The sequence below is a fragment of the Schistocerca cancellata genome, chromosome 8 (genome assembly GCF_023864275.1).
Source record: "Schistocerca cancellata isolate TAMUIC-IGC-003103 chromosome 8, iqSchCanc2.1, whole genome shotgun sequence".
Classification (NCBI taxonomy): domain Eukaryota; kingdom Metazoa; phylum Arthropoda; class Insecta; order Orthoptera; family Acrididae; genus Schistocerca; species Schistocerca cancellata.
In genome coordinates, this window is record NC_064633.1 from 106662277 (window position 1) to 106734365 (window position 72089).

A 72089-nucleotide genomic window follows, 5' to 3' on the forward strand; every position below is an offset into this window, starting at 1 on the left:
GAATTGTTATAGACCATCTGCCGTTCCCGATCAATATAAACAATTAGGAGACTTTTGAGCGGCGCTCTTGGATTGTTTGGAGATGATGCTATCATTTACCGTCTTGTAAAGTTAACAGATGGTCAAAACGAATTGAAAAATGATGTAGACAAAATATCTGTATGGTGCGAAAAGTGACAGTTGACTACAGTTGACTCTAAGCAGTGAAAAGTGTGAAGGAACACACATGAGTACTAAAATGAATCCGCCAAATTTCTGTTACATGATACATCATACAAATCCAAAGGCTGCAAATACAACCAAATCCAAAGATTGTTTACACTACGCTTGTCCGCCCTTTTCTGGGATATTGCTGTACATTGTGGGATCCGCATCAGATAGGATTGACGGAGGACATCGAAAAAGTTAAATAGGGGAGAGTGTGCCAATGATATGGTACACGAATTGAGGTGGCAATTATGAAAACAAAGGCGAGTTTGATTAGGGCCGGACTTTCTCATGAAATTTCAGTCACCACCTATCTCCTCAGAATGTAAATATGTTATATTGGGGCCCATTTACATAGGGAGAAATGATCATCACAATAAAATAAGAGAAATCAGAGCTCGTGCGGAAAGGTTTGTGTATTCACTGTTCCAGAGTGGAACGGTACGGGTGCAACTTGAAGGTGGTTCGATGAATCTCTGCCACGCACTTAATTGTGAATTTCAGAGCAATCATGTAGATGTAGAAGTAAAGGTGGATTGTCATGCTGACATGAACAATGGTCATCTTCCAGCAGCTTACCTACTGCACGCAGTACAGAATGCTGCAAAATAATCATATACTTCCGCGTTTAACGTTTACTACAAGTAAGCACAATAACGCGACCACACGCTAACACAAAAACGACACGTAACACCGCCTCTTCCATACGTCACTGTTGGCAGGTAACGTTCTCCAGACATTCCTCAAACCGGAACCCTACCATCGGATTGCCATGTGGCACAGCGTGATTTATCACTCCAAATCATTCGTTTCCAACCATCCACTAAGCAGTGGCGTAGCTCTTTATTCCACCTCCAGTATCCCTCATCACTCACTACAGAAATGTGGGGCTTATGAGGAGCTGTACCACATTCTTTTTAACTCCCTACGCACGGTCACTGTGCTAGCACTTTGGGATTCGCAAGGGACTCCTTCCGCTGATTTCACGCTGTTTTTCACAACTACCCTCCACAACGGTCAACGATCTCTGTCCGTCAGTACTCGGGGTCTGCCTGTACTCGGTTTATATGTGATCGTTCCTTCGTGCTTCCACTTCACAATCGCCTTACCAACAGGCGACTTAGATAGCTTTTGAAATACTTGCATGTCGTCCCTGATGATGATAACGTTTGGTTTGTGGGGCGCTCAACTGCGCGGTCATCAGCTGCCGTACCAAATCCCAATTTCTGCACAGTCCAATTTTTTTACACAGTAAATCTAGCCACTGCCGAATGATGATGATGATGAAATGGTGAGCACAACACAAATACCCAGTCACCGGGAAGAGATGTCGTCCCTGAGGAGACGACCAGTGAGTAGTCCACTTTCGAAGTCAGTGAACTCTCCTGACCGACCCATTCTGCTGTTGGTCCTTCTGTACTGACAGCACAATACACAGTACGTCCCACCTCCCAGTGATAGGTCCTTCCGTCACACCTAGTGGTCAGCTCCACGCTACATAGGAGCGCTCGAATACTTTCGGTCAGAGAATGTATTAGACTGTACGTGCATGTCTTGTAGTGACATATTTTTATTTTATCGAGGTTATGTTTATTAAATATACGAGGATCATCCACAAAGTAAGTTCCATTTCTATTTCTATCCGCAGCAGCGCTACGATCGCAGTTTCGAGCATGCACGGCAGTTACTCAGACTCAAGGAGAAGACATGTACGCCATTTTCACGTCGCTGCTGCTGATGTGTGATTGTAGTGCTTCTTCATAATGTCAGCCGTGACTGAAAATGCCGCCGCATGTGAAATCAGATCTGTGATTCGTTATCTAAGTGCAAAGAAAGTTAAACCAAAGGAAACTCATCGGCAAACCTGCGAGGTTTATGGACAAAATGCTATGAGTGATTCAGTGGTTAGAAGATGGGTCAGACTGTTCAGTGCTAGCAATCCGATATGGAATAATATTTGGGGGGAATGCATCCTGTAGTCAATCTGCTTTCAAAACACAGAAACGAGCTATCACAATCATCTGCAAGATAAGGAGGCAAAGTTCATGTCGCTCTCTTTTTCCTACACTGAACTTTCCATGCCTATATGTATTTGAAATAATAGTCTTCGTAAGAGAATATTTAAGAACCTCCAATGCCTATCAGCTGAACAGCTCTGTGCACAATTACACATCAAGAAATGGCAATAACATTCATGTCTCATATGCCAGAACATCAGCCTACCAGAAGAGTGTCCTTCATAGAGGCACACAATTATATAACCACCTTCCTAACAACATCAAGTTGGTAAAGCAAGACAGCTTGTTCAAAAAAAGAAAAAGCAGAAGTCATTTCTGATGGTATTAATTTAGATATTTGTAGTCCACAGCATTGTATTGGTGTGTGTGCGCGCGCGCGTGTGTGTGTGTGTGTGTGTGTGTGTGTGTGTGTGTGTGTGTGTGTGTGTGGGACTCAACATCTTAGGTCATAAGTCCCCTAGAACTTAGAACTACTTAAACCTAACTAACCTAAGGACATCACACACACCCATGCCCGAGGCAGGATTCGAACCTGCAACCGTAGCAGTCGCGCGGTTCCGGACTGAGCGCCTAGAACCGCTAGACCACCGCGGCCGGCACAGCAGCATGTGACTACTTTACGTCGTAAACACTTGTTTGCACAAGTAACAGTTTTGTGGATGACGATTGTTAACTTACGCAGCCGAATGGAGTTCCCGCGCCGTGAATCTCACTGTCGTCCTCAGCTTATCCTTCTCACCAGTCCAATTGCGTTATAAGAGCTCCCCTAAATGCTGCATCGTGCCCTCATTCCCACTGTAAAGAGACTACACACACACATTCCCTTGAGAAAGTTTTCCTAAAAAGGCATTCTTTCCGTTGGCATATAGCGAGTTCTGCAGTACTGGCAAAAGTCTCGCGTCCTATGGACATTCACACTGTCAAGCCTGTTTTCGAAAGGCATCTCTACAGCCACTTCCTCCAGTCGCTCCGGCACAGACCGCGGACCGTGCCTCTGCCCCGACACACTAGCCCGCTGTCTGGCGTAAGCGCTACCCCCTCTTCTCATACAAAACAGGCGTATTTCGCAAAACTTGCCTCATTCTCTGAGGGATTACAAACGAATGAGAAACCGTGTATAAAAACGAGTCCGGTCGTCAAATATTTACTTCCTGAAAACGAACAAAGTCTCGTGCTATTACAGTATATTGTTGGTTAATTTTTGAAAGGGGCCTTCTGTACCATTGAAGTGAATGATGAAAGTGTCAGATGACAGAAAGAAATTGTGCTTCAGTGAATTTCTTTTACGAGTCAATACACTGAGGTGACAAAAGTTATGAGACAATTCCTAGTATCGTGTCGGACCTCCTTTTCTCAGGCGTAGTGCAGCAGATCGCCGTAGCATGGACTCAACAAATCTTTGGAAGTCCCCTGCGGAGGCTCTGAGCCATGCTGCATCTAAAGCAGTCAATAATTGCGAAAGTGTTGCCGGTGCACGATTTTGTGCACCAACTCACTTCTTTATTATGTCCCATAAATGCTCAGTTGGATTCATGTCCGGTGATATTCGAGGGCCACCCCAAAAGAAATGCACACTATTTTTTTAAAAATCCATCTTTTATTCTACATGTTTGAAAGTTTTACATTGTGTAGATACATCCTTTAGGAACAATATTTTCATTTCTCCACATAATTTCCATCCCTCTCAACTGCCTTACACCATATTGGAACCAGCGCCTGTATACCCGCACGGTAAAATTCTGGACCAACCTGTTGGAGCCACTGTCTGGCAGCGTGCACAAGGGAGTCATCATCTTCAAACCTTGTTCCACAAAGAGAGTCTTTCAGTTTCGCAAAGAGATGAAAGTCACATGCAGCCAGGTCAGGACTGTAAGGCGGGTGTTTCAGTCTTGTCCATCCGAGTTTTGTGATCGCTTCCATGGTTTTTTGACTGACATGTGGCCGTGCATTGTTGTGCAACAGCAAAACGTCCTGCCTTTGCCGATGTGGTCGAACACGACTCAGTTGAGCTTGAAGTTTCTTCAGTGTCGTCACATATGCATCAGAATTTATGGTGGTTCCACTTGGCACGATGTCCATAAGCAAGAGTCCTTCGGAATCGAAAAACACTGCAGCCATAACTTTTCCAACAGAAGGTGCGGTTTTGAATTTTTTTTTCCTTGGGTGAATTTGCATGATGCCACTCCACTGATTGCCTCTTCGTCTCTGGTGAAAATGATGGAGCCATGTTTCATGACCTGTCACAATTCTTCCAAGAAATTCATCTCCACCATTCTCATACTGTTCCGAAAGTTCGCTGCATACCGTTTTTCTTGTTTCTTTGTGAGCCACTGTCAACATTCAGGGAACCTACCTGGCACAAACCTTTTTTAACGCCAACACTTTCAGTATTCTGCAAACACTTCCTTCCCCTATTTCAACGTAGCGTGACAATTCATTCACTGTGATGTGTCTGCCATCAGTCACCAGTTCGTTAACTCTCTGCATACTGTCTGGAGTGTGTGCAGTACGAGGCCTGTCGCTGCGAGAACAAAATATTGCCGTGACTGCTTTCATCACGTAACCTGCTTGCCCACCGACTAACTGTACTGCGATCGACAGCAGCATCTCCATACGCCTTTTTCAACCTCTTGTGGATGTTTCCCACTGTCTCGTTTTCACAGCACAGGAATTCTATGACAGCACGTTGCTTCTGACGAACGTCAAATCTAGCAGCCATCTTGAAGACATGCTGTGACGGCCCCACTCACGGAAACAGGTTGAACTAAGTTTGAAAACAAGTGGGAAGGATGTATTTACACACTGTAAAACTTTCACACACTCAGAATGAAAACTGTATTTTTACAAAAATAGTGTACATTTCTTTTGGAGTGACCGTCGTAGGTACCCAAATAATTTGCTCGAATTGTACAAAATGTTCTTCAAACTAATCGCAAACTGTGGCCTGGTCACACGGCATATCGTCATCCATAAAAATCCCACCGTCGTTTTGGAACGTGAAGTTCATGAATGTCTGCAAATGGTCTCCAAGTAGCCGAACATAACCATTTCCACTCAATGATCCATGCAAACATAGCACACACAATTATGGAGCCACCACCAGTTTGCAACAACTTGGGTCAATGGCTTCATGGGGTCTGCTCTACACTCGAACCCTACCGTCAGCTATTACCACCTGAAATTGGTGCTCATTTGATCAGACAACAGTTTTACAGTCGTCAAGGGTCCAACCGATAAGGTCGCAAGACCAGATGAGCCACTTCGGGCGATGTCATGCTGTTAGCAAAGGCATTCTCGTCGCCTGGCTGCTGCCGTAACCCATTAACGCCAAATTTCGCCGTATTGTACTAACAGATATGTTCGTAGTATGTCTCAGATTGATTTCTCAAGTTATTTCACGCAGTGTTGCTTTTCTGTTACCAACGTTAAATGAAGGCCGTTGGCCCCTGCGTTGTTCGTGGTGAGAGCTAACGCCTGAAATTCCGTTCTCGGTACATCCTTGACACTGTGGAATATTGAATTACCCAACAACTTCAAAAATGGAATGCCCCTTGCGTCTAGCTCCAACTGCCATTCCGTGTTCAGAGTCTGTTAATTGCCGTCGTGGGGCCATAATCACGTCGGACACTTTTTCAAATGGCTCACGCAGGTAAAAATGACAGCTCCGCCAATGAATTGCCCTTTTGTGCATTTTTTTACACGATATTACAGCCATCTGTACTATGACGAGCCAAAACACTACCCCATCGCATCGTTGGATGCCGCCTGGTGGCTTTACAGGTACCGGCGTGGTAACAAAAGTATGTAAGCTGAGCTGCGACGGGCGGGGGTCACCCTAGCGAAGATAAGGGCTAGAAATGAGCAAATCCATTGAGATAAGCGACTTTGACAAAGGGCGGGTTATTACACAGAGCCTATGAACAACTATCTCTAAAACGGCGAGGCTCTGGAGTTACTGTCATGAGCATATACGGAAAGGGGTAGAAGGGGCACGCATATGTGTTTCGAAGCAACTATTCATCGTACACTGTTGAATATTTAGCTCCGCTACAGTACTCCACTACTTCAAGGGGAGAATACAGAGGCTGTGCAAAAACCTGTGAACTTGGCCACTGAACAACTCAGCAACTGTGCTAACATCAACAGATTAACTATCAACACCAAAAAGACAGCTTCCATGAACTTTCACACAACACAGAATGCAAATTCCCCTCAACCAGTTGTCACAGTAAATAACCAGCCAAAAGATACTGTCACTGTTTTCAAATTCCTGGGTATGCGGGTTCAAGATAACCTGAAATGGAATTCACATACAGGAAAGGTAAATGCCAGAATTAGTACTGGCTGTTATTGCGTCGGAATTAAATACAAAAGTCACAATGCCAACTCAAGTAAAGGAAGAATGAGTCTTCTTACTGTCTATGTTTTGAGCCTTTCCTGTGAGACCAATTTTAGATTCCGATGCTTCTCTTCAGGTTTACTGTATCCCTTGGACCCTCACATTGACGATGAAACACAGAGATTGCAACGGAATTAAATACAAAAGTCACAATGCCGACTCAAGTACAGGAAGACAGTCTTCTTACTGTCTATGTTTTGAGCCTTTCCTGTGAGCCTAGTTATAGATTCCGATGCTTCTCTTCAGGTTTACTGTATCCCTTGGACCTTCACATTGACGATGATACACAGTACATTGCATTTAAATACAAAAGTCACAAAGCCGACACAAGCACAGGAAGACTGAGTCTTCTTACTCTCTATGTTTTGAGCCTTTCCTGTGAGACAAGTTTTAGATTCCGGTGCTTCTCTTCAGGTTTACTGTATCGCTTGGACCTTCACATTGACGATGAAACACAGAGATTGCATCGGAATTAAATACAAAAGTCACAATGCCGACTCAAGTACAGGAAGACTGAGTCTCCTTACTGTCTATGTTTTGAGCCTTTCCTGTGAGACCAGTTTTAGATTCCGCTGCTTCTCTTCAGGTTTACTGTATCCCCTGGACCTTCACATTGACGATTAAACACAGAGATTGCATCGGAATTAAATACAAAAGTCACAATACCGACTGAAGTACAGGACGATTGAGTCTTCTTACTGTCTATGGTTTGAGCCTTTCCTGTGAGACCAGTTTTAGATTCCGATGCTTCTCTTCAGGTATACTGTATCCCTTGGACCTTCACATTGACGATGAAACACAGAGATTGCATCGGAATTAAATACAAAAGTCACAATGCCGACTTAAGTACAAGAAAACTGAGTCTTCTTACTGTCTATGATTTGAGCCTTTCCTGTGAGACCAGTTTTAGATTCCTATGCTTGTCTTCAGGTTTACTGTATCCCTTGGACATTCACATTGACGATCAAACACAGAGATTGCATCGGAATTAAATACAAAAGTCACAATGCCGACTCAAATACAGGAAGACTGAGTCTTCTTACTGTCTATGTTTTGAAGCTTTCCTGTGAGACCAGTTTTCGATTCCGATGCTCCTCTTCAGGTTTACTGTATCCGTTGGACCTTCACATTGACGATGAAACACAGAGATTGCATTTAAATACAAAAGTCACAAAGCCGACACAAGTACAGGAAGACTGAGTCTTCTTACTGTCTATGTTTTGAAGCTTTCCTGTGAGACCAGTTTTAGATTCCGATGCTCCTCTTCAGGTTTACTGTATCCCTTGGACCTTCACATCGACGATGAAACACAGAGATTGCATCGGAATTAAATACAAAAGTCACAATGCAGACTCAAGTGCAGGAAGATGAGTCTGCTTACTGTCTATGTTTTGAGCCTTTCCTGTGAGACCAGTTTTAGATTCCGATGCTTCTATTCAGGTTTACTGTATCCCCTGGACCTTCACATTGACGATGAAACACAGAGATTGCATCGGAATTAAATACAAAATTCAAAATGCCGACTCAAGTACAGGAAGACTGTTCTTCTTACTGTCTATGTTTTAATCTTTCCTGTGAGACCAGTTTTAGATTCCGATGCTTCTCTTCAGGTTTACTGTATCCCTTGGACCATCACATTGACGATGAAACACAGAGATTGCAACGGAATTAAATACAAAAGTCACAATGCCGACTCAAGTACAGGAAGACTGAGTCTTCTTACTGTCTATGTTTTGAGCCTTTCCTGTGAGACCAGTTTTAGATTCCGATGCTTCTCTTCAGGTGTACTGTATCCCTGGACCTTCTCATTGACGATGAAACACAGGGATTGCATCGGAATTAAGTACAAAAGTCACAATGCCGACTCAAGTACAGGAAGACTGAGTCTTCTTACTGTCTATGTTTTGAGCCTTTCCTGTGAGACCAGTTTTAGATTCCGATGCTTCTCTTCAGGTTTACTGTACCCCTTGGACCTTCACATTGACGATGAAACACAGAGATTGCATCGGAATTAAATACAAAAGTCACAATGCCGACTCAAGTACAGGAAGACTGAGGCTTCTTACTGTCTATGTTTTGAGCCTTTTCTGTGAACCAGTTTTAGATTCCGATGCTTCTCTTCAGGTTTACTGTATCGCTTGGACCTTCACATTGACGATGACACACTGAGATTGCATCGGAATTAAATACCCAAGTCACAATGACGACTCAAGTACAGGAAGACTGAGTCTTCTTACTGTCTATGTTTTGAGCCTTTCCTGTGAGACCAGTTTTCGATTCCGATGCTTCTCTTCAGGTTTACTGTATCCCCTGGACCTTCACATTGACGATTAAACACAGAGATTGCATCGGAATTAAATACAAAAGTCACAATACCGACTGAAGTACACGACGATTGAGTCTTCTTACTGTCTATGGTTTGAGCCTTTCCTGTGAGAGCAGTTTTAGATTCCGATGCTTCTCTTCAGGTATATTGTATCCCTTGGACCTTCACATTGACGATGAAACACAGAGATTGCATCGGGATTAAATACAAAAGTCACAATGCCGACTCAAGTACAGGAAGACTGAGTCTTCTTACTGTCGATGTTTTGAGCCTTTCCTGTGAGACCAGTTTTAGATTCCGATGCTTCTCTTCAGGTTTCTGTATCCCCTGGAGCTTCTCATTGACGATGAAACACAGAGATTGCATCGTAATTAAATACAAAAGTCACAATGCCGACTCAAGTACAGGAAGACTGAGTCTTCTTACTGTCTATGTTTTGAGCCTTTCCTGTGAGACCAGTTTTATAATCCGATGCTTCTCTTCAGGTTTACTGTATCCCCTGGACCTTCACATTGACGATGCAACACAGAGATTGCATCGGAATTAAATACAAAAAGCACAATGTCGACTCAAGTACAGGAAAACTGAGTCTACTTACTGTCTATGTTATGAGACTTTCCTGTGAGACCAGTTTTAGTTTCCGATGCTTCTCTTCAGGTTTACTGTATCCCTTGGACCTTCACATTGACGATCAAACACTGAGATTGCATCGGAATTAAATACAAAAGTCACAATGCCGACTAATGTACAGGAAGACTGGGACTTCATACTGCCTATGTTTTGAGCCTTTCCTGTGAGACCAGTTTTAGATTACCATGCTTCTCTTCAGGTTTACTCAATGCCGGAGGGTCCATGGCGACTTTTGTCCAAGGGTCACAAGTGCTTGCGGCCACTGCTTTTAATCAACCCCTGGGAGAACTGAGCTCGTGTCCGATGCACAACAAATCATTTACTGTAACTCTCCAACCCTAATATTAATGATGCAACACAGAAATTGCGTCGCGATTCAATACCGCAGGGTACATGGCAACTTTTCTCCAAGGGACAAAAGTGCTTAAGGCCACTGATTGAAGCTTCCCCTGGGAGAACTGATCTTGCTTCCGATGCACAACAAATCGTTTACTGTAACTCTCGAACCTTCAGATTGATGATGCAACACGAAAATTTCGGCGCGACTCAATACCGCAGGGTCCATGGCGACTTTTCTCCAAGGGACAAAAGTGCTTACGGCCACTGATTGTAATCTCTCCTGGGAGAACTGAGCTTGTTTCCGATGCACAACAAATCGTTTACTGTAACTCTCGAACAATAATATTAATGATGCAACACAGAAATTTCGTCGCGATTCAATACCGCAGGGTACATGGCGACTTATCTCAAAGGGACAAAAGTGGTTAAGGCCACTGATTGAAGCTTCCCCTGGGAGAACTGATCTTGCTTCCGATGCACAACAAATCGTTTACTGTAACTCTCGAACAATAATATTAATGATGGAACACAAAAATTTCGTCGCGATTCAATACCGCAGGGTACATGGCGACTTTTCTCAAAGGGACAAAAGTGCTTAAGGCCACTGATTGAAGCTTCCCCTGGGAGAACTGATCCTACTTCCGATGCACAACAAATCGTTTACTGTAACTCTCGAACCTTCAGATTGTTGATGCAACACAGAAATTGCGTCGCGTCTCAATTCCGCAGGGTACATGGCCAGTCATCTCCAAGGGACAAAAGTGCTTAAGGCCACTGATTGAAGCTTCCCCTGGGAGAACTGAGTTTGTATCCGATGCACATCAAATCGTTTACTGTAACTCTCAAACAATAATATTAATGATGCAACACAGAAATTTCGTCGTGATTCAATACCGCAGGGTACATGGCGACTTTTCTCAAAGGGACAAAAGTGGTTAAGGCCACTGATTGAAGCTTCCCCCGGGGAGAACTGATCCTACTTCCGATGCACAACAAATCGTTTACTGTAACTCTCGAACCTTCAGATTGATGATGCTACCCAGAAATTGCGTCGCGACTCAATACCGCAGGGTACATAGCCACTTATCTCCAAGGGACACAAGTGCTTATGGCCACTGCTTGTAATGTCTCCTGGGAGAACTGAGCTTGTTTCCAATGCACAACAAATCATTTACTGTAACTCTCGAACCATAATATTAATGAGGCAACACAGAAATTGCGTCGCGATTCAATACCGCAGGGTACATGGCAACTTTTCTCCAAAGGACAAAAGTGCTTAAGGCCACTGATTGAAGCTTCCCCTGGGAGAACTGATCCTACTTCCGATGCACAGCAAATCGTTTACTGTAACTCTCGAACCTTCAGATTGATGATGCTACACAGAAATTGCGTCGCGATTCAATACCGCAGGGTACATGGCAACTTTTCTCCAAAGGACAAAAGTGCTTAAGCCCACTGATTGAAGCTTCCCCTGGGAGAACTGTTCTTGCTTCCGATGCACAACAAATCGTTTACTGTAACTCTCGAACCTTCAGATTGATGATGCAACACAAAAATTTCGTCGCGACTCAATACCGCAGGGTCCATGGCGACTTTTCTCCAAATGACACAAGTGGTTACGGCCACTGATTGTAATCTCCCCTGGGAGAACTGAGCTTGCTTCCGATGCACAACAAATCGTTTACTGTAACTCTCAAACAATAATATTAATGATGCAACACAGAAATTTCGTCGCGATTGAATACCGCAGGGTACATGGCAACTTTTCCAAAATTGACAAAAGTGCTTAAGGCCACTGATTGAAGCTTCCCCTGGGAGAACTGATCCTACTTCCGATGCACAGCAAATCGTTTACTGTAACTCTCGAACCTTCAGATTGATGATGCTACACAGAAATTGCGTCGCGACTCAATACCGCATGGTCCATGTCGACTTTTCTCCAAGGGACACAAGTGCTTACGGCCACTGATTGTAATCTCCCCTGGGAGAACTGAGCTTGTTTCCGATGCACAACAAATCGTTTACTGTAACTCTCGTACAATAATATTAATGATGCAACACAGAAATTTCGTCACGATTCAATACCGCAGGGTACATGGCGACTTTTCTCATAGGGACAAAAGTGCTTAAGGCCACTGATTGAAGCTTCCCCTGGGAGAACTGATCCTACTTCCGATGCACAGCAAATCGTTTACTGTAACTCTCGAACCTTCAGATTGATGATGCTACACAGAAATTGCGTCGCGACTCAATACCGCATGGTCCATGTCGACTTTTCTCCAAGGGACACAAGTGCTTACGGCCACTGATTGTAATCTCCCCTGGGAGAACTGAGCTTGTTTCCGATGCACAACAAATCGTTTACTGTAACTCTCGTACAATAATATTAATGATGCAACACAGAAATTTCGTCACGATTCAATACCGCAGGGTACATGGCGACTTTTCTCATAGGGACAAAAGTGCTTAAGGCCACTGATTGAAGCTTGCCCTGGGAGAACTGATCCTACTTCCGATGCACAACAAATCGTTTACTGTAACTCTCGAACCTCCAGGTTGATGTTGCTACACAGAAATTGCGTCGCGACTCAATACCGCAGGGTACATGGCCACTTATCTCCAAGGGACACAAGTGCTTACGACCACTGATTGTAATCTCCCCTGGGAGAACTGAGCTTATTTCCGATGCACAAAAATCGTTTACTGTAACCCTCGAAAATATTATTAATGATGCAACACAGAAATTTCATCGCGATTCAATACCGCAGGGTACATGGCGACTTTTCTAAAAGTGACAAAAGTGCTTAAGGCCACTGATTGAAGCTTGCCCTGGGAGAACTGATCCTACTTCCGATGCACAACAAATCGTTTACTGTAACTCTCGAACCTTCAGATTGATGATGCAACACAGAAATTGAGTCGCGTCTCAATTCCCCGGGGTACATGGCCACTTATCTCCAAGGGACAAAAGTGCTTAAGACCACTGATTGAAGCTGCCCCTGGGAGAACTAAGCTTGTTTCCGATGCACAACAAATCATTTACTGTAACTCTCGAACCCTAATATTAATGATGCAACACAGATATTGCGTCGAGATTCAATACCGCAGCATACTGGCGACTTTTCTCAAAGGGACAAATGTGCTTAAGGCCACTGATTGAAGCTTCCCCTGGGAGAACTGATCCTACTTCCGATGCACAACAAATCGTTTACTGTAACTCTAGAACCTGCAGATTGATGATGCAACACAGAAATTGCGTCGCGTCTCAATTCCGCATTGTACATTTCAACTTATCTCCAAGGGACAAAAGTGCTTAAGCCCAGTGATTGAAGCTTCCCCTGGGAGAACTGATCTTGCTTCCGATTTACAACAAATCGTTTACTGTAACTCTCGAACGTTCAGATTGATAATGCAACATAAAAATTCGTCGCGCCTCAATACCGCAGGGTCCATGGCGACTTTTCTCCAAGGGACACAAGTAATTACGGCCACTGATTGTAATCTCCCCTGGGAGAACTGAGCTTGTTTCCGATGCACAACAAATCGTTTACTGTAACTCTCAAACAATAATATTAATGATGCAACACAGAAATTTCGTCACGATTCAATACCGCAGGGTAAATGGCGACTTCTCTCAAAGGGACAGAAGTGCTTAAGGCCACTGATTGAAGCTTCCCCTGGGAGAACTGATCCTACTTCTGATGCACAACAAATCGTTTACTGTAACTCTCGAACCTTCAGATTGATGATGCAACACAGAAATTTCGTCGCGACCCAATACCGCAGGGTCCATGGCGACTTTTCTCCAAATGACACAAGTGGTTACGGCCACTGATTGTAATCTCCCCTGGGAGAACTGATCTTGCTTCCGATTTACAACAAATCGTTTACTGTAACTCTCGAACGTTCAGATTGATAATGCAACATAAAAATTCGTCGCGCCTCAATACCGCAGGGTCCATGGCGACTTTTCTCCAAGGGACACAAGTAATTACGGCCACTGATTGTAATCTCCCCTGGGAGAACTGAGCTTGTTTCCGATGCACAACAAATCGTTTACTGTAACTCTCAAACAATAATATTAATGATGCAACACAGAAATTTCGTCGCGATTCAATACCGCAGGGTAAATGGCGACTTCTCTCAAAGGGACAGAAGTGCTTAAGGCCACTGATTGAAGCTTCCCCTGGGTGAACTGATCCTACTTCTGATGCACAACAAATCGTTTACTGTAACTCTCGAACCTTCAGATTGATGATGCAACACAGAAATTTCGTCGCGACCCAATACCGCAGGGTCCATGGCGACTTTTCTCAATCGGGACACAAGTGCTTACGGCCACTGCTTGTAATCTGCCCTGGGAGAACTGAGCTTGTTTCCGATGCACAACAAATCGTTTCCTGTAGCTCTCGAACCCTAATACTGATGATGCAACACAGAAATTGCGTCGCGATTCAATACTGCAGGGTACATGGTGACTTTTCTCCAAGGGACAAAAGTGCTTAACCCCACTGATTGAAGCTTCCCCAGGGAGAACTGATCTTGCTTCCGATGCACAACAAATCGTTTACTGTAACTCTCAAACCTTCAGATTGATGATGCAACACAGAAATTTCGTCGCGACCCAATACCGCAGGGTCCATGGCGGCTTTTCTCAAAGGGACACAAGTGCTTACGGCCACTTGTAATCTGCTCTGGGAGAACTGAGCTTGTTTCCGATGCACAACAAATCGTTTCCTCTAGCTCTCGAAACCTAATATTAATGATGCAACACAGAGATTGCGTCGCGATTCAATACTGCAGGGTTCATGGTGACATTTCTCCAAGGAACAAAAGTGCTTAAGGCCACTGATTGAAGCTTCCCCTTGGGGAACTGATCTTGCTTCCGATGCACAACAAATCGTTTACTGTAACTCTCGAACCTTCAGATTGATGATGCAATACAGAAATTGCGTCGCGTCTCATTTCCGCAGGGTACATGGCCACTTATCTCCAAGGGACACAAGTGCTTAGGGCCACTGCTTGTAATCTCCCATGGGAGATATGAGCTTGTTTCCGATGCACAACAAATCATTTACTGTAACTCTCCAACCCTAATATTAATGATGCAACATAGAAATTGCGTCGCGATTCAATACCGCAGGGTACATGGCAACTTTTCTCCAAAGGACAAAAGTGCTTAAGGCCACTGATTGAAGCTTCCCCTGGGAGAACTGATCTTGCTTCCGATGCACAACAACTCGTTTACTGTAACTCTTGAACCTTCAGATTGATGATGCAACACAAAAATTTCGTCGCAACTGAATACCGCAGGGTCCCTGGCGACTTTTCTCCAAGGGACACAAGTGCTTACGGCCACTGATTGTAATCTCCCCTGGGAGAACTGAGCTTGTTTCCGATGCACAACAAATCGTTTACTGTAACTCTCGAACAATAATATTAATGATGCAACACAAATTTCGTCGCGATTCAATACCGCAGGGTACATGGCGACTTTTCTCAAAGGGACAAAAGTGGTTAAGGCCACTGATTGAAGCATCCCCTGGGAGAACTGATCCTACTTGCGATGCACAACAAATCATTTACTGTAACTCCCGAACCTTCAGATTGATGGTGCAACACAGAAATTGCGTCACGACTCAATTCCTCAGGGTAAATGGCCACTTATCTCCAAGGGACACAAGTGCTTACGGCCACTGATTGTAATTTCCCCTGGGAGAACTGAGCTTGTTTCCGATTCACAACAAATCGTTTACTGTAACTCTCGAACAATAATATTAATGATGCAACACAGAATTTCGTCTCGATTCAATACCGCAGGGTACATGGCGACTTTTCTAAAAGTGACAAAAGTGCTTAAGGCCACTGATTGAAGCTTCCCCTGGGAGAACTGATCCTACTTCAGATGCACAACAAATCGTTTACTGTAACTCTCGAACCTTCAGATTGATGATGTTACACAGAAATTGCGTCGCGACTCAATACTGCAGGGTCCATGGCAACTTTTCTCCAAGGGACCCAAGTGCTTACGGCCACTGATTGTAATCTCCCCTGGGAGAACTGAGCTTGTTTCCGATGCACAACAAATCGTTTACTGTAACTCTCGAACAATAATATTAATGATGCAACACAGAAATTTCGTCGCGATTCAATACCGTAGGGTACATGGCGACTTTTCTCAAAGGGACAAAAGTGCTTAAGGGCACTGATTGAAGCTTTCCCTGGGAGAACTGATCCTACTTCCGATGCACAACAAAACGTTTACTGTAACTCTCGAACCTTCAGGTTGATGATGCTACACAGAAATTGCGTCGTGACTCAATACCGCAGGGTACATGGCCACTTATCGCCAGGGGACACAAGTGCTTACGACCACTGATTGTAATCTCCCCTGGGAGAACTGAGCTTGTTTCCGATGCACAACAAATCGTTTACTGTAACTCTCGAACAATAATATTAATGATGCAACACAGAAATTTCGTCGCGATTCAATACCGCAGGGTACATGGCGACTTTTCTAAAAGTGACAAAAGTGCTTAAGGCCACTGATTGAAGCTTCCCCTGGGAGAACTGATCCTACTTCCGATGCACAACAAATCGTTTACTGTAACTCTCAAGCTCTAATATTAATGATGCAACACCGAAATTGCGTCGCGACTCAATACCGTAGGTTCCATGGCGACTTTTCTCCAAGGGACACAAGTGCTTACGGCCGCTGCTTCTAATCTCCCCTGGGAGAACTGAGCTTGTTTCCGATGCACAACAAATCGTTTGCTGTAACTCTCGAACCTTCAGATTGATGATGCGACACAGAAATTGCGTCGCGACTCAATACTGCAGGGTACATGGCGACTTATCTCCAAGGGACAAAAGTGCTTAAGGCCACTGCTTGTAATCTCCCCTGGGAGAACTGAGCTTGTTTCCGATACACAACATATCGTTTACTGCAACTCTCGAACCGTAATATTAATGATACAACACAGAAATTGCGTCGCGATTAATTGCGATGCAATTTTTGTGATTCTTCGTCAAAGTCAAAGTCCAAGGCATAGAATACAACTGAAGCGAAGCATCGTAATCTAAAATTGGTCTCACGGGAAATACTCAAAACATAGACAGTAAGGAGACTCAGTGTTCCTGTACTTGAATCGGCATTGTGACTTTTGTATTAATTCCGATGCAATCTCTGTGTTTCATCGCCAATGTGAAGGTCCAAGGGATACAGTAAACCTGAAGAGAAGCATCGTAATCTAAAACTGGTCTCACAGGAAAGGCTCAAAACATAGACAGTAAGAAGACTCAGTCTTCCTGTACTTGAGTCATCATTGTGACTTTTGTATTTAATTCCGATGCAATCTCTGTGTTTCATCGTCAATGTGAAGGTCCAAGGTATACAGTAAACCTAAAGAGAAGCATCGTAATCTAAAACTTGTCTCACAGGAAAGGCTCAAAACATAGACGGTAAGAAGTCTCAGTCTACTTGTACTTAAGTCGGCATTGTGCCTTTTGTATTTAATTCCGATGCAATTATTGTGATTCTTCGCCAAAGTGAACGTCCAAGGCATAGAATACACCTGAAGTGAAGTATCATAATCTAAAACTGGTCTCACAAGGAAGGCTCAAATCATAGACAGTAAGAAGACTCAGTCTTCCTGTACTTGAGTCGGCATTGTGACTTTTGTATTTAATTCCGATGCAATCTCTGTGTTTCATCGTCAATGTGAAGGTCCAAGGGATACAGTAAACCTGAAGAGAAGCATCGTAATCTACAACTGGTCTCACAGGAAAGGCTCAAAACATAGACGGTAAGAAGTCTCAGTCTACTTGTACTTAAGTCGGCATTGTGCGTTTTGTAGTTAATTCCGATGCAATTTTTGTGGTTCTACGTCAAAGTGAACGTCCAAGGCATAGAATACACCTAAAGTGAACCATCGTAATCTGAATCTGGTCTCACAAGAAAGGCTCAAATCATAGACAGTAAGAAGACTCGGTCTTCCTGTGCTTGCCTCCCCCCCCCCCCCCGATAGACAGATACTTGTCTCCCCCCCGAGAGACAGATACTTGTCTCCCCCTCCCCCCGAGAGACAGATACCTTGCCCCCCCGAGATATCTTGCCCCCCCCAAGAGACAGATACCTTGCCAGCCCCCCCCCCGAGTGACAGATACCTTGCAACCTTCCCCCCCCCCGAGAGACAGATACTTGCCTCCCCCTCCCGAGAGACAGATACCTGTCCGCCACCCCCCACCGAGAGATAGATACCTTGCTGCCACCTCCCCCCCCCCGAGAGACAGATACCTTGCCACCATCCCTCCCCCCACGAGAGACAGATACCTCGCTGCCACTCCCCCCGAGAGACAGATACCTTGCCGCAACCCCCCCCGAGAGGCAGATACCTTGCCGCAACCCCCCCCGAGAGGCAGATACCTTGCCGCCACCCCCCCCCCCGAGAGACAGATACCTTGCCCCCCCGAGAAACAGATTTTTGCCCCCCCCCCGAGATACAGATACTTGCCTCCCCCCCCCCGAGAGTCAGATACCTTGCCTCCCCTCCAAGAGACAGATACCTTGCCCCCCCTGAGAGACAGGTACCTTGACACCCCCCCCCCCGCGGGAGGGACAGATACCTTGCCACCCACCCCTGAGAGACAGATTCCTTGCGATCCCCTCCCCCCAAGTGACAGATAATTTGCCTCCCCCCTCCTCTGAGAGACAGATACCTTGCCACCCGCCCCCCCCCCCCCGAGTGACAGATACTTGCCCCCCCCCCCGAGAGACAGATACTTTGCCCCCCCCCATGAGACAGATACTTTGCCACCCCCCCCCCCCCCCCGAGAGACATATACCCCCCTCCGAGAGACAGATACTTTGCCCCCACCCCCAGAGACAGATACTTTGCCCCCCCTCCCCCCCCCGAGAGACAGATACTTGCCCCCCCCCGAGAGTTGGTTGGTTTGGGGGATGAAAGGGACCAGACTGCTATGGTCATCAGTTCCTTCTTCCAAATACAAAGAACACCCACAGAGAATAAGAACGAGGAACAGAAAAGATCACAGACGATACATAACAAGAGAAACTGAGACAAAGACAAGACAAAACGAACTAAAACCACACAAAGTGTGACAGTGGTTGGCCGACCATAGAAATAAAAAAGGAAAAGCCAACCACTGAGAAACACATTAAAAAATCAGTTTAAAATCATAGGCCAAAGGCCAGAATCAACACAAAACAATAAAATAAAACAGAAACACTCAGATTAAACGATAAAATCCCCCTGCCCGAATAAAACGTAAAACTAAGTCAGCCATAGTGTAGTCGTCTCTTAGAAGGGCAGGGAGCGTATCAGGCAGCGCAAATGTCTGCCTGACCACAGCTAAAAGGGGGCAGGCCATCAGAATGTGGGCCACTGTCAAAGCTGCCCCACATCGATATAGAGGAGGGTCCTCCCGGCGCAGTAAATAACAGTGTGTCAGCCGGGAGTGGCCAATGCGGAGCCGGCAAAGAACTACTGAGTCCCTGCTAGTGGCTCGCAGGGATGATCGCCACACAACCATCGTCTCCTTGACATCACGGAGTTTATTGCACGTTGTCAGTTCGCGCCATTCATCGTCCCATAGCGCCAAGATTTTGCGGCGGAAGACTGCCCGCAAATCAGTCTCTGGGAGGCCAACGTCCAGAGATGGCTTACTGGTGGCCTCTTTCGCCAGGCGGTCAACATTTTCGTTACCCGGGATACCGACATGACCGGGGGTCCACACAAAGACCACAGAGCGGCCGCAACGGGCAAGAGTATGCAGAGAGTCTTGGATAGCCATCACCAGACGAGAACGAGGGAAACACTGGTCGAGAGCTCGTAAACCGCTCAGGGAATCGCTACAGATAACGATGGACTCACCTGAGCAGGAGCGGATATACTCTAGGGCACGAGAGATGGCGACCAGCTCAGCAGTGTAAACGCTGCAGCCATCCTTCAAGGAACGTTGTTCGGAACGGTCCCCTAGAGTGAGCGCATACCCGACACGACCAGCAACCATCGAACCGTCAGTGTAAACAATGCCAGAGCCCTGATACGTGGCCAGGATGGAATAAAAGCGGCGGCGGAAGGCCTCTGGAGGGACTGAGTCCTTCGGGCCCTGTGCCAAGTCGAGCCGAAGGCAAGGGCGACGAACACACCATGGGGGTGTATGCAAAGTAGCCCGGAAAGGATGTGGAACAGTGAAAACCTGAAGCCCAGAGAGAAGCTCTTTGACGCGGACCGCTATTGCACAACCAGACCGGGCCGACGTTCTGGCAGACGGACGACCGATCGCGGGAACAGGAGACGATAGTTTGGATGCCCGGGCGAGCTTAGAACATGGGCAGCATAAGCGGCCAGCAAACGTTGGCGCCGGAACCGCAGTGGAGGTACACCTGCCTCCACTAGTACGCTGTCCACAGGGCTGGTGCGGAAAGCACCAGTGGCAAGACGTATCCCGCTGTGGAGAATTGGGTCCAGCACCCGTAACACAGATGGGGATGCTGAGCCATAAGCCAGACTCCCATAATCCAGAAGGGACTGGATTAACGCCTGGTAGAGCCGCAACAGGGTAGAGCGGTCGGCGCCCCAGCGGGTGTGGCTCAAGCCTCTCAGAGCGTTTAGATGCCGCCAACACGTCTGTTTAAGCTGCCGGATATGAGGCAGCCAAGTCAACCGGGCATCGAAAACCACCCCCAAAAACCTGTGGGTCTCCACCACAGCAAGATGTTCGTCGGCAAGATAAAGCCGCGGCTCAGGATGGACTGTTCGGCGCCGGCAGAAATGCATAACGCGGGTCTTGGCAGCCGAAAACTGAAACCCATGCGCTACAGCCCAAGACTGCGCCTTGCGGATAGCGCCCTGTAGCTGACGTTCAACAGCTGCAATGCCAGTAGAGCTGTAGTAAAGGCAGAAGTCGTCAGCATACAGGGAAGCGGAGACAGAATTTCCCACGGCCGCAGCAAGCCCGTTAATGGCTATTAAAAACAGACAGACACTTAAAACAGAACCCTGTGGCACACCGTTCTCCTGGACGTGGGAGGAACTATACGAGGCCGCGACTTGCACGCGGAAGGTACGACACGACAGAAAATTGCGGATAAAAATCGGCAGAGGACTCCGAAGACCCCATCCATGACGCGTAGAAAGTATGTGATGACGCCATGTCGTATAGTACGCCTTCCGCATGTCGAAAAAGACAGCGACCAGGTGCTGACGGCGGGCAAAGGCAGTTCGGATGGCCGACTCCAGGCTCACCAGATTGTCGGTGGCGGAGCGGCCTTTACGGAACCCACCCTGAGACGGAGCCAGAAGGCCCCGAGACTCCAGTACCCAATGCAAGCGCCGGCTCACCATCCGTTCAAGCAACTTGCAAAGAACGTTGGTGAGGCTAATGGGACGGTAGCTGTCCACCTCCAGAGGGGTCTTTCCAGGTTTCAAAACGGGGATGACAACGCTTTCCCGCCATTGCGACGGAAACTCCCCCTCGACCCAAAGACGGTTGTAAAGATCAAGAAGGCGCCGCTAGCAGTCCACTGAAAGGTGTTTCAGCATCTGACAGTGGATGCCATCTGGCCCAGGAGCGGTATCAGGGCAAGCAGCTAGGGCACTGCGAAATTCCCACTCACTGAATGGAGCATAGTAAGATTCTGGGTGGTTGGTGCGAAACGAAAGGCTCCGATGTTCCATCCGCTCTTTAAGGGAGCGGAAGGCCTGGGGGTAATTCGCAGAAGCGGAACTCATAGCAAAATGCTCCGCTAAGCGATTGGCAATGACGTCGGAGTCAGTACAAACTGCTCCATTCAGTGAGAGCGCAGGGACGCTGGCAGGGGTCCGATAGCCGTAGACGCGTCGAATCTTGGCCCAGACCTGCGAAGGAGTGACATGGAGGCCAATGGTGGACACATACCGCTCCCAGCACTCCTTCTTGCCTTGGCGGGTAAGGAGGCGGGCCCGCGCACGCAGCCGTTTGAAGGCGATAAGGTGGTCTATGGAGGGATGTCGCTTGTGACGCTGGAGCGCCCGCCGGCGATCTTTAATCGCTTCAGCGATCTCAGGCGACCACCAAGGCACAGCCTTCCGCCGAGGGGACCCAGAAGAACGGGGAATGGCAGATTCGGCGGCAGTAACGATGCCGGTGGTGACTCATTGAACCACCACATCAATGTCATCAGTAGAGAGAGGCTCAAAAGCGGCAGTGGAGGAGAACAAGTCCCAGTCAGCCTTATTCATAGCTCATCTGCTAGGGCGCCCAGAAGAATGACGCTGTGGTTGTGACAAAAAGAGCGGAAAGTGGTCACTACCACACAGGTCGTCATGCACACTCCATTGGACAGACGGTAAGAGGCTATGGCTACAGATGGAAAGATCAATGGCGGAGTAGGTGCCATGCGCCACACTGAAGTGTGTGAAGGCACCATCATCTAACAGCGAGAGATCGAGCTGCGACAATAAATGCTCAACGATGGCGCCTCGACCTGTTGCCACTGACCCACCCCACAGAGGGTTATGGGCGTTGAAGTCGCCCAATAGTAAGAAAGGTGGCGGCAATTGGGCTACCAGTGCAGCCAGGACATGCTGCGAGACCTCACCATCCGGTGGAAGGTAAAGACTGCAAACGGTAACAGCCTGTGGCGTCCACACCCGAACAGCGACAGCCTCTAAAGGTGTTTGGAGAGGGACAGACGCGCTGTGCAGAGTGTGAAGGACATATATGCAGACGCCACCAGACACCCTTTCCTAAGCCGCCCGGTTCTTATAATAACCCCGATAGCCACGGAGGGTGGGGGTTCGCATTGCCGGAAACCAAGTTTCCTGCAGAGCAATGCAAAGGAAAGGATGAAGGCTGATAAGCTGGCGGAGCTCAGCTAGATGGTGGAAGAAACCGCTGCAGTTCCACTGGAGGATGGTATTGTCCATGTCTGTGCAAGGCGTGACGGGACTGGGAAGGCAGATTACGCCGCTGGGTCACCTGCTGCCTCCGATTGAGCACCCGTGCTAGTGCTATCCACGGCGTCTGAAGGACTGGCGAGATCGAGGTCCTCAGCGGATGCCAGGATCTCCACCACGGCCTCAGACGCAGAGCTGGAAGGTGGCGGTGGGGTGGCTGCCACCGCGAATTCCTTGGGCTTAGAGCTCTTCTTCTTGGATTTCTCACGCTGCTCCTTGGGTTTAGCTGGCTGGGAGGGCTTCACCGATTCAGTCTCCGGGACTGAGGAGGATCGTGAAGCCCTTCGACCAGCTGATTGCGGGCACTTACGCCACTGTCGGTCGTCAGCCTTCCCACTGGTGGAAACCTGGGAAGGGAGGGACCCAAGGGACCTCTTGCGAGCATGAGAAGCCAAAGAAGTTGGACACTTCTCCGGCTTAGAAGCAGGGGCGGACGTCCCTGATGGGGGGGATGGTGTTGCCCCTGAGGTAGGTGGCGCAGGAGCAACCCGGTGGGTAGAGCCCCCCACTGGCAAGGGGGCAGGAGGAGTTGTACCACTCAGCGATCCGGCCGGAATTCGCGAAACTGATGGGGCGAGCACAGGTGTTGTAGCAGCGGCGTAGGATGATGTCATTCTCACGGGATGTAATCGGTCGTATTTCCTTTTGGCCTCAGTATAAGTCAGTCGGTCCAGGGTCTTATATTCCATGATTTTGCGTTCTTTCTGGAAGATTCTGGAAGTCTGGCGAGCAAGGTGAATGGTGCTCCCCGCAGTTGACACAAATGGGAGGCGGGGCACATGGAGTATCGGGATGAGACGGGCGTCCGCAATCTCGACATGTGAGGCTGGAAGTGCAGCGGGAAGACATATGGCCGAACTTCCAGCACTTGAAGCACCGCATCGGGGGAGGAATATAGGGCCTGACGTCACATCGGTAGACCATCACCTTGACCTTTGCCGGTAACGTATCACCCTCGAAGGCCAAGATGAAGGCACCGGTAGCTATCTGATTTTCCTTCGGACCCCGATGAACGCGCCGGACGAAATGTACACCCCTGCGCTCTAAGTTGTTGCGCAGCTCGTCATCAGACTGCAAAAGAAGGTCCTTATGGTAAATAACTCCCTGGACCATATTTAAACTCTTATGCGGTGTGATCATAACAGCAACATCCCCCAACTTGTCACAAACAAGCAACTGTCGTGACTGGGCAGAGGGTGCCGTTTGGATCAGGACCGATCCAGAGCGCATTTTGACAAGCCCTCCACCTCCCCAAACTTGTCCTCTAAATGCTCGACGAAGAACTGAGGCTTTGTGGAGAGAAAAGACTCCCCATCAGCTCTCCTACAAACTAAGAATCGGGGCGAATAACTATTACCTCCATCCTGAGACTTACGCTCCTCCCACGGCGTGACCAGAGAGGGGAACGTTTTCGGATTGTACTTTTCAGCATTAAATTGAGGCCGAGAACGCTTAGAGACTGCTGGCGGCTGGCCGCCAGCGAGAGATGATGTACCACGCTTCATTGCGGGTCATCCGCCCTGATGCCACCTACTCCGACCAAGGGCCCTCCCCACGGGCGCCACCCAGCCGCAGCAATAGCCACCTGGCAGGATGTCCATTGCCGGGAGTCCTGATGCCCCAGGGAGACGGGCATCTACTCCTTGGCATACGTGGGGAGTTAACGGCGCAGGCATCAGTAGAGCGATCCCTGTGTTGTCAGGGGGCTACAACCAAGAGGGTACATGGCGGCCACACCACAACGGACTGGCTACCGTGCTGGATCTTAGGTGCAAAACTGTCCAAGGTCGTCGTCGCAGTTAAAAGAAACACTGCAGAGTGCAGCGTGGGAATCGCACCCAGCGACGTATCCTCGCCCAAGAGATGGAAAACGAGCGGGACACCATTGCTACGACGAAAAAGCCGGCTAAAGGTCTCAATGCACGACGGATACAGTGCACCATGTAAGGCGCCCTTCCCCAATTGGCTCGCTCTTCGGAATAATTTAGAAAGATGGAGGTCAAACCCGAGAGGGGACCATCACATAAGGCAGAAACATTTGAGACTCCTTTTAGTCGCCTCTTACGACAGGCAGGAATACCGCGGGCCTATTCTAACCCCCGAACCCGCAGGGGGGGAAGCTGCTTACAAGAATAATATACAGAAGAATGGAAAAGAAAATTGAGAATGCGCTAGGTGACGATCAGTTTGGCTTTAGGAAAAGTAAAGGGACGAGAGAAGCAATTCTGACGTTACGGCTAATAATGGAAGCAAGGCTAAAGAAAAATCAAGACACTCGCATAGGATTTGTCGACTTGGAAAAAGCTTTCGACAATATAAAATGGTGCAAGCTGTTCGAGATTCTGAAAAAAGTAGGGGTAAGCTATAGGGAGAGACGGGTCATAAACAATATGTACAACAACCAAGAGGGAATAATAAGAGTGGACGATCAAGAACGAAGTGCTCGTATTAAGAAGGGTGTAAGACAAGGCTGTAGCCTTTCGCCCCTACTCTTCAATCTGTGCATCGAGGAAGCAATGATGGAAATAAAAGAAAGGTTCAGGAGTGGAATTAAAATACAAGGTGAAAGGATATCAATGATACGATTCGCTGATGACATTGCTATCGGGAGTGAAAGTGAAGAAGAATTAAATGATCTGCTGAACGGAATGAACAGTCTAATGAGTACACAGTATGGTTTGAGAGTAAATCGGAGAAAGACGAAGGTAATGAGAAGTAGTAGAAATGAGAACAGCAAGAAACTTAACATCAGGATTGATGATCACGAAGTCAATGAAGTTAAGGAATTCTGCTACCTAGGCAATAAAATAACCAATGACGGACGGAGCAAGGAGGACGTCAAAAGCAGACTCGCTATGGCAAAAAAGACATTTCTGCCCAAGAGAAGTCTACTAATATCAAATACCAGCCTTAATTTGAGGAAGAAATTACTGAGGATGTACGTCTGGAGTACAGCATTGTATGGTAGTGAAACATGGACTGTGGGAAAACCGGAACAGAAGATAATCGAAGCATTTGAGATGTGGTACTATAGAAGAATGTTGAAAATTAGGTGGACTGATAAGGTAAGGAATGAGGAGGTTCTACGCAGAATCGGAGAGGAAAGGAATATGTGGAAAACACTGATAAGGAGAAGGGACAGGATGATAGGACATCTGCTAAGACATGAGGGAATGACTTCCATGGTACTAGAGGGAGCTGTAGAGGGCAAAAACTGTAGAGGAAGACAGAGATTGGAATACGTCAAGCAAATAATTGAGGACGTAGGTTGCAAGTGCTACTCTGAGATGATGAGGTTAACACAGGAAAGGAATTCGTGGCGGGCCGCATCAAACCAGTCAGCAGACTGATGACCAAAAAAAGAAAGTGAAGTGGAAACGTGAAGGGACACGTACAGCACAAAAGCGTACAGGCCGACCTCGCCTGTTGACTGACAGACTGCCGACAGGTGAAGACAGATATAATGTGTTACAGGCAGGCATCTATACAGACCATCACACAGGAATTCCAAACTGCATCAGGATCCACTGCTAGTATTATGGCAGTTAGGAAGGTGAGAAAACTTGGATTTCACAGTCGAGCAGTTGCTCATTAGCCACACATCACGCCAGTAAGGCCAAACGACGCCTCGCTTGATGTAAGAAGCGCAAACATTGAACAGTGGAAAAACGTTATCTGGAGTGACGAATCACGGCACACAATGTGGCGATCCGATGGCAGGTTGTGTGTATGGCGAATGCCTGGTGAACGTCATCTGCCAGCGAGTGTAGTGCCAATAGTAAAATTCGGAGGCTCTGGTGTTATTGTGTGGTCGTGTTTTTCATTGAAGGGGCTTGACCCCTTGTTGTTTTGCGTGGCACTATCACACCACAGGCCTACATTTATGTTTTAAGCACCTTCATGCTTTCACTGTTGAAGAGCAATTCGGGGATGGCGATTGCATTTTTCAACACGATCGAGCACCTGTTCACAATGCATGGCTTGAAAAGGACTGGCCTGCACAGAGTCCTGGCCTGAATACTTGGGATGCTTTGGAACGCCAACTTGGTGCCAGGCCTCACCGATCGACATCGATACCTCTCTTCAGTGCAGCACTCAGTGAAGAGTGGGCTGCCACTCCCCAAGAAACTTCCCAGCACCTGATTGAACATATGCCTGCGAGAGTGGAAGCTGTCATGAAGGCTAGGGGGTGGGCCAACACCATATTGGAGTCCGGCATTATTGATGGAGGGCGCCACGAACTTCTAGGTCGTTTTCAGCCAGGATACTTTTGACCACATAGTGTACAACAAACGTACTGCCCTCACCTAGTCAAGCCACTGCGCCTACTGAAAATGGCAGGCACACCAGTATCGATCGATACCACCTCAACATTAGTATCCCCACTATAGCTCACTGAGTGTCCCCACCACGTACGGGAGGTCCTTTTGCCGGACCGTGTACGTTAATAACCTTGCAGACAGTATCAATACTATCCTCAGACACTGTTGAACACAACTAAAGGGTCACTTTTTCGAAGCCCCATAATTGTTTCCCACTGCAGAGTCGAAGTTAGAAGTTTGGCTCAAAGGTGCCTGCAACCTTCCTGTGTAATAGTTCTGAAACGTGGCGCTCTGCGACTTCAAACTCGGCGTCAGCGACGCTTCAAACTGCAAGGGTCAACACATGCCAGAGAAAGGCTCAAAAGTTCATGTGACATTTAAAGTGGGTTAATGAAGTCACATTGGCAACAACTTTCACCATAATCCTGTACAACATCACCGCGGTCGTGTCACGCGATAGGAAGGTCGTCACACCCCTGTTACCCACTTATCACCCATTCTTTTGACGTCTATGTCATAGAGGCCAAAACCGCGCACCCAGCGTTGGAATCACGGGGGTTTCGTATAGGTGACCGAGGAAAACATTTGAGAAGCACCGCTTCTCAGAATCAACATGCAACGATCTCAGGGAATGACATACAGGGTTTTCATAAAAATTAATGAGACTGATTCTCTGCTGACGCGACTGTACTTCACAGCGCGCGATCGCCGGGGGGCCGAAAACGCGCGGCGTGCCAGTCGCGTTGAGTGGACACGTCACAAAGTCGTCGGTTGTGGTGCAACAACAGTTTAGCGTGAAACTAGGAAAATAGGGTACGGAAACGTTGGATATGTTTCGTCAAGCCTACGGCGATGATTGCCTGTCAAAAGTCCAGCTTTTCAGGTAGGTGAAGAACTTTAAATAGGGCGAGGAGAGCTGAGGACGAGGACCATTCCGGACGCCCTTCAACCAGCAAAACTGACGTTTACATCGGCCGTGTGGGCGTTTTATCGAACACGGACCGTCAGATGAGTGTCAAGATGATAGGAGACCACCTCGGACTTGCAAAATGATAGTGCACAACATCATTACCAAAGAATTGTCGACGAAAGAGATCTGCGCCAAGATGGTCCCGAAGATTTTCTGAGACATTCAAGCACGTATGGACGCAAGACAATCTGCAGAGCCTTTAAGCTGATCCGGAATTTTTAGATAAATCACCGGAGACGAAACCAGGGTGTTTCAGTACGACCTGGAGACAAAGCGCAATAGTGCCGAATTGCACACTGCAGCATCCCCAAGACCGAAAGAGGCTGGCATGAGCAAATCGAAGGTTAAAGCCATGCTGACGGTGTTTCGGTGTCAGGTGTAAGTGACCAAGAGACTGAAAGCCAGGGTGCACTGCGTGAGGCCATTCATCGCTAATGAACGGAAGCTGCATGATGACAATGCACCAGACCCTGTAAAGGGCGTCACTGGAAGCACGCCTTCTCTTGCAACCACACATTTCGCGGTCAAAAATAACAGGGCATTGAGCAACAAAACGACGTCATCGACCCCTTTCTTTGGGGTGTGCCTCAGCACACTTTTTCTTTGCTATACAGGGTGTTACAATTACATACCTGTCTGAACCATTCGACGGAATTTGAACGTGATCTGAAGTCGCAAGGGACAATTATGCTTTTTCAGCCATATTATATCAGGCCATCCTCTGGTGTTATCACGGAAGGGCTACACATTCACACATGCGTGAATAAAATGGCAAGGGTCCCTCTAAGAACCCCCAGTTCGGCAACATCCTCGGTGTCTTCTGCGCACCTTTCTTGGACACCTTAAAGATGTACCTGTCTACAGGGACACTAATTTCTAGGCACGAGAGTGAATGGAATCCCTTTCAATATCCATCAGGCCTGTATTACACTATCATACTTCTTTGACAAAGAAATATGATCAAATATTTGTCAAATTTCCTTGACAAGGCTCCTCGACAAGGTTCTTTGCGTGTCGCTAGAAAGGAGTGTTACATTGTCGTCATATTTTTTGTCAAAGTGCAAGATGGTGGGCCACAATAACCGCTTATTATGCGCTGCAGTTGCTTGTACCGCAGTGGCATTGTGTATGCATTTAGAAGTGAAGCGGTGGAAAAACAGAAGGTTGGGTCAAGCCATGGGTCTTATGTCGAGACGATGAAAGCATTCAGCAAAATTTGTCATGAGAGCTGCAAGTAGTGGACGTCAGATCTTATACAAATTACTTACGGATGGAAGAGAGTGAATTTTAGTACCTTCTCAGTATAGTGGCTCCTAATATTAGAGAGCAGAACACTCACTTCGGAGTGCTAGATGTGCATAAGACAGGTTCACCGTAACACTGTGATATCTTACTACAGGAGAGAGCTACTCTAACTTACTATACAGCCCTCTAAATACCATAGTGCACATTAACCACAAGAAGTACAGAAACGTGTCAAGTGATTTATAATGCACTGAACGAGGGATATCTGAAGATAAATATGTGTTTAGTTCACAATGTAGGTAATTAAGAACTATTTTATTTTCGAATAATTTAATTAATAGAATTAGTTTTCCAACAAATACAAAATGAATTAAAAGTACGAAACAGATGAACACTTTTTATCTTGTGTGGCATCCACAGTTCAAATGTAGACGAACTAGAATAGGAGAGCAGCAAATATTTTTTATTTTAAGGTGTGTCGTCCTCTATCACAGCTTGCTTTTAGCTGGCTTGGTGTAGAGGTGGATGGTTGTAGCTGTGATTGTGGACACACACACACGCACACACACACACACACACACACACAACCTTGCAGCCATGTTTACAAACACGCTTCAGATATCAAATAGCTGTAGTGATGCCAGCGCTTCAAGTGGTTACGTTTCACACTGCAGGGAACAGAAGACGAACGACTTTCATGATCAAATCTACGGCGAAGCGCTAGATCTGATCATATTTCTTTGACAAAAGGCGAGATTTGACAAAGTTCCTTATTACACTACAAACTTTTTTTGATGTAAGTATTTGATGAATCATCTCTTACAAAAAAATATCGTGGTGTAATACCGGCCTTAGATTCCGCATGTGGCCAGCAGGTACTAGTTCTGCGATGTAGTGAGTGCTACTCAGCTGAGATCTGCCAAAACGGTTCTCTGTCATGAATCACTGAATGGCTGTCTCTGTACAGAGAAATTTTTTAAGTGCCCAACAAAGGTGAGCAGGTAACACTGAGGATGGTGAAACTTCCTGGCAGATTAAAACTGTGTGCCCGACCGAGACTCGAACTCGGGACCATTGCCATTCGCGGGCAAGTGCTCTACCAACTGAGCTACCGAAGCACGACTCACGCCCGGTACTCACAGCTTTACTTCTGCCAGTACCTCGTTCCTACCTTCCAAACTTTACAGAAGCTCTCCTGCGAACCTTGCAGCCCCCCAGGCTGTGGCTAAGCCATGTCTCCGCAATATCCTTTCTTTCAGGAGTGCTAGTTCTGCAAGGTTCGCAGGAGAGCTTCTGTAAAGTTTGGAAGGTAGGAGACGAGGTACTGGCAGAAGTAAAGCTGTGAGTACCGGGCGTGAGTCGTGCTTCGGTAGCTCAGTTGGTAGAGCACTTGCCCGCGAATGGCAAAGGTCCCGAGTTCGAGTCTCGGTCGGGCACACAGTTTTAATCTGCCAGGAAGTTTCATATCAGCGCACACTCCGCTGCAGAGTGAAAATCTCATTCTGGAAACTGAGGATGGTGCTTAACTGGAGTTCCAGCCTGTGTACCAAAGCAAGAACTGTAGTCACGCTAAACGCCAATGGTGTCAGGTGACGATCAATAGCGTTGTAGGCCTACGATTTCCTCAGAGAAGGGCTGTACCGGAGCGCGGGGTGGGGTGGGGGAGGTGCGAGGGGGGGGGGGGCGGAGGTGGTTTCAGCAGTATGAATGGTTGTCAAGAACGTCGTTCGGTTTCACACTTCCTGCGAACTGTCGTTTTCGACAGCGAAATGTGTGGAAATCAACGCCCCAAGACAATGAGTGTTTTCTTGACGCCCTTTATGCCACCCCTGAGGCCTTTCCGTGTTGATTCTGAGCGGCGATGCGCCAGCCATAACAAAACTATGTGACTCAGCGCTGGGCCTCGCGGCTCTGACTTGCATGACACGGACGTCAAAAGAATGGGTGAAATGTGGACAAGGCAGGCCGTGGCAACCTTCCCATCTTGTGACACCTCCGCTGTGACGTTGACCAGAACACTGTGGTGAAATTTGGTGCCAATGTGACGTCAGTAACCGACCTTACTCCTGAGCTGTGCAGCATTTTGTTCGTTGAACCGTCGCCGCGTCCGAAGCTAACCGGCCTCACGTTCTCGCACCATTATAATTGAAGGTTAGACCACCTCTGAGTCAAATTTCAAATCTATGCCTCGCAATGGAAGACAGTTATGGGATTTCGAAAAAGTGACTCTTTTCCTGTGTTGCACAATGTATAAATAAAGTCTGGACACGTTTTCAGTCGGATCGTTATAAGATTTTAAAGTGGGGCACAATTTGGCAACTTATTGCATACGTCAGAAACCTGCAACTATGATATCAGAGAAGCACGACGGGAAACAGTCAATTCACACAAACAACTGGTGTAATAATTTGTAAAGATTTGAAATATAATGATCGCATAGCCTTCATCGCTGGTAAAAAAGAAAAAAAGGTGGCAGTCTTAAGATCGGACGTCGGACGTGATAGGTCGTCAGATAAAGAGGTTATTATATCTGAACAATTGGAATTGCCTTCACCTAGCACGCCAGCTAAAAAAGACGACGCCAACGAGCTGGATAATCAAGCAGGCGAGGTTTCAGCGAATTGTAACAATGAACTGCCGCCTAAGAATGACAAAGTTATTGGACCTAATTGTTCTAATCTTGAGTGCTCTTGGATGATAACTGACAACACCTCCTCCTCATTTCATATTTCACCTGAAATTCTGATGCCCTTGCCAAAAGTTAACGAAAGCACGAAAAGGGCGAAACGGATAAGGGGAAAACCGATGTTTTAAATGATTTGAAGTACAAAAAAAGAGTTAGAAGTCATTATTAAGGAAAAATAGAAAATAACATTGCCAAAGAAGATAGTTTTTTCTTTGCTCTATTTGCGAAACAGAATAAAATTAAGAATTCAAAAAAGAAAAATAGGGCCTGAAGATAAATGTAAAAAAGGAGAGAGAATACAATACTAACGACAGTGATTACGAGGAAAGTTATGACTGTGCATGTTTATATTGTGGTGAGTTTTATTCAAAATCAGTTGAAGGTTGGGTCGCTTGTTCCACGATTCTTGTGCAGGAATAGATAGCGAAGGTGATGAGTCTTTCCTCGTGTGTGAATTTCGTAAATAGCCTTAAGAAAAGAATACAATACATGAAAACTGTAGTTTGACATTAAACTAAATCTATACCGAGCAAGCCAATATTTTCTGCATTTCCGATAGTTTTATACGTTTTTATAATCACTTGTACTTACCACCCCAATCTGCCCCGTGCACTGGGCAGAATGGAGCAATTGACATACCTTTCTGTTTTTGAACGAAAAAAATACTGTTCCTTTATTTTATGGCAATGTTCTGGTAGTTTTGTGATTAATACAACATAATATGTTCATATAAAAATTGGTAACTCTCTTATTTAACACTTTTGTACTTTTAATCAAATGTATGACAGATGCAGTGAAAGAAACTATGAACTTAAATGACTGCATATACACCATTAAGTGCAATACAACTTCATATTCAATTTTCTGTAACTTTTGTAAGTTAATGTACCTTTCCTCTCAAACCATTTATCCCAGCACCATGTAATTCTAACGGTCAGTTGCCTTACTCGACATGCATGAAGTAATATTTTTAATGCTTCCTACTATATTATAAAAAACCCTATGGTCTTTATATTTTTGAAATTTGCCCACAAAACATCTTACTAAACTTTTCCAAAATTACACTATTAATATATTATTCATGAAAGGTTGGTTGGATGGTTGTTTGAGGTTTAAGGGACCAAACAGCAAGGTCATCAGTCCCTTGTTTCAAATATGCTCCATTACGCTAATGGGACATCTCAGGAAAGTCAGAACAAAAAAAAAACGGAAAAAGGTAAAAACGTAAAAGGGCAGTCATGTTGTCATTGGTAAAAAACAAAATGAGGGAAGTCGGCAAGAGAACGAACCCAACACTATGCTGAAGCAGCATAGGCAAGACCACCTGTGACTTAAAAGGTGCAACCGCTAGAATGTAGCAATACGTATGGGAAAAGGAGACTAAGCAATCCTTAAAAAAAAGGTAAAAACAGAGTAAAAGGGGAAGAAAAGAGGATTTCTGTCAGGGGGGTGAATCGGGAATCTCCAAACACGGCTTACCGTGGGAGACACCCAAACACTCACCGCCCTGCCGCAACACCAGAGAGAGACTAAAAACCTTAAAACTGCGAATAAAAACCACTTTCCCGGAGGAAACCGAGAACCAGAGAGACCATCCGGGATTCGTCAGCCAACATCAAAGGTAAGATGTGGGTGAGTCTGTACTTAGAACGCAGAGCCAAAAGAAGGGGGCATTCAACCAAAATGTGGGCTACTGACTGGAAGGTTGGTTGGTTTAAGGATTAAAGGGACCAAACTGCAGAGGTCATCGGTACCTTTTTCCAAAAAACCTTAAAATACCCACAGAGAATAAAAAACGTTCAACAGAATAGGAGATAGACGACACAGAACAAAAGAAACGTGGACAAGGACCAGACAAAACGAAATAAAATCACACAGAGTGTGACGGTGGTTGGCCGACCATAGGAACAAAAAAGGAAAAGCCAACCACCGAAAACACATTAAAAACTGAGTTTAAAACCGTAGGCCAAAGGCCAGAATCAACACAAAACAATAAAATAAAACAAACACTCATATTAAATGATAAAAAACCCCTGGCCTAATAAAACGCAAAACTAACCCAGCCATAGCAGGGTCATCTGTTAAAAGGGCAGGGAGCGTGTTAGGCAGTACGAACGTCTGCCTGAGCACAGCTAAAAGCGGACACTCCAATAAAATATGGACCACAGATAAAACGGAGCCGCAGCGACATAGAGATGCGTCCTCACGGCGCAATAAGTGGCCGTGCGTTTGCCGAGTGTGCCCAATGGGCAGCCGGCAGAGGACAACAGACTCCTTGCGGGAGACCTGCATGGACGACCGCCACACAGTCGTCGTCGCCTTGATTGGACGGAGTTTGATGGGCGTGGGCAGATTGCGCCATTCAGCGTCCCAAACCGATAGAACTTCGCGGTGTAAGACTGCCCGCAAATCAGTCTCCGGGAGGCCAATCTCCAGAGACGATTTACTAGTGGCCTCTTTCGCCAGGCAGTCAACATTCTCATTGCCGGGTATCCCAACATGGCCTGGGGTCTACACGAAGAAAACAGAGCGGCCGCAACGCGCAAGAGTATGCAGGGACTCATGGATAGCCATCACCAGACGAGAACAAGGAAAACACTGGTCGAGAGCTCGTAAACCGCTCAGGGAATCGCTACAGATAACGAAGGACTCACCTGACCAGGAGCGGATATACTCTAGGGCTCGAAAGATGGCGACCAGCTCAGCACTGTAAACGCTGCAGCCAGCGGCAAGGAACGTTGTTCGGAATGGTCCCCTAGAGTTAGCGCATAACCGACTCGACCAGCAACCATCGAGCCGTCAGTGTAAACAATGCCAGAGCCCTGATACATGGCCAGGATGGAATAAAAGCGGCGGCGGAAGGCCTCTGGAGGGACTGAGTCCTTCGGGCCCTGTGCCAAGTCGAGCCGAAGGCAAGGGCGAGGCACACACCACGGGGGTGTACACAGAGGTGCCCAGAAAGGAGGTGGAACAGGGAAAAACCCAAGCCCGGAGAGAAGTTCTTTGACGCGTACGGCGATAGGACAATCCGACTGGGTCCGACGTTCTGGCAGATGGACGACTGACTGCGGGAATAGGACACGGTAATTTGGATGCCCGGGCAAGCTAAAAACATGGGCAGCATAAGGAGTCAGTAATTGTTGGCGTCGTAACAGCAGTGGAGGGACACCTGCCTCCACTAGTATGCTGTCCACAGGGCTGGTGCGGAAAGCACCAGTAGCAAGGCGTATCCCGCTGTGGAGAATTGGGTCCAGCACCCGCAACGCAGATGGGGATGCGGAGCCAGGCACCCATAATCCAGAAGGGACTGGATTAACGCCTGGTGGAGCCGTAACAGGGTAGATCGGTCGGCGCCCCAGCGGGTGTGGCTCAGGCATCTCAGAGCATTTAGATGCCGCCAACACGCCTGTTTAAGCTGCCGAATACGAGGCAGCCAAGTCAGGCGGGCATCGAAAACTACACCAAAAACCTGTGGGTCTCCACCACAGCAAGATGTTCGTCGGCAAGATAAAGCCGCGGCTCAGGATGGACTGTTCGGCGCCGGCAGAAATGCATGACGCGGGTCTTGGCAGCCGAAAACTGAAAACCATGCGCTACAGCCCAAGACTGCGCCTTGCGGATAGCGCCCTGTAGCTGACGTTCAACAGCGGCAATGCCAGTAGAGCTGTAGTAATGGCAGAAGTCGTCAGCATACAGGGAAGTGGAGACAGAATTTCCCACCACTGCAGCGAGCCCGTTGATGGCGATTAAAAACAGGCAGACACTGAGGACAGATCCCTGTGGAACCCCGTTCTCCTGGACACGGGAGGAACTATGGGAGGCTGCGACTTGCACGCGGAAGGTACGATACGACAGAAAATTGCGGATAAAGATCGGCAGAGGGCCCCGAAGACCCCATCCATGAAGCGTAGAAAGTATGTGATGACGCCATGTCGTATCGTATGCCTTCCGCATGTCGAAAAAGACAGCGACCAGGTGCTGACGGCGGGCAAAGGCGGTACGGATGGCCGACTCCAGGCTCACCAGATTGTCGGCGGCGGAGCGGCCTTTACGGAACCCACCCTGAGACGGAGCCAGAAGACCCTGTGACTCCAGTACCCAGTTCAACCGCCAGCTCACCATCCGTTCAAGCAACTTGCAAAGAACGTTGGTGAGGCTAATGGGACGGTAGCTGTCCACCTCCAAAGGGCTCTTGCCAGGTTTCAAAACAGGGATGACAATGCTTTCCCGCAATTGCGACGGAAACACACCCTCGACCCAGAGACGGTTGTAAACGTCGAGGTGCGTCGCTTGCAGCCCACTGAAAGGTGTTTCAGCATCTGACAGTAAATTCGGTCTGGCCCAGGAGCGGTATCAGGGAAAGCGGCAAGGGCACTGTGAAATTCCCACTCACTGAATGGAGCATTGTACGATTCAGAATGGTGGGTGCGAAATGAAAGGCTCCGACGTTCCATCCGCTCTTTATTGGAGTGGAAGGCCAGGGGATAATTGGAAGAAGCGGAACTCATAGCAAAATGCTCTGCCAAGCAGGTTGCAATGACGCCGGAGTCAGTACAAACTGCCCCATTCAGTGAGAGCGCAGGGACGCTGACCGGGGTCCGATAGCCGCAGACGCGTCGAATCTTGGCCCAGACCTGCGATGGAGTGACATGGAGGCCAATGGTGGACACATACCGCTCCCAGCACTCCTTCTTGCCTTGGCGGATAAGGAGGCGGGCTCGCGCACGAAGCCGTATGAAGGCGATAAGGTGGTCTATGGATGGATGTCGCTTGTGACGCTGTAGCGCCCGCCGGCGATTTTTAATCGCTTCAGCGATCTCAGGCGACCACCAAGGCACAGTCCGCCGCCGAGGGGACCCAGAAGAACGGGGAATGGCAAATTCGGCGACAGTAACGATGCCGGTGGTGACCGATTGAACCACCGCATCAGTGTCAGCATTAGAGAGAGGCTCAATAGCGGCAGTGGAGGAGAACAAGTCCCAGTCAGCCTTATTCAGGGCCCATCTGCTAGGGCGCCCAGAAGAGTGTCGCCGTGGCAGTGACAGAAAGATCGGAAAGTGGTCACTACCACACAGGTCGTCATGCACTTTCCATTGGACAGACGGTGAGAAGTGAGGGCTGCAGATGGAAAGGTCGATGGCAGAGTACGTGCCATGCGCCATGCTGAAGTGTGTGAAGGAACCATCATTTAAAAGCGAAAGATCGAGCTGTGCCAATAAATGCTCAATGGTGGCGCCTCGACCTGTCGCCACCGACCCACCCCATGGAGGGTTATGGGCGTTGAAGTCGCCCAGTAACAGGAAAGGGGGCGGCAATTGGGCTATCAGCGCAGCCAGGATATGCTGCGCAACATCATCATCCGGTGGAAGGTGAAGACTGCAGACGGTAACAGCCTGTGGCGTCCACACCCGCACAGTGACAGCCTCTAAATGTGTTTGTAGATGGACAGACTCGCTGTGAAGAGAGTTAAGGACATATATGCAGACGCCACCAGACACCCTTTCATAAGCTGCCCAGTTCTTATAGTAACCCCGATAGCCACAGAGGGCAGGGGTTTGCATTGCTGGAAACCAAGTTTCCTGAATAGCAATGCAGAAGAAAGGGTGAAGGCTGATAAGTTGCCAGAGCTCAGCTAGATGGTGGAAGAAACCGCTGCAGTTCCACTGGAGGATGGTGTGACGAAAGGTGTGACGAAACTGGGAAGGCAGATTACGCCACTGGGTCACCTGCTGCCTCTGATGGAGCACCCGTGCAAATGCTATCCATTGCGTCCGAGGGACCGGCGAGATCGAGGTCCTCAGTGGACGCCAGAATCTCCACCTCATCCTCAGAGGCAGAGCTTGTAGGAAGCAGTGGGACGGGTGCCACCACAATATCGTTGGTCTTGGGGACTTTCTTCTTATTCTGCTTGTCGCGCTGTGCCTTCGGTGGTTCAGGCTTCATGGGCTTCACTGGGTCAGTCTCAGGGACAGACGACGACCGTAAGGCCCTACGACCAGGGACCTGTGGTGGTTTCAACCACTTGTGGGCGTCCGCTTTTCCACTGGTCGGAACTTGCGAAGGGAGGTCCCCAAGGGATCTCTTCCTGGCGAGAGTAGCCGAAGAAGTCTTACGCTTCTCCAGCTGGGAAGGGGGAGCTCATGTCCCTGATGGTTGGGAGGGCGTTGCTCCTGAAGAAGATGGAGCAGGAGCAACAGGGTGTGAAGTGCCCCCCACAATCAAGGGGGCTGTTGGATGCTGACCAATCATAGAACCATCCGTATGGGGCGACACAGGAGATGGAAGAACCGTCGTTGTAGCAGCGGCGTACGTTGACGTCGTTGGCACAGGATGGAGCCTCTCATATTTCCGCCAAGCCTCAGAGTAGGTCAGGCGGTCCAGGGTTTTATATTCCATTATCTTCCTTTCTTTCTGGAATATCCGATAGTCCGGCGAGCAAGGGGAATGGTGTTCTCCGCTGTTAACACAGATAGGAGGCGGTGCACATGGAGTATTGGGATGCGAAGGACATCGACAGTCTCTACACGTGATGCTGGAAGTACAGCGAGATGACATGTGTCCGAACTTTCAGCATTTAAAACACCGCATCGGCGGAGGGATATATGGTTTCACATTACATCGGTAAACCATCACCTTAACCTTTTTGGGTAACACATCACCCTCAAAGGCCAAGATGAAGGCACCTGTGGCCACCGGGTTATGCCTCGAACCCGATGGACACGCCGGACGAAGTGAACACCTCGTCGTTCTAGGTTAGCGTGTAGTTCATTGTCGGACTGTTGAAGAAGATCCCTGTGGAAAATAACACCCTGGACCATGTTTAAACTTTTATGGGGAGTGATGGTGACGGAAACATCCCCCAACTTGTCGCAAGTGAGCAACATCCGTGACTGGGCAGAGGATGCCATTTTGATGAGCACAGAACCAGAGTGCATTTTGGACAAGCGCTCCACCTCCCCGAACTTGTCCTCCAAATGCTCCACAAAAAACTGGGGCTTGGTCGACATAAACGATTCCCCATCAACCCGCATACACACGAGGTACTGGGGTGAATATTCCCCACTGCCTTCTTTAGCCAGGCGTTCCTCCCATGGAGTGGCCAGGGAGGGAAGCGATCTATGATCAAATTTCTTCTTCGCTTAGAAACTGCTGGTTGAGGCCCACCAGCGAGAGATGATGTACCACGCTTCATTTCGGGTCATCCGCCCTGATGCCACCCACTCCGACCAGGGGCTCTCCCCACAGGTGCCACCCAGCCACAGCAAAGAGCACCTGGCAGGATGGCCTTTGCCGGCAGTCCCGATGCCCCAGAGGGATAGGCATCTACTCCTTGGCATATGTGGGGAGGTAGCAGCTCAGGCATCAGCAGTGCGATCCCTGTGTAGTCAGGGGGCTACCACCAAGAGGATACATGACGACCCTACCACAAAGGACTGGCTACCGTGCTGGATGTCGGGTGTCGAAATATCCATGTACATCACGAGGGCAAAGATGGAAGTGCACAATGGAGGGAATGTACGCTATCGGGAACACACTTCAGCAGACGTGGCCGGAAGCTCAATGTACATCCAACTCCATGACAATACTGGGTGTGCCAGATCTTTGGGCAAGATGAGATGTAAGATGCACCACGTAAGGCGTCCATCCCCAAATGGTACGCACTAACGGAACATTTTGAAATGTAGTGGTCAAACCCCTTAGGGGACCATCATATTAAAGGCCAAAACAGTTGAGACTCCTTTTAGTCGCCTCATACGACAGGCAGGAATACTGCGGGCCTATTCTTACCCCCGAACCTGCAGGGGGGCTGACTGGAAGGCTCCACAACCACATAGTGGGGGTGGCTCATCATGCAAAAGAAAACCATGGGTCAGCCTGGTATGGCCAATGCGGAGACGACACAGTGTGGACTAGTCCTTTCGGGAGAGGTGAAAGGAAGTATGCCACGGGCCTGGTGTCACCTTAATCGCACGAAGTTTATTAGACAGGGGAGTAGCCTCCCAAGAATTGGCCCATGACTGTGCGAAGTGGGATTTGATGTGAAGCCGTAAATCCGCTGCAGGAGGGGTTACAGAAAACTGGGGGTAAGTAACTGCTCCCCCAGCCAAACGATCAGCAAGCTCATTACCCGGGACACCCACATGGCCAGGGACCCAAAGGAAGTCAATGGAACAATCAGCACGGTGAATATCAGCGAGATGGTCATAGATGGCAGAGACCAAGGGATGGCGCCAGAAACACCAGTCAATAGCAAGAAGGCCACTCATCAAGTCCGTACATAACAAAACGCGGTTGTGTTGGGACTGTTTAATAAAGGTAAGGGCCTGGGAAATTGCCATCTATTCCACAGTAAACACCCCACATGTAGGTGGCAGCAGATGACTTTCCGTTCCAACAGAGGACGTGAAGGCATACTCAACATGATCAGCAGATTTAGAGCCATCAGTGTAAAAAACAACAGCATCCCGAAACTCCCATAAAATTTGGAGGAAAAAGGAATGGAACACCAACGGGGGGATGGAATCTTTCGGACCTCGGCGGAGATCCATCCGAATTCGAGGCCGAGGAACTAACCAAGGAGGGGTGGAGGGGAGGGAGCGAGGAAGACAGGACGAAGAAGGAAGCTGAAAATCACGGCAAAGAGACGCAAGGCGGAGCCCAACCGGTAAACCCGCCCGAGGGCCGGAGTCGGGTGGGCGACGTCCATGGTCTGGGAACAGGATAGAATAGGAAGGATGAGTGGGAGATGAACGGATAGTGAGTGCATAAGACACCAGAAGCTTGGACCGCCGAACAGAAAGGAGGGGGGGGGGATCCCAGCTTCAACCAGGAGACTATCAACAGGGCTAGTAGGGAAGGCACCGGTGGCCAAATGGATACCACGATGGTGGACTGGATCCAGCATGTGGAGTGTGGAAGGAGCAGCTGAACCATAAACTTGACAACCATAGTCCATGCGAGACAAAACTAGAGCACGATAAAGACAGAGGAGGAGGGAACGGTCCGCACCCCAAGAGGAGTGGGCAAGGAAGCGAAGGACATTGAGTTTACAGAAACATCCTACCTTCAGGAGTCTGATATGGGGCAGCCAAGTGAGCTTGTGGTCGAAAAGAAGACCCAGGAAACGAAACTGTGGGACCACAGGCAATCGTTGTGCAGCGAGATAGAGCTCTGGATCAGGGTGGATCGTAGTACGGCGACAGAAGTGGACCACTCGCGATTTTAAATGAGAGAATTGAAACCCGTGTGAGAGGGTCCATGCAGAGGCACGCCATATAGCTACCTGGAGCTGCCGTTCTGCAGATGCCATCGAGGAGGAACTAACCCAAATGCAGAAATCATCCACATACAGGGCAGGGGCGACCAAGGGACCGACAGAGGCCACAAGTCCATCGATAGCAACGAGGAAAAGAAGGACACTCAAGACAGAACCCTGTGGGATGCCCGTCTCCTGGGTCCGTGGAGAACTAAAAGCAGTACCAACTCGAACTCTGAATGACCGATGGATCAGGAACTGGCGGATAAAAATCGGGAGTGGGCCCCGAAGACCCCACTGATGAAGCGTAAGTAAGATGTGATGGCGCCAGGCAGTGTCATAGGCCTTGCGAAGGTCAAAAAACATTGCAACCAAATGGCGGCGCTGGGAAAAAGCCCGCCGAACTGCGGATTCCAAGCGAAGTAAATGATCGATTGGAGACCGTCCCTCTCGAAAGCCACACTGGTAAGGGGACAATAGATCCCGAGATTCGGGGACCCAATTGAGCCGACAGACTACCATCCGTTCAAGTAACTTACAAACAACATTGGTCAAACTAATTGGCCGATAGCTGTCAACAGATAGGGGCTTATTAACAGGCTTAAGGACAGGAACCACAATGCTATCCCTCCACTGAGAAGGGAAGTCACCCTGGAGCCAGATACGGTTAAACACCCGAAGAAGATGTTGCCGTTGTGGAGCACCGAGATGTTGAAGCAGTTGGTTATGAATGGAATCTGGGCCAGGGGCCGTATCATGAGAAGAAGATAGAGCAGAAAGAAATTCCCATTCAGTAAAAGGTTCGTTGTAAGATTCTGACTCACAAGGGGTGAAACATAAGGTGGAAGCTTCAGCCCGCTGTTTTTGATGAAGGAAAGCAGGTGGATAGGAGGCTGACGCTGATGCCACTGCAAAATGGGTCGCAAGATGTTCTGCAAGAACTAATGGGTCCATACAAATGCCATCTGGGAGGTGAAGGCCTGGGAGGGTGGACTTCCGATGGCAACCTTGGAGAGTGCGAAGTGTAGCCCATACCTGTGACAGAGGGACAGTAGAACCAAGGGAAGAAACGAATCGTTCCCAACATATCCGCTTGCTCTGTTTGATTAAATAACGGGCTTTAGCGTGAAGGCGTTTAAAGGTAGTAAGGCTGGCTACGGATAGGTGCCTCTTAAAGTGTTGCAAAGCTCGACGGCGATCACGGATGGCAATGGCCGTACTCCATCATGGGACTCGCCGGCGACGAAATGGTCCAGATGAGCGTGGGACAGCAAGGCCAGCAGCGCGAACAATCGCGTCAGACACGTCACGTAGGACGTCATCAATACAACCCGACAAAGAGGGAGAAAACACGACCTGTGCAATGTATAGAGGCCAATCGGCGCGTTGGAAAGACCAACGAGGTAACTTGTCCATCGGGGAGCGGGAAGGGAGCGTGATAATCAACGGGAAATGGTCACTATCACAAAGGTCGTCGTTTGGCGACCAGTGTAATGAAGGGAGGAGAGAGGGAAAAGAAAGAGAAAGATCAATGGCAGAAAAGGTACCATGACCGGCACTGAAATGAGTAGGGGAGCCATCATTATGAAGACACAGGTCGTGGTCTGCAATAAATTGGTCGATAAGAAGACCTTGTCTAGATGGAAAGGCACTGCCCCACATGGGATGATGAGCATTAAAATCCCCAAGGAGGAGGAAGGGAGGAGGAAGTTGCTGAATAAGGGCAGTTAAGGCAGCAGGTGTAAGAGTCCTGTCAGGAGGGTGATAAAGGTTGCAAACTGTGACCGCAGAGTCTAAGTGGACCCTAACAGCAACCGCTTCCAATGTAGTTTGAAGAGGAATCCACGTACTAGCAATATCTGTACGGACCAACGTACAAACGCCACCAGAAGCCTGAAGGGGTCCGACCCGATTTCGACAGAAAACACGGAACACACGGAGGGTCGGTGAGTGAGCATCAGTAAAATGAGATTCCTGGAGAATCACACAAGCTGCAGAGTAGGACGAAAGAAGGGATTTCAATTCCGGAAGGTGACGATAGTATCCATTACAATTCCATTGGAGAACCACAGAACGATGGTTTAAATGGAGGCTGAACACGCTAAAGCCAGTCATACCACCGGGTCCCCACCCGTCACCGGCAAGGAGGGGGCGACATCCATAAACGACTGGTCAGAATCCGGTTGTGAAGTCGGGGAAGGGACCTCCGGTGACACCACAGGCTCTTTGTCCCGGGACTTATGTTTCTTCTTCCGTTCAGGCTGAGATCGAGGAGGGCTCTGTGGCATAAAGGAGCCAGCTGCAGCAAGATCAGGAACAGAAAGAGACCGGGCGACCTGGGGGCCGACAGACCGCGGCTCTCGCGGTCGTCGCGCGGCAGCAGAGCTTTGGCCCGGAAGGTGCCGGGAAGGTGCCGGGAAGGTGCATCCCGGGAGAGGCGCCCTTGACCGGCAGACGCCGAAGGAGTGGGACACTTCTCCGGCTGGGGATGGGGAGCAGCACCCATAGGAGGTGTGGGAGCCGCAGGGGAGGGGGGGGAGGAGAGGGGTCCGGGATGGGGGTAAGGAAGGGGGAGGAAGGGGTGTAGATGTAACCAAGGCGTAACTAGATATCATGGACACAGGGTGAACTCGTGCATATTTCTTACGGGCCTCTGTGTAGGTTAAACGATCGAGGGACTCATACTACTGTATCTTCTTTTCCTTCTTATATACTGGTCGATCTGGTGAACGTGGAGAATGACTACCATGACAATTTACACAGACAGGAGGGAGAACACAGGGACTCCCCTCATGGAGTGGACTGTGGTCACCACAGAGAGGGGCCTACAAACAGTGGGAAGACGTGGCCAAAACGCAAGCACTTAAAACACCTCATAGTAGGGGGGATGTAGGGCTTCACATCACAGTGATAGACCATAATCTTAACTTTCTCAGGGAGGGTATCCCCTTCAAAGGTCAGGATAAAGGCACCAGTATCAATACGATTGTCTTTAGGACCCTTCTGAACACGCCGAACAAAGTGAACACCATGCCGTCCGAGATTGTCCCGAAGTTCCTCATCAGTTTGAAGGATTAGGTCCCTGTGAAAAATCACACCTTGTACCATATTTAGAGACTGGTGGGGGGTAATGGACACAGAAATGGTGCCAAGATGGGTACAAGCACGAAGGGTCGCAGATTGGGCAGCTGAAGCAGTTTTTATCAGCAACGAACCCGACCGCATCTTGCTGAGGGAGTCCACTTCGCCAAACTTGTCTTCAGTGTGTTCCACAAAGAAAAAAGGTTTGGTATTGGTGAAAGTATCTCCATCAGTCCTGGTGCAAACTAAACTCCTGGAAATTGAAATAAGAACACCGTGAATTCATTGTCCCAGGAAGGGGAAACTTTATTGACACATTCCTGGGGTCAGATACATAACATGATCACACTGACAGAACCACAGGCACATAGACACAGCCAACAGAGCATGCACAATGTCGGCACTAGTACAGTGTATATCCACCTTTCGCAGCAATGCAGGCTGCTATTCTCCCATGGAGACGATCGTAGAGATGCTGGATGTAGTCCTGTGGAACGGCTTGCCATGCCATTTCCACCTGGGGCCTCAGTTGGACCAGCGTTCGTGCTGGACGTGCAGACCGCGTGAGACGACGCTTCATCCAGTCCCAAACATGCTCAATGGGGGACAGATCCGGAGATCTTGCTGGCCAGGGTAGTTGACTTACACCTTCTAGAGCACGATGGGTGGCACGGAATACATGCGGACGTGCATTGTCCTGTTGGAACAGCAAGTTCCCTTGCCGGTCTAGGAATGGTAGAACGATGGGTTCGATGACGGTTTGGATGTACCGTGCACTATTCAGTGTGCCCTCGACGATCACCAGTGGTGTACGGCCAGTGTAGGAGATCGCTCCCCACACCATGATGCCGGGTGTTGGCCCTGTGTGCCTCGGTCGTATGCAGTCCTGATTGTGGCGCTCACCTGCACAGCGCCAAACACGCATACGACCATCATTGGCACCAAGGCAGAAGCGACTCTCATCGCTGAAGATGACACGTCTCCATTCGTCCCTCCATTCACGCCTGTCGCGACACCACTGGAGGCGGGCTGCACGATGTTGGGGCGTGAGCGGAAGACGGCCTAACGGTGTGCGGGACCGTAGCCCAGCTTCATGGAGACGGTTGCGAATGTTCCTCGCCGATACCCCAGGAGCAACAGTGTCCCTAATTTGCTGGGAAGTGGCGGTGCGGTCCCCTACGGCACTGCGTAGGATCCTACGGTCTTGGCGTGCATCCGTGCGTCGCTGCGGTCCGATCCCAGGTCGACGGGCACGTGCACCTTCCGCCGACCACTGGCGACAACATCGATGTACTGTGGAGACCTCACGCCCCACGTGTTGAGCAATTCGGCGGTACGTCCACCCGGCCTCCCGCATGCCCACTATACGCCCTCGCTCAAAGTCCGTCAACTGCACATACGGTTCACGTCCACGCTGTCGCGGCATGCTACCAGTGTTAAAGACTGCGATGGAGCTCCGTATGCCACGGCAAACTGGTTGACACTGACGGCGGCGGTGCACAAATGCTGCGCAGCTAGCGCCATTCGACGGCCAACACCGCGGTTCCTGGTGTGTCCGCTGTGCCGTGCGTGTGATAATTGCTTGTACAGCCCTCTCGCAGTGTCCGGAGCAAGTATGGTGGGTCTGACATACCGGTGTCAATGTGTTCTTTTTTCCATTTCCAGGAGTGTAGATAACGTGGGAAAGGTTTTGCCCCTAGCCGACGGGCCTGACCCTCTTCCCAGAGGGTAGCCATGGAAGGGAATGCCGAAGGGGCAAGAGAAGCAGCACTTGAGGAATCAGTTCCACGCAGAGAGATGGTCGCAGAAGAACGGCCAGAGTTCTGGACCCGTATGCGTTTCATTTGCATAGTATCCGCCCTGATACCACCTCTCCTCACGGGCGCCACCCAGCCACAGCAAGGGCCGTCTGGCACGGCGGCCATTGCCGGGAGTTCCGATGCTCCAGGATGACGAGCATCCACTCCAAGGAATGCATGCGGGGGTCACAGCTCAGGTATCAGAAGTGTGATCCCTGTGTGTTCAAGGGGCTCAACCAAAAGGGTACATAGCGACCCCACCATACGGGCTGGCTACTGTGCTGGCTATGCACCCTAGTATCAGACGACGACGTGAAAGAAAAGGTGGAATGTACTAGGAGGGCGCACGTCGGAGACTCTAGGTAAGGTGCTCTTCCCCAAATGGCTCACACTACGGAGGAGAAATTTTGTAATGGAGGTCAAACCCCAGAGGAGGACCAAGGAATGCCAAAAGGAGGAGATGATTATGCAACAATGCTGAATTGGAAAACCAACAGAACCAGGAGGATAGCGGGGGCCAACATAAGCAAGGACACCAAGAGAGGGAGAGGAGAGGGCGAGGGGAAAGGAGCAAGGAGGGGAAGGGAAAGGAAATGCAGCCCTGGAGAGAAAGAAGGCTGCAATGGCTCAGGGCCCCGTGCACCCCACGCACGTATCCACAAAAGAGTTGTGGACCCCTGGGGGAATTATTCATGAAAAAACGTCATTGTTAGAAAATAGTGGAAATCCATGTAAGAAATGTTTTGTGTTCTACCGTTAGTATAATACAGCTTGAGATAAGGGACATGGAAATAGGTCAATTTAACATGGTGCAGATAGAAGATACCTTCTCGCCATTAAATTTGTCTTTAAAAACAAATGAATATTTTCAAATCAACAGCTCATTTCATGAAGTCATTACTAGAAACGTGAATAATCCTCACAAAAATTTGGAAGTTGATTGCTTTGGTGCAAGAAAGTCTCCATCATTCAGGAAAACGCATTTTCAATAACGTGCCAGCAGCCATAAAAAAATTTACTACTGATAAATTTCATTTTAAGAGGAGCCTAAAGGATGTATTGCTAACCATCTCCTCCGATTCCATTAATGAACTGAATTACTTAGTAGAACTAGCATGCGCGCGGTTGAGAGTGAGTGAGAGAGAGGGGGATGGGGGTCAAATAATGCGAGTACAATCAAAAGTATGTCTAAATTTTCATTCCACATTCCACGTCCAGGATCACTCCACTTGCGATCTGTGGAAGGTAAATTAGCATATTAGTTTCCCATTAAGTGTCTCCTCATTATGGATCAATTGTAACGGGAAGTACATATAATCCAATCTAACCCTCTTATCTGTCCCACTTCTACTGAAGCTTACACATCAGACAAATACCTTTATGTTGTTGTTGTTGTTGTTGTTGTTATCTTCAGTCCAGAGACTGGTTTGATGCAGCTCTCCATGCTACTCTATCCTGCGGAAGCTTCATCTCCCAGTACCTCCTGCAACCTACATCCTTCTGAATCTGTTTAGTGTATTCATCTCTTGGTCTCCCTGTACGACTTTTACCCTACGCTGCCCCCCAGTACTGTACTGGTGATCCGTTGATCCCTCAGAATATGCCCTACCAACCGATCCCTTCTTCTAGTCAAGTTGTGCCACAAATTTCTCTTCTCCCCAATTCTATTCAATACCTCCTCATTAGTTATGTGATCTACCCATCAAATCTTCAGCATTCTTCTGTAGCACCACGTTCAACTGCTCTTCCAAGTGCTTTGCTGTCTCTGACAGAATTGCAATGTCATCGGCGAACCTAAAGGTTTAAATTTCTTCTCCATGGATTTTAATTCCTACTCCGAAATTTTCTTTTGTTTCCTTTATTGCTTGCTCAATAAACAGGTTGAATAACATCGGGGATAGACTACAACCCTGTCTCACTCCCTTCCCAACCACTGCTTCCCTTTCATATCCCTCGACTCTTATAAGTGCCATCTGGTTTCTGTACAAATTGTAAACAGCCTTTCGCTCTCTGTATTTTACCCCTCCCACCTTCAGAATTTGAAAGAGTATTCCAGTGAACATTGTCAAAGTTTTCCCTAAGTCTACAAATGTTAGAAACGTAGGTTTGAACTTCCTTAATCTATCTTCTAAGGTAAGTCGTAGGGTAAGTATTGCCTCACGCGTTCCAGTACTTCTATGGAATCCAAACTCGTCTTTCCGCGAGGTCGGCTTCAACCAGTCTTTCCACTCGTCTGTAAAGAATTCGTGTTAGTATTTTGCAGCAGTGGCTTATTAAACTGGTAATTTTCACATCTGACAACACCTACTTTCTTTGAGATTTGAATTACTATATTCTTCTTGAAGTCTGACGGTATTTCGCCTGTCTCATACATCTTGCTCACGAGATGGTAGAGTTTTGTCAGAGCTGACTCTCCCAAGGCTGTCGGTAGTTATCATGGAATGTTGTCTACTCCCGGGGCCTTGTTTCGACTTATGTCTTTCAGTGCTCTGTCAAACTCTCCACGCAGTATCGTATCTCCCATTTCAACTTCATCTACATCCTCTTCCTTTTCCGTAATATTGTCAAGTATATCGCCCTTGTACAGACCTATATACTCCTTCGACCTTTCTGCTTTCCCTTCTTAGCTTAGAACTGGCTTTCCATCTGAGCTCTTAATATTCATACAAGTGGTTCTCTTTCCTCCAAATGTCTGTTTAATTTTCCTGTAGGCAGTATCTATCTTACCCCTAGTGATATGCGCCTCTACATCCTTACATTTGTCCTCTAGCCATCCCTGCTTGGCCATTTTGCACTTCCTGTCGATCTCATTTTTGACACGTTTGTATTCCTTTTTGCCTGCTTCATTTACTGCATTTGTATATTTTCTCCTTTCATCAATTAAATTCAATATCTCTTCTGTTACCCAAGGATTTCCAGTAGCCCACGTCTTTTTACCTACTTGATACTCCGCTGCCTTCACTATTTCATGCTTCAAAGCTACCCATTCTTCTACTACTGTATTTCTTTCCCCCATTCCTGTCAATCGTTCCCTAATGCTCTCCCTGAAACTCTCTACAACCTCTAGTTCTGTCAGTTTATCCATGTCCCATCTCCATCAATTCCCACCGTTTTGCAGTTTCTTCAGTTTTAATCTACAGTTCATAACCAATAGATTGTGGTCAGAGTCCACATCTCCCCCTGGAAATGTCTTACAATTTAAAATCTGGTTCCTAAATGTCAGTCCTACCATTATAGAATCTATCTGTATCTCCAGGCTTCTTCCATGTATACAACCTTCTTTTATGGTTCTTGAACCAATTGTTAGCTATGATTAAGTTATGCTCTGTGCTAAATTCTACCAGGCAGCTTCCTCTTTCATTTCATCCCCCCCCCCCCCCAATCCATTTTCACCTACTACGTATCCGTCTCTCCCTTTTCCTACTACCGAATTCCAGTCACTCATGACACTTTTCGTCTCCCTTCACTATCTGAATAATTTCTTTAATGTCATCACACATTTCATCAATATCTTCGTCATCTGCGGAGCTAGTTGGCATATAAACTTGTACTACTGTGGTAGGCGTGGGCTTCGTGTCTTTCTTGGCCACAATAATGCGTTCACTATGCTGTTTGTCCTTCCACATGAACCGTTGGTGGGGAGGCTTGCGTGCCTCAGCGATACAGATGGCCGTACCGTAGGTGCAACCACAACGGAGGGGTATCTGTTGAGAGGCCAGACAAACGTGTGGTTCCTGAAGAGGAGCAGCAGCCTTTTCAGTAGTTGCAGGGGCAACAGTCTGGATGATTGACTGACCCGGCCTTGCAACATTAACCAAAACGGCCTTGCTGTGCGGGTACTGCGAACGGCTGAAAGCAAGGGGAAACTACAGGCGTAGTTTTTCCCGAGGGCATGCAGTTTTACTGTATGGATAAATGATGATTGCGTCCTCTTGGGTAAAATATTCCGGAGGTAAAATAGTCCCCCATTCGGATCTCCGGGCGGGGACTACCCAAGAGGACGTAGTTATCAGGAAAAAGAAAACTGGCGTTCTACGGATCGGAGCGTGGAACGTCAGATCCCTTAACCGGGCAGGTAGATTAGAAAAATTAAAAAGGGAAATGAATAGGTTAAAGTTAGATATAGTGTGAATTAGCGAAGTTCGGTGGCAGGAGGAACAAGACTTTTGGTCATGTGAATACAGGGTTATAAACACAAAATCAAATAGGGGTAATGCAGGAGTAGGATTAATACTGAATTAAAAAAATAGGTTTGCAGGTAAGCTACTACAAACAGCATAGTGAACGCATTATTGTGGCAAAGAAAGACACGAAGCCCACTCCTACCACAGTAGTACAAGTTTATATGCCAACTAGCTCTGCAGATGAAGAAATTGAAGAAATGTATGATGAAATTATTCAGGTAGTGAAGGGAGACGAAAATTTAATAGTCATGGGTGACTGGAATTCGAGAGTAGGAAAAGGGAGAGAAGGAAACATAGTAGGTGAATATGGATTGGGGCTAAGAAATGAAAGAGGAAGTCGCCTGGTAGAGTTTTGCACAGAGCGTAACTTAATCATAGCTAACACTTGGTTCAAGAACCATGAAAGAAGGTTATATACATGGAAGAATCCTGGAGATAGTAGAAGGTATAAGATAGATTATATAATGGTAAGACAGAGATTTAGGAACCAGGTTTTAAATTGTATGACATTTCTGGGGGTAGATGTGGACTCTGACCACAATCTATTGGTTATGAACTGTAGATTAAAACTGATGAAACTGCAAAAAGGTGGGAATTTAAGAAGATGGGACCTGGATAAACTGAAAGAACCAGAGGGTGTACAGTGTTTTAGGGAGATCATAAGGGAACAATTAACAGTAATGGGTAGCTTTGCGGGATGAAGTAGTGAAGTCAGCAGAGGATCAAGTAGGTAAAAAGACGAGGGCTAGTAGAACTCCTTGGGTAACAGAAGAAATCTTCAATTTAATTGATGAAAGGAGAAAATATACAAATGCAGTAAATGAAGCAGGCAAAAAGGAATACAAACGTCTCAAAAATAAGATAAACAGGAAGTGGAAAATGGCTAAGCAGGGATGGCCAGAGGACAAATGTAAGGACGTAGAGGCTTATCTCACTAGGATAAGATAGATACAGCCTACAGGAAAATTAAAGAGAACCACTTGTATTAATATCAAGAGCTCAGATGGAAACCCAGTTCTAAGGAAAGAAAGGAAAGCAGAAAGGTCGAAGGAGTATATAGGTCTGTACAAGGGCGATGTACTTGACAATATTACGGAAAAGGAAGAGGATGTAGATGAAGTTGAAATGGGAGATACGATACTGCGTGAAGAGTTTCACAGAGCACTGAAAGACCTGAGTCGAAACAAGGCCCCGGGAGTAGACAACATTCCATGATAACTACCGACAGCCTTGGGAGAGTCAGCTCTGACAAAACTCTACCATCTCGTGAGCAAGATGTATGAGACAGGCGAAATACCCTCAGACTTCAAGAAGAATGTAATAATTCCAATCCCAAAGAAAGCAGGTGTTGACAGATGTGAAAATTACCTAACTATGAGTTTAATAAGTCACAGCTGCAAAATACTAACGCGAATTCTTTACAGACGAATGGAAAAACTGGTGGATGCCGACCTCGGGGAAGAGCAGTTTGGATTCCGTATACATGTTGGAACACGTGATGCAATACTGACCTTACGACTTATCTTAGAAGAAACATTAAGGAAAGGCAAACCTACGTTTCTAGCATTTGTAGACTTAGAGAAAGCTTTTGACAATATTGACTAGAATACTCCCTTTCAAATTCTAAAGGTGTCAGGGGTAAAACACAGGGAGCGAAAGGCTATTTACAATTTGTACAGAAACAAGATAGTTGTAAGAGTCGAGTGGCACGAAAGGGAAGCAGTGGTTGGGAAGGGAGTGAGACAGGGTTGTCGCCGCTCCCCGATGTTATTCAATCTGTATATTGAGCAAGCAGTAAAGGAAACAAAATAAAAAGTCGGAGTAGGTATTAAAATCCATGGAGAAGAAATAAAAACTTTGAGGTTTGCCGATGACATTGTAATTCTATCAAAGACAGCAAAGGACTTGGAAGAGCAGTTGAACGGAATGGACAGTGTCTTGAAAAAGAGGATATAAGATGAAAGCAAAACGAGGGTAATGGAATGTGGTCGAATTAAGCCGGGTGATGCTGAGGGAATTAGATTAGGGAATGAGACACTTAAAGTAGTAAAGGAGTTTTTGCTATTTGGGGAGCAAAATAACTGATGATGGTCGAAGTAGAGAAGATATCAAATGTAGACTGGCAATGGCAAGGAAAGCGTTTCTGAAGAAGAGAAATTTGTTAACATCGAGTATAGATTTAAGTGTCAGGAAGTCGTTTTTGAAAGTATTTGTATGGAGTGTAGCCATGTATGGAAGTGAAACATGGACGATAAATAGTTTGGACAAGAAGAGAATAGAAGCTTTCGAAATGTGGTGCTACAGAAGAATGCTGAAGATTAGATGGGTAGATCACGTAACTAATGAGGAGGTACTGAACAGAATTGGGGAGAACTTTGTGGCACAACTTGACTAGAAGAAGGGACCGGTTAGTAGGACATGTTCTGAGGCATCAAGGGATCACAAATTTAGCATTGGATGGCAGCGTGGAGGGTAAAAATCGTAAAGGGAGACCAAGAGATGAATACACTAAGCAGATTCAGAAGGATGTGGGTTGCAGTAAGTACTGGGGGATGAAGCTTGCACAGGATAGGGTAGCATGGAGAGCTGCATCAAACCAGTCTCAGTACTGAAGACAACAACAACATGCTCTTTGTAGTAGCTTACCCACATTCCTATTTTTCTTTATTCATCATTAGACCTACTCGTGCATTACCTTATTATTAGCCTTCCTAATACTTAAAACTATATTCGATGTTAAGAATGACACAGGTGGACAGACTAACATGAAATTACTGACCGTCGAGATAGTCACGAATATAACCGACAAGCTAATGGGCCCTTCACAGGAAAAGGTTTTTCGCCGCAAAACACGGAAATCTGAAATCCGGCAAATGAGAAAAAAATATATATTCACTGACAAAAATTAGTGTACGTAAACAACATACACCACAATAGTCCGTGATTTCTCTATTACATAATAGTTGTGATTGTATCGTGCAACTTTAACTTTTGTAAATTAAGAGAGATTTTAAAAGGAGAGAAAGAACGTTTTGGACTACGCTACAGATCGTTCTGTTAGCACAGTCTTGACTTCGTAATCACTTTCGTTGACTTCGGCAACTCTCAACCAAAATCTCCAACCTAACCGAGACAATGCGCTACGATACAGCCGAGATCATGACAAGAGAATGGGCTACATTACACTTGAAGTAATTTTATACAGATAAGGATCTCCATGACCTGTGTACGTCTAATATGAAAAATCTCCGAACCACTCTCCTCAAATAGATCGCAATCTTCACTTGACCTTTAACTGTTACTATTTCAGAATTAAAAACCTAATTCAAAGAAAATTTGGCTACCAGTCACAAAACTAGAAAAATAAAAATAATAAAAGTGAGAACGTGAAACAGGTTAGCAAAAACCATAAACAGGAGATTCTACAGGAAATAAAAGTGAGAAAGGGAATTATTAATATTATCGACCGTTTAGGAAGTCTAGGCTACGAAAGGGATGAAACCACATATCGAATAATTGGTGGAAGAGTTAATGTGTTTTAGGTTCAAAATGGTTCAAATGGCTCTGAGCACTATGGGACTTAACATCTGTGGTCATCAGTCCCCTAGAACTTAGAACTACTTAAACCTAACTAACCTAAGGACATCACACACATCCATGCCCGAGGCAGGATTCGAACCTGCGACCGTAGCAGACGCGCGGTTCCGAATTGAGCGCCGAGAACCGCTAGACCACCGCGGCCGGCAATGTGTTTTAGGATTAACTATAAACAAGAATTACAGAAGAATATATCGAAGCTATATTACGAAAAATTGCTAAATGTGGAGACAATATGTGTCCTTCAGTATTAAATGAGGTTGTGCAACAGTATCTGCAGCATCAGAAGAAACTTCGGATGTGTGTTTAGTATTTCATCGAAGTCTGCCGTCTATAAATAAACAAAAAATCACTATAGGGAAATTACCTACGAAGAAGTTCTTGGTAAAGAAACACAGGACCCAAATACGTATGTAGGCTTAATACGCACTACATCTGTGTTTAAAAATCGCTATAGTTGTCTTGGACTAACGACGAGCGATTATCAATATAACCTGTACAGCCTGTACGCTTTCCAAAGGTTATCCATGAAAGAGCTAAACGACGTTTCGTGAACGAAATACAATTTAAGACCGAAACAATTAATAACATTATCTGACAATGGGCACCGATTTAAGTCAATGGGAACTGTTGAAAATTTGTGCCAGACCAGGATTAGCACCAGAGTCCCCTCCTTACTAGGCAGATGCAATGATCACTGTGTCCGAATTTCGCAGTGGTCAACCCAATTGCACGAAATGCCCATGCATGCCGTCCGTCAGAACCAAATTCCCAATTCCTCCACAGACTGCTAACGTCGTGCTCCTTGTACGTTATCCTCCTCGCCTTAATTATACAGTATATGCCCAAAAGAACAGACACCGAATATATACAAACTTAGCCTTACGAACATTGCAAACGCCGTCTATGTAACACACGTCACACTTCAAAGACTTTACCAATACATTGCATTGTTTACTATAGACCACGAATCAAGTAACGTAAAAAAAAGCTCTGCTTCTAATCAGATCTTGATTCCGAGTTAAAAAAAAAACACTAATAAGTCGCCCATATATTTTAGTTGCTGCCGAAAGAGGAGAACTACTATTTTCCCACAAACGGAAATATAGTTAAAATGGGTCAACAGAAATATCCGATCTCACGCGTCGGCTTTGACCCGTGACGTAAGGGTGTTGTGGTGTGTGACGTCATTACGGCGCGGAGTTTGGTTTGTGAGTGTGGCGTGTTTGTAGATGTCGTGTTGTTGTTTGTTGTGCCCTCTGGTGGTGTGTTCATGGTTTTCGTTTGTTTGGTGTGTTGGGCTCAGTTTGCTGTTGGTCAGTGGTGAGTGCTGCGTGCGTCTTTTTGAAGAGGAATTTGTATTAGTGAGTTAACGGTTTTGTGTGATGGTTAATGTAATGATGATTGCTGTACGTCGGCTGAGTTTGTTATTAAGTGTATTCGGTTGTGGTTTTTGTTCAGGAATGGGTATGAAAGACCGGATTAATAGTTCTCGGTTGAGGGCTATTTTCGTCTTTATGATACGTATGCGACGTTTTTATATCCGCCATATTTGGTATTCGTACTGGGAGATGTTTTTGAGTTACATAGGTCAAGGGTAGTGGTCGATCCTAAGTTATGGGATTGGTAGCTGCTGTTGAGCTATATAGTAGGAGGGAAGTGTTCAATCTCAATGTTTGGTGGAGTATGTTGATTTTTGTAATGGGAGATGGGATCGGGAGTTGCTGTTGAGCTATATAGGTCAAGGGAAGTGTTCGATCCCAATTTATGGGGTCGGGAGCTGCTGTAGATATATGTAGGTGAAGGGAAGTGTTTGTTCGCAATGTTTTGCGGTGTATTTTGATTTTTGTATTGGGGGATGGGATCGGGAGATGCTGTTGAGCTATATAGGTCAAGGGAAGTGTTCGATCCTAATTTATGGGATCGGGAGCTACTGTAGATCTATATAGGTCAAGGGAAGTGTCCGATTCCGGATAAGAATGTGTTTTGTGGTATTTGGTGAGTTTTGTGATGTCGATTTTTTTCGTCGTCTTGCGTGGTTTTGTATGGCGGTGTGTGGCTAAATTTGTGTATACTTAGTTTCTCCCCACCCAAAAACCCCCAATTTCCCACGCTTGTCCCGTTAGAGTCATTAGGCTTTTTGTGAAACATGTGTGTGTGTTGTTTTTCTATGTATTTTCGTGTTTATGATACGTATGCGACGTTTTTATATCCGCCATATTGGAATTGTCGTTTATGGTCGTTTCCGCCATATTTGTGACGTCATGGGTCAAAGTCGACGGGTAGGATCGCACGCTTCTGTATTTCCGTGAAAATTACACTTCTATTTCGGCTAGTTTCGGCGGTTATTAAAAATTGCTGTGAGAGTTACATAGTGGACTCTCCCCTCCCCTCACCTCACCTCCCCCCCCCACCCCACCAGATACGTAGTTTTCATTGCTTTTGTGCGACTTTGTCTACAGCTAGAGAAAGTGTGTTATATATGGGGCGGACGGAAACACTAGGCTACGCTACAGGGCAATCTGCTCGCACAACGTTTAATCGTCGTTCATAATCGTTGGCATTAACAACTCTCAATCAATTTATGGCCTTCCAACCTAATTTGGATCTCGGGCTACACTACCCATCGACCTGTCATCACAACCAAAATTCATTGTGGTGGGGGGGGGGGGGGGGGGGACGGATTTCCTATATCTCTCTCTAGGCAAAACTGTCAGTTATTGTAGATTGATTGTCTGTCTCAACTACAAGATTTACTAATGATAAACACTTTTGAGGCGGCTCATAATTTTAGAATAGTTCTCTTTGTCTTACTTGGCATAAATTGTTCGCTAGCGTCCCAGCAGCTAGCTCCCTCAGTGTGTGCTTCTGCCATCGCACCACGCCAGTCTGTTGTTGTCCTAGCAGACCCAACGCACCGCACATCCGACATCTTAGGAACCACTCACTGGTCAGTTAGCAACTGAACTGGGCACTGTTTACATCTTAAAAGGAAAACTATGCAAAGATGTACACTCAAATGGCATGACTGAGTAGCACACACACAGTAATATCTGTGGAATGTACATCGACACGCGCAGAACGAAATTCTCGCGAACGTACATCGTCTCCGAAAAAAAAATCTCGTGACTATATTCCAGCGTTACGGCCAGGCTCTCATTCAAATGAGTAAAAAATGGTACATTTGGAAATTTTTTTGAGGCAATGAAAATACATTCGAAGGATATATTTGGGAATTACGAGTGATCATACTATGACATTTATTTTAGATTTTCAGTAAAAAAAAATGGTGCCGTAATTATGATTTGATCAAGGGCCTACGAGTCTGAAGTACGCAGACTGCGTGCAGTGTGGCCTCTCAGATGTTACCTGAAATCAAAAATGGATAACATCAGTTGATACCACATTAAATTTATCGGAGCTCATACTTCTCTCAGATTAAAAATGGATAACATCAGTCGATATTACATAAAATTTATGGGAGCTCATAACTAACCACAATGAAACAACCTTAAATTTAACGATACGGTGATAATTCTAACTTTGGGGGTTTGTTTCACTCCTTATGCCTTAACAAAAATTGGTTAGTATTAACAAATGTGATATATTATAGGTATAAGCTCCTAAGAAAAGTGTTTACTTCTCGGGGTGATAGGTAGAAGTAAAGCGGTTCTAACCATTTTTAGTTTATGCTGCATGCCGTTCTGAGAAAATCGTTTCTCGAAAAAAAAAAGTTGAAGGTATAGGGAAAACTTTTAGTTGTATTATTACTTCAATTTGCATGAACTAAGTGTTACATATGTATTTTGAATGTCGCTGAACACGAATCTGAAGTTAGATTTTCAATTCAAAACGGCTAATCCAATATGGAGGACCAAGGATTATGTTTTGACCAATTTTTTTTTACCAAAAATGTATTTTCGTTATTTACGTTTAGTCTGCAATTCAAGGAGTACTTACCAACCCTTCTTCTAGCTCGAATTGTTCCTAGATAGCAATTCCCTGTTCTTCTTGGCAGGAAAAGCCGATGTCTAATAATCTGGATATGCAGCACTAGGCAGCCTGCACTCGTCATTCGTCAGTATTTTCGGTGAGTATGTTTGCATGCATTCTGCAGTATGAATCATTTTGTGCACGTGCGTCACGGGACGAGTTTTCATCTACATCTATATGTATACCCTGGAAATCACATTTAAGTGCCTGGCGAAGGGTTCATCGAATCACCTTCACAATTGGTAATTAATTGAAACCCTCAGCTACCGATAGGTGTTCTTGATTTACCTCGATGGGGACAGCTGAAAATGTGTGCCCCGACCGGGACTCGAACCCGGAATCTCCTGCTCACATGGCAGACGCTCTATCCATCTAAGCCACCGAGGACACAAATGAATAGCACGACTGCAGGGACTTATCCCTTCCACGCTTCCCGTGAGACCCACATTCCCAACTGTCCACAATCTACATACGTTATGTACCTAATAGGTATTTGCCCATCCACTCATTACTAGCGCACACTGAGGTGGCGATTCCCGTAAGAGTTCGGGCAGCCTGTGCCCATTCGCACAGACGGTCAGTGGCTGGGTAGCCTTTAACTATATATATGAAGATAGTAACTGTTCTCGAAAGAACAGGCGCCACTGACGACCGTGCAGCTTCTCTAGAATAAATGATAATTAATTGAAACCCACGGCTGCCGACAGGTGTTGGTTCAAATGGCTCTGAGCACTATGCGACTTAACTTCTGAGGTCATCAGTCGCCTAGAACTTAGAACTAATTAAACCTAACTAACCTAAGGACATCACACACATCCATGCCCGAGGCAGGATTCGAACCTGCGACCGTAGCGGTCGCTCGGTTCCAGACTGTAGCGCCTAGAACCACACGGCAAAGTCATCATCAATGGTATCTGTTCTTTCGAGAGCGGTTACTATCTTCATATACCTTCACAATTCTCTATTATTCCAATCCCGTATAGCGAGCGGAAAGAACGAATATCTACATCTTTCCGTGCGAGCTCTGATTTCCCTTATTTTATCGAGGTGATCGTTTCTCCCTATGTAGGTCGGTGTCAACAAAATATTTTCGCATTCAGAGGAGAAAGTTGGTGATGGAATTTCGTCACAACGAAAAACGCCTTTGTTCTAATGATGTCCAGCCCAAATCCTGTATTATTTCTGGGTGTTGTGTGCTGTCTTTAGGTTAGTTAGGTTTAAGTAGTTCTAAGTTCTAGGGGACTGATGACCATAGATGTTAAGTCCCATAGTGCTCAGAGCCATTTTTTGTATCATTTCAGTGACACACTCCCATATTTCGCGATATAACCTGCTGCCCTTCTTTGAACTTTATCGATGTACTCCGACAATCCTATCAGGTAAGGATCCAACACCGCGCAGCAGTATTCTAAAAGCGGACGGACAATCGTACCTGAGCAGAGCGTTTCCGACTCAAGTGTGTCCCATGGCAACCGTCTGTCTATGGGAAGCTCCTATGGAACCAAACTGCTGAGGTCATCAGTCCCTATGCTTACACACTACTTACAGTCACTTATGCTATGGACAACACACACACACACACACACACACACACACACACACACACACACACACACACATGCCCGAGGGAGGACTCGAACCTCGTAGCCTATCGTAGCGACGGGGGCAGCCGCGCGAACCGGTGAACCGGTGTAAGGCGTTTGAGACAGCACGGCTGCACCGCGCGGATCATGGCAACCGTGACACTGCTTCAAACAATGTTCTGTAGAAACTTTTGTAAAGCACGGATTACAAAAAACCTTTCCGTTCCAAGAGTCTAGACAAGTGCACCTTTAAAAAAATGCAACTACAAAGAAATTGAATTTTTGAACGTTTTCAATCAGAACCTGTCCTTAAGGAACACCGTTGATCAAATGTCACAGGGATTATGTACTCAGGTTTCAAATATGGGTTAACAGTTTCTAATCAATATCCGGAATGAGCAGGGCTTAAAACTTTGAAGCGTTAAATTTCAAGGTCCGTTCTCTTGTTTACAAATAGTTTCACAGCGGAAATTTCTCTACTTTTTTTTGCTGTAGGAAAAGGAAGATAGCATTGGGTGGGCGGGGGAGGGGGGAGAGGGGGGGGGGAGAGGAATCTTGCGTCTCCCACCTTGGAATCTTCAGTACAGAATTTTCATTCATTACGAGATTCTCAGCCACTTGTAGAAGTGATTTCCCGTGATTCTGCAAAACTTTTCCTTTAGCCAATCGTAGCAACTATAGGACTTCGTTCCTGCTGCATGACATGTCTCGGAACTTAAACTTAGCAACTCGTTTGCATAAAGAGCTAGCTTATTATCCCCTTCTTTACTTGCGTAGACCGTATGGTCTGCAAAGAATTTTTTTCTTTAATCGTTTTTTATGTCCTTTATAAACTGCAACATTTTGTAACCTCTTCACGCTAATTAACGCTATTGAAGCATGGTCTTTTACTGAATGTACTTATGACCAAAAAGCAATGCCGATAGCTGGAGTCCAAGGTTTTTGTTAATCAAGCCGTTTGTATTCTTGTGGTGATATTTCCTTAGAATCTTTCATTCCCTAACGCATATTTCTTTATATCTAATTGAGAAGTGAAATATCGGTTTTCATAGATGCACATTTAAAATATTTTAACATGACGTAGTAAATATTTCATTAAAATTTTTCATTCCCTTAGGATCGAAGTTCCAAAACCAGTGAAACACGTATTTTTTTAAAATTCTAACAGAGGAGCCAAATACGAATTCTCAGATATATTTAGTAATGCTTTCATAATGAAACATTTTCAGAAACATCTGACACCCTTTAGGCATTGAATTTTCAAAAACAGTTAAACACATATTCTTCTATTTAGAACCGAGGAGCCAAATTCAAATCTTCATCGATTTGGTTCTAAAAATGCTTTCATAGTGAAATATTTCATAAAACTTTTCATCCCCTATTTCACTCTATTAGTGAGTTAAATTTCCAAAAGCAACGAAACACTTTTTTTTACATCCAACCGAGAAGTCAAATACCAATTTTCATAGATGCAGCTTTAAAATGCTTTAGTAGTTCTTTAATAATGATTTATTTTCAAAAAACCTTCACTAATTATTTGATCCCCCTAATGGAAGAATTTCGGAGAATGCTAAAAACCTGTTTTTTTTTGTTTTTTGTTTCTGACTGAGAAACCAAATGCCAATTTTCGTAGTTATGTAGTTCTAGCTTCAATAGGAATATAGGGACATATTTTAAAAAAACCTTTCAACCCATATTTCACCCCCTTAGGAGTGAAATTTCGAACAATCTCTTCTTAAATGATGCTTACAGCGTAAGATTTACACCTTCATCAAATTTCAAGTTCGTATACTTTGCAGGTTGGGCTGGAAGGCGATGAGTCAGTGAATACGTGTGCCCCTCTTGCACCTCCTTGGAGGCTGTAGTTCCAAAAACAGTGGAACACGTATTTTTCAATAACACAATTTTCACAGATTTCGCTTTAAAAATTCTTTCACACTGAATTACTTTCATAAAACATTTCATCCTATATTCCACCCCCTTACTGGTTGAATGTATCAAAAACAGTAAGTGATGTATTTTTTTTACTTCAACTGAGAAGCCAAATTCAGTTTTTCACGTATTTAGCTTTAAAAATGCTTTCATAATTAAATATTTCAACATTTCATCCTCTATGAAATGGGTTATGGTAGCGACACACCAAAATCACAATAGTAATCCATTGTAGTTGCTACATATTTTATTACAATCAAAAGCATTATAAAATCACAATCACAATAATACAGGAGATTGCCTTAAAAGGCCAGATCTGTTGGACAAATAATAATAAATTTCTTTAAGCAGAACAAAACCCGTAAAAACTTGAAATTTGAATATGACTAGGTAAATATACTTAGGTAAATCTTTACTTAAATAGTGCAAATGTCCATAGAATTCCCAGCAGAACTCTCATTACTTCCAATCAGCTGAGGAACAGATTAAGCGTAAGAACACAGATTTTTTAACGTTTGGCTAGCCAACTTTCCTAAACAAAACTATATACAAATGACTAAAACAATTAAGGAGGTGCTTTAATTTTGACCAAACCGATCTTCAAATTTGCTTACTCAGTTGATTAATCAACAATATTCTTAGAATGATTACAACTAGAACATGGCCATATGACAATACCCCTAAAATGAGGTTGCTTCAATATTTCGTGTGAATTAGCGATAGACGCGAGCAGACCAAGGATTCAAATCAATACGAGAGATCCACGAGACAGGGAATGACCTAGAAATATACTCAACTTTGCAGTGCAATTGAACTTCGGATGCTATAATTCTCCTTCGGAAAGATGGAATCACGCAAAAGTGACAACATAACCCAAGATGTAAAGGGGAGGACATGGCCTTAAATATCTCTCTGCCCCCGTGGTGCTCTGCTCCTAGCATGCTAGCGTCGACCGCTGCCAATTATCTCTAACACAACACACATCGACGGCAGACAATATTCTGAAACATAAACTACACAACTTTATCTGGAGAACAGGTGATCAATACAACTGAACTGAAACAAATGAGCCTCCGTGAGTTACTTGGCCAGTGCCAGCCCTTAAACTTTGATTAATAAGTTCGCTAAAAATCATGCCGAAGTTAAGATGACAAGATTTATCTCCGGGTTCGACATATCAGTGGCCGACTCTCTCAGCCGTATGTTCGCGGCAGCGTCTGGGGAAGGCAAGGTCCACGTGGAGCCGGATCTTGGGGTGAATTTCCTTCTCTCCGAGACACCCGGTTTCTTCTGCGACTTAGCTGGCAAACAGGCTGAGGCCCCTAGGTGCGGATCGATTCGGCAGCAGTTGGCGGATGGCGACGTCGTTACTGGCTATTGCCTTCGTGGGGGCCTCTTGTGTAAAGGGGGAGACAACCGTGGTGAAGTGAAGGTCTGTATTCCACAGGAACTAGTTAGCATGGCACTCATGATTCGGCGGTCGGGGGTCATTTGGGGTTCTACAAGACCTTGACCGAGTTCGGTAACACATGTTTTGGCCCAACCTATATCGCTACGTCAGGCGATTTGTTGGTAACTGTGTCCAGAGTAAGCGCGGTAAGCCCGATGTGGGGCTGCGCAGAGAACTACTACAGTCGGTTAGGGAGCAGTGTCCTTTGCACCGCGACTCAAAGATCAAAATGACGATCGATGGAAACTGGCGCCAGAAACGCACCAGCTCACTCTATTTCATCCCCTTAGGGGTTGAACTTCCAAAAACACTGAAACACGTATTTTTTTATTTGTAACCTTGAAGTCAAATACGAATTTTCGTAGATGTAGCCTTAAAAATACTTCAATAGTTCTTCCACAGTTATTTATCTCAAAATAAAACGTTCACCCACTAACCAACCTCATAGAGGTTAAATTTCCAATAATACTGGAATACATATTTCTTTATTTCTGACCTAGAAACAAGATACATTGCATGGGGGCTTAATTATTTTTTTGAATGCAAGTATTTTTAATTTTAATAACTGTCTGTCCGATTACGAAGTCTCGTAAACGGTTGGCCCTGACTAGTTTTAGTACGCAATCTGACTGCATAGAATAACAACAAAGAATGGAATGAAATTTTCCGTTAACACAATTAATTAATTAAGTCCGCAGCAACTATAAAACGTACGAAAACAAAGCACAAGTGTAACTGTTCTGTGTGTGGAAGTCTGATTCAACGTACACATCTGGCACGGTTCTTCTTCAATAAGACAAGAAATTTTAAATACCATTTATACTGAACTAATTAAAAAAAATAGAAATACTATAATTGCGTAAGGAAACCAGAATTACACTCTAATACAAGAACACAAGCCAGATGCATTGTTGACTGAGCCTGTAATGACGCATTATTTAAGACATTGAAATAATAAAAAGAAAAGGGAATTTTATTACCTTCATATATATTGACGAAAAGCACTCTGATCATTACAATATCTCCATTCGAGCAACATCTGCTGTCTAGCCCATCAAACAACTGCATAAAACATGGAACAAGCACTTCCTACTACAACATCTTAACACCGACTCACTACTACTACTTCTCAACAAGCACTCTCCACCACGACTTCTCGATAAGAACTCTTCACTACGACATCTCAGCAAGCACTGACTACTGCCACATCTCGACAAGCACTCTCCACCACGACTTCTCAACAAGAACTGCCAGTGGAGGCGGCTGAATAATACTCTTTGGCGCAATCTCTGGCGCTGTGCCTCAGTGTAGCCACCTTTCATATGCCCTTCCTCCCTTTGCACTGACCTTTCAATAACCTAATATATAAAATACAGTAACCAATACAAATTCTTTCATACATGTGACTTTACACAATACACAAAAAATCAGTTTATACAAATGTTCACATAAAATGCTTTCAATGATTAATTCCAGCAGTAGCACCCAGCAATGGTCAACAGGTGCAGACACCAACAAGTGACATCATTCAGCAGAAGCAGTTCCATTAGTGGCACCCAGCAATGTTGAACAGGTGCAGACACCAACAAGTGACATCTTTCAGCAGAAGCAGTTCCATTAGTGGCACCCAGCAATGTTGAACAGGTGCAGACAGCAACAAGTGACAAAATTTCAGTAGAAGCAGTTCCGTCTGTGGCACCCAGCAATGTTGAGCGGGTGCAGACAGCAACAAGTGACATTATGTCAGTACAAGCAGTTCCATCAGTGGTACCCAGTAATGTTGAACAGGTGCAGACACCAACAAGTGACATCATTTCAATAGAAACAGTTCCATTAGTGGCACCCAGCATTGTTGAACAGGTGCAGACACCAACAAGTGACATCTCATCACTGGTTGAGCAGTTCCAACAGTGGCACCCAGCAATGTTGAGCAGGTGCAGACACCAACAAGTGACATTATTTCAATAGATGCAGTCCATCAGTGGCACCCAGTAATGTTGAACAGGTGCAGACACCAACAAGTGACATCATTTCAATAGAAGCAGTTCCATCAATTGCACCCAGCAATGTTGAACAGGTGCAGACACCAACAAGTGACATTATGTCAGTAGAAGCAGTTCATCAATGGCACCTAGCAATGATGAACAGGTGCAGACACCAACAAGTGACATTATGTCAGTAGAAGCAGTTCATCAGTGGCACCTAGCAATGATGAGCAGGTCCAGACAGCAGTCCATAATATTCACTATCACTAATCACACTGTTCATCAGAGTTTATAAGCAGAAATTAAACATGTCCTAGTGGCACCAATCATGTAGAAAAAGTGCAAGTAACAGTCCATAATATTCACTATCACTGATCACACAGTTCATCAGCAGAAATTAAACATTTCTAAGTGTCACACATCAATGTTGAACAGGTGCAGGTGTGAACAACAGTTTGAATGCACACACAATTACTTTTACAAAATTATTATCAATGCTCTTACACTAAACATACAAATTATAAGAAACACACAAATGATATCAGATAATTGTCATATTAACTATTACAATACACAAATAACAGTAAACCTATAATATTTATGGGTGTCAGTGCAAGCCACTACAAACAAGTAAAATAATATTTAAGAGATTGGTCGGTACCAATTATTTGGGATAGGAAAGGAAAACACACAAAACACACTCACTCATCTTGCATCCACATTAAGTGCTACTGTGTAATTGAATAGTGTTAACTGTGTAAATGTAATTCTGTCAAAATTTGATGTTCATCATGTGTATCAAGTAGTAGTGGCAGCAATGTATAACAGTCAATAATAGTTAGTCAACGTCATAGTCATCATGTCAAGACCAATGTTTGCCAAGCCAAATCAAATGTACGGTTGCTGAACAACTGTCAGTGAGCCAAGGTATGCAAATGCTTCCTCTCTCCAAAAAAAAAGTATGTACTGCTTATATGTGTGTAGACAATCTTCCTTCTACTTGAGTGTTCTAGTCCGCCATCTTCATCCTCCTTGTTCCATATAAACCAACAAAAAAAAAAAAATTTACTTTACCTCTTATCCACCAAAACTCCAATAATCATCAGCACCACATAATCTCAATGCTTGAATAATACCTCTTACGTCGATACATATAAATCTTATCATCAATATCATTTACCTTACCTCTTGTCCACCAAAACTCCAATAATCATCAACTTCACATAATCTCAATACCTCAATAATACCTCTCCAATACGTCGATACATATAAACCTTATTACCAATATCATTTCACTTCCATAACAACTCTTTCCTCTAGTCAGTCTCCTCGAACAAGTACAGATAAAATCCTAGTGCAAACTTCAGTTCATCATCCCATACAATCCGAAGACACAATGTCCTCACACAACCTCTGTGTAATCCATCTGACCCAAATCTTCTACTCATTATGAATTATAAGATACATTTTGGTTACCTTGTCCATCATTAAATAAAAGAAATGCATACATGACCTCTAACAGACTTTAGTTCGAATAACTCTCAGTAATTAAGCACGATTACGGAGTGTGAATGATCATAATATTTCACAGTGTGCACACCACTTCAAGAATCATGGCAGAAGCAAACATGTGGAGTATTTTTTGTGTCAAGTGTCACTTGCTGTTTCAATTGCTCACGAAGAATGCAGGGTAATAATTGTTAATGGTCTAAACCTAGTATTGGTATGTCATGTCGTTAGCTTCCTTCCTATTAGCACAAATTTATACAGCTTCCATAAAACCTCCAGCTCATGTGACTTCTATGAAGTTTCTTGTACCAACGTCGTTCGTAGAATTATAGCAGTTCAGTTTCTTATCTTAAAATATAAAGCACTGAGCGTAAGCAAAACATGCAATAGCGAGTAAATATACCAGTGGAGAACAGAATGTCAACAAGTGGATGCAGCACAATTCCTACAACGAGGCTCTACCAAGCGAACAATCTATAATTAATACCATAGTGTGACCTAAACTCCATGTTCGTACACCGCATATCAGCATCTCTATATACCAAATTAAAGAGTAGTTATGACAACAAACAGAAATGTATAAATATGCAATCCATACGCAAAGCAGCAAATATGTATCTTACATAATAAACAGGTCATTCGCATCATATCAGCATAAGCAAATAAATGTTCATATGTAATCTTAATAAGTAAACATGAAGACGCAAGCAGATAAATCACAAAATATAACCTACATACATAACCATATCAGCACAACTAATCAGGTGACAATTATAATTTAAATAAATAAGCACAGCTTCTGAGGCATCAAGGGATCACCAATTTAGTAATGGAGGGCAGCGTGGAGGGTAAAAATCGTAGGGGGAGACCAAGAGATGAATACACTAAGCAGATTCTGAAGGATGTAGGTTGCAGTAGGTACTGGGAGATGAAGAAGCTTGCACAGGATAGAGTAGCATGGAGAGCTGCATCAAACCAGTCTCAGGACTGAAGACCACAACAACAACAAGCACAGCTGGCACATAATAAAAAAATATGACATCAGTGAAAAAGCAGTGCAGCCAAGCGATGCATAATATATACAAGTAACAACCCTGTTCATTAATCAATCATTGTCAAAATCAGTTAACGTACACAAGCACGTCGCTTCACAAGTAAATTCATAGAACATGAAATTAGCACAAAGTATAAATCACGTAATCGCGAGCAGCAAATTATGTCTAAGTACGTACCGAAGTGGAAATATGTTACCTGAAAAATAAACTCAATTAATAGTTACCTTTTTGATTTATTACTTTTTTCTTCGAAATAACATTCTTCCTGAAATTTTTTCGATAGCAAGTCCGCTTAACGTCGGACACACACAGAATTTACCTGAAGGTCTTAAATATTTTATACAACCGTATCCTGAAAAATACTGAACGTTAATAACATAATTTATCAAGTCACTATAGCTTTATATCGAATTTAATCAGAGAAATTAGACTGTGTATTTGTTTACGGCTGTCAGTGCATTCGCACTGAACGCTCGATCAGCTGTAGGCGCGTGACGTAGGAAGTAATTGTTTGCGGTCAACGACTCCCTTGTGCGGCGCGCAGACTTGACTGTTGCTTTGAGTATATGCCGCCGCCAAAACACAGCGCAGTATCCTTGTATTCTCTGTGTGTTTACATGTAGCTGTTAATTTCTCTAAATTATGTCATTCCACAAAAATTTTAACGTTCGATATATGATGTATTCCCTTAGAGCGTCGAGATTTAAGAGTTTCTACTTCGACAGTGTTATCATGAATAATTTTGCGAACACTATATGGACCGTTATAAAGCAGAAAAAATTTGCGACACAAGCCTTTTCCTTTGTGAGACAAACGATGGGACTTAGTTAACACCTTCTGACCAACTGACAAGATTTTTAAAGGACCAGGATGTTTAGCTGATTTCTCTCTTCTAGCAGCCGCAGATGCAATATTTTGCAGAGCCAGGTTGACAACTTCAGAATGCCGCAGTTTCCGTGAAGGCGGAAAAGGAACGATTTCAGAAATGCGATTTGTCGGTGCTTTATTTTTTAATATCAATAGAGGCGGTAAAGAAGTTGAATCATTAGGGAGTTCATTCAGAATGTTTTGAAAAATATGAAGATACTGATCCCATGTTCTGTGATTCTGATGACAATAAAGTCGACACAATTATTTCCTTCATCCATCTCTCTGAAGCATTAGATTGAGGGTGAAAAAGTGAAATGAAAATTGGTTTAATCTTACGACGCCGTAGAGTACGAAGCCAAATTTTAGAGAGAAACTGTGATCCATTATCTGATATAACATTATCAACATGTCCCACTTCTTTAAGAAAATGTTTGATGAAAGCGTTAGATACTGAACGAGCTGTTGCTTTGCGTAAAGGTGTAAAACACACATATTTTGATGTCAATTCCACTGCTACGAAAATGTACGCAAAACCATTAGTAGAACGAACCACTGGACCGAACAAATCGACTGCAGCCATGTCCTTTAATTTCGGTGGAATGATAGGAAACAACGGTGCTCTGTGAGAAATAGTTGGCGGCTTAGCCTTTTGACATAATTTGCATTTGGCAAGAACAAATCGAATACGTTTTTCCATATTACTGAAGTAGCAATTTTCTCGTAATTTATGAATTATTTTCTGGGACCAAAGTGTGCATAACTGAAATGTGTGTACCAAATCAATTTATTGACCCACTCATCAGGAATACAAACTAACCAAACAGAGTTGTCGACCGATTTTCGTTTAAAAAGAATATCATTGCGAAGTAAATAATACTATCTAATCGCTACGCTTTCCTTTTTCCTCCACTTCTCCTTAATGTCCTTCCAGATTGGATCCTTATTGAGAAGTAAATAATACTGTCTAATCGCTACGCTTTCCTTTTTCCTCCACTTCTCCTTAATGTCCTTCCAGATTGGATCCTTATTTTGCTCCTTAGCGATGTCCTGGAGCGAAGACGAAATAAAATTCTCAAACGCAACACCTTGAATATACATCAAACAATAACTGTTTTCCTTGCAGTCCTCCTCAGCACTTTGTTTCAAACCCATAGGTGCACGTGATAAAGCATCAGCAATAATATTTGAAGAACCCTGTATGTAAACAATACTAAAATCAAATTCCTGTAGGTACAGCGCCCATCGTGACAATCTTCCATGTGTTAATTTTGTTGACATAAGAAATTCCAGAGCTCGATGATCGGTGTAAACCTTAGTATGTCTGCCAAACAAAAATGTGCGAAATTTTGTGAAAGCCCAAACAACAGCCAAAGCTTCAAGTTCTGTAATCGAATAATTCTTTTCTGATTTAGAGAGAACACGACTTCCAAATGCAATAGTATTCTGTACTACAACGCCGTTTTCTTCTATCTCTTGAAATAAATGTGCACCTAGGCCTTTGTATGATGAGTCCGTCGCCAAACAAAAATCTTTGGATAAATCTGGATGTGAAAGAAGTGGAGCAGCAACTAAAGCATCACGAAGTTGTTCAAATTATGACTGAGCTTCCTCATCCCAACACCAATTAGACTTCTTTCCAGATAGTTCACATAAACGAGGTGTGGTCAAATTGTCCAATCTAACAAAGCATCTAAGAAAATTACAGACACCAAGGAAACTACGAACATCACGTTTTGTGGTAGGTACAGCATAATTACGAATAGCATCTAGTTTTTCTGGATCAGGAAGAATACCGACTGTAGAAATAATATGACCAAGAAATTTCACCTGAGAACGACCAAATTCAGATTCTTCCAAGTTCACTGTAATGCCAAATCTTGCAAAAATACGTAATAATGAATCCAAAATTTTGTTATGCTCACTCCAAGAACGTTTAGCAATAAGAATATCGTCAACATATGAAGTAATATTGTCACGAAGATAAACAGGTAAAATTTCGTTTAAACTACGAATGAATGCTGCTGAAGATACAGTAAGTCCAAACGGTAATTTCCGAAATCACTTTTGGGTAAAATAGTCATATCCGGTTATCCTTTATCGACTCTCTAGATACACTCCTGGAAATTGAAATAAGAACACCGTGAATTCATTGTCCCAGGAAGGGGAAACTCTATTGACACATTCCTGGGGTCAGATACATCAAATGATCACACTGACAGAACCACAGGCACATAGACACAGGCGACAGAGCATGCACAATGTCAGCACTAGTACAGTGTATATCCACCTTTCGCAGCAATGCAGGCTGCTATTCTCCCATGGAGACGATCGTAGAGATGCTGGATGTAGTCCTGTGGAACGGCTTGCCATACCATTTCCACCTGGCGCCTCAGTTGGACCAGCGTTCGTGCTGGACGTGCAGACCGCGTGAGACGACGCTTCATCCAGTCCCAAACATGCTCAATGGGGGACAGATCCGGAGATCTTGCTGGCCAGGGTAGTTGACTTACACCTTCTAGAGCACGTTGGGTGGCACGGGATACATGCGGACATGCATTGTCCTGTTGGAACAGCAAGTTCCCTTGCCGGTCTAGGAATGGTAGAACGATGGGTTCGATGACGGTTTGGATGTACCGTGCACTATTCAGTGTCCCCTCGACGATCACCAGTGGTGTACGGCCAGTGTAGGAGATCGCTCCCCACGCCATGATGCCGGGTGTTGGCCCTGTGTGCCTCGGTCGTATGCAGTCCTGATTGTGGCGCTCACCTGCACGGCGCCAAACACGCATACGACCATCATTGGCACCAAGGCAGAAGCGACTCTCATCGCTGAAGACTACACGTCTCCATTCGTCCCTCCATTCACGCCTGTCGCGACACCACTGGAGGCGGGCTGCACGATGTTGGGGCGTGAGCGGAAGACGGCCTAACGGTGTGCGGGACCGTAGCCCAGCTTCATGGAGACGGTTGCGAATGGTCCTCGCCGTTACCCCAGGAGCAACAGTGTCCCTAATTTGCTGGGAAGTGGCGGTGCGGTCCCCTACGGCACTGCGTAGGATCCTACGGTCTTGGCGTGCATCCGTGCGTCGCTGCGATCCGGTCCCAGGTCGACGGGCACGTGCACCTTCCGCCGACCACTGGCGACAACATCGATGTACTGTGGAGACCTCACGCCCCACGTGTTGAGCAATTCGGCGGTACGTTGACCCGGCCTCCCGCATGCCCACTATACGCCCTCGCTCAAAGTCCGTCAACTGCACATACGGTTCACGTCCACGCTGTCGCGGCATGCTACTAGTGTTAAAGACTGCGATGGAGCTCCGTATGCCACGGCAAACTGGCTGACACTGACGGCGGCGGTGCACAAATGCTGCGCAGCTAGCGCCATTCGACGGCCAACACCGCGGTTCCTGGTGTGTCCGCTGTGCCGTGCGTGTGATCATTGCTTGTACAGCCCTCTCGCAGTGTCCGGAGCAAGTATGGTGCGTCTGACACACCGGTGTCAATGTGTTCTTTTTTCCATTTCCAGGAGTGTATATTGACGAAAAGCACATTACAGCATCCCTAATCCAACAACATCTGGTGTCTAGCCCATCAAAACAATACTACAAGTTCTGAACAAGCAGTCTCCATGGGAACTTCTCAACAACGACTCACCACTGCTACATCTCAATAGCACTCGCCACCACGA